At 48.8% G+C, this 70,548-nt stretch overlaps 3 protein-coding genes, 1 long non-coding RNA gene and 1 pseudogene across 8 annotated transcripts; all 5 read right to left on the bottom strand.

The window, feature by feature from the left end:
- Positions 1 to 22,656: 22,656 nt before the first annotated feature.
- LOC124670719 (probable aldo-keto reductase 2) lies at positions 22,657 to 24,282 on the bottom strand. 4 transcript variants are annotated; one of them, XM_047207194.1, is made up of 6 exons: positions 24,073 to 24,282; positions 23,775 to 23,975; positions 23,516 to 23,727; positions 23,286 to 23,388; positions 22,845 to 23,198; positions 22,710 to 22,741 (listed from the first exon to the last, which is right to left on the bottom strand). In XM_047207194.1, the coding sequence occupies exons 1-5, from the start codon at positions 24,280 to 24,282 to the stop codon at positions 22,857 to 22,859; spliced, it is 1,068 nt and encodes a 355-aa protein (XP_047063150.1). In that variant the 3' UTR covers positions 22,710 to 22,741; positions 22,845 to 22,856. The 4 variants fall into 4 exon arrangements, with proteins under 4 accessions (XP_047063152.1, XP_047063151.1, XP_047063149.1 ...); XM_047207196.1 differs by having other exon boundaries at positions 22,657 to 23,198; positions 23,319 to 23,388; positions 23,516 to 23,688; XM_047207195.1 differs by having other exon boundaries at positions 22,657 to 23,198; positions 23,516 to 23,688.
- Positions 24,283 to 30,010: 5,728 nt separating this feature from the next.
- On the bottom strand, positions 30,011 to 31,510 carry LOC124676352 (probable aldo-keto reductase 3). The gene is made up of 5 exons (XM_047212430.1): positions 31,253 to 31,510; positions 30,940 to 31,140; positions 30,678 to 30,850; positions 30,451 to 30,553; positions 30,011 to 30,352 (listed from the first exon to the last, which is right to left on the bottom strand). The coding sequence occupies exons 1-5, from the start codon at positions 31,478 to 31,480 to the stop codon at positions 30,011 to 30,013; spliced, it is 1,047 nt and encodes a 348-aa protein (XP_047068386.1). The 5' UTR covers positions 31,481 to 31,510.
- Positions 31,511 to 32,771: 1,261 nt separating this feature from the next.
- Positions 32,772 to 54,146, bottom strand: LOC124672259 (annotated as a pseudogene).
- A 6,167-nt stretch (positions 54,147 to 60,313) lies between these two features.
- On the bottom strand, positions 60,314 to 65,084 carry LOC124674318. 2 transcript variants are annotated; one of them, XR_006992981.1, is made up of 3 exons: positions 64,919 to 65,084; positions 62,935 to 64,804; positions 60,314 to 62,256 (listed from the first exon to the last, which is right to left on the bottom strand). It is a non-coding gene; the product is annotated as an uncharacterized LOC124674318 (long non-coding RNA). The 2 variants fall into 2 exon arrangements; XR_006992982.1 differs by having other exon boundaries at positions 62,935 to 64,807.
- Positions 65,085 to 67,407: 2,323 nt separating this feature from the next.
- Positions 67,408 to 69,867, bottom strand: LOC124674316 (probable aldo-keto reductase 2). The gene is made up of 5 exons (XM_047210354.1): positions 69,582 to 69,867; positions 69,213 to 69,413; positions 68,389 to 68,561; positions 68,195 to 68,297; positions 67,408 to 67,955 (listed from the first exon to the last, which is right to left on the bottom strand). The coding sequence occupies exons 1-5, from the start codon at positions 69,810 to 69,812 to the stop codon at positions 67,617 to 67,619; spliced, it is 1,047 nt and encodes a 348-aa protein (XP_047066310.1). The 5' UTR covers positions 69,813 to 69,867; the 3' UTR covers positions 67,408 to 67,616.
- Positions 69,868 to 70,548: the final 681 nt, after the last annotated feature.

Here is a 70,548-nt window from a genome sequence, read left to right on the forward strand (position 1 = left end):
AGTTTCAGCAATAGAAATACTATTAGGATTATTAACAGGCTCAGAGGATTCTACAACAGTTTTATGTTTCTTTTTCTTTTTCTTAGATGGAGCACTAGTTTCAGTTTGTTGAGAATCTTGTTCAACTCTTTTGGGATGCCCTTCAGGATATAGAGGATCCTGGGTAGAAACACCGCCTCTAGTTGTTACTTCATAAGCATGTTTTTCTTTAGAATTATCTTTTAACAAGTCATTTTGCACTTTAGTGAGTTGATCAATTTGAGTTTGAACCATTTGAAAATGTTTAACAAGCATCTTAACATCATTGGAGGTTCTCTCCACAATACCATGCAATTCACCAATAGCTCGAGAATTTTCCATTAAATGATTCTCTACTCTCATATTGAAATTACTTTGCTTAACAATATAATTATCAAACTCATCTAAGCATTGAGCAGGAGGTTTTGAATATGGAATATCTTCTCTAGTAAAGCGTTCAAGAGAGTGTACCTCAATCATGGATTAAGGGGAGTGATCTTACATGAATCTTCTATGGGAGGTAAATTCTTCACGTCTTCGGATTTAATACCCTTCTCTTTAAGAGATTTCTTGGCTTCCCTCATATCTTCATCATTTAATTTAATCATACCCCTCTTCTTCAATATTGGTGTTGGGGCTGGTTCAGGTGTAGACCAATCATCATGATTCCGGCCTATTCTCGCCAATAATTCTTCAGCGTCGTCTGGAGTTCTTTTCCTGAAAACACAACCAGCAGAACTATCCAGGTATGCCCTAGACTCAATGGTTAGTCCACTATAAAATATATCAAGTAAATCATGCTTTTCCAAATCATGGTCGGCCGAGCTCTAATAAGAGAGCAAAATCTAGCCCAAGCCTCGAGCAATTTCTCTCCATCTTCCCGATCAAAATTATAAATTCTCTGCAAAGCAATATGTTGAGCACTAGCAGGAAAGTATTTCCGGAAGAAAACATCAAGCAATTCTTTTGGACTATTAATAGAATCAGGTGGCAAATTATTGTACCAAGTTTTAGCATCATCCTTTAATGAGAAAGGGAAAATTTTAGCAAAGAAATAAGTACGCTTCTTAACATCATCAGAAAACAAGCTACTAAGAGTAGATAGCTCAATCATGTGTTCTAAAGCACTTTCTTTTTCAGTACCACAAAAAGGTGTTTTCTCCACAATAGATAGATGAGACAAATCAAGAGAAAAATCATAATCCTTATTCTTAATGTTTATAGGAGATGTGGCAAATTTAGGATCAGGAGACAGTTTATATCTAACAGTAGGTTGTGCAAGCAACTTTTTAATTTTTCTTGCATCAGTAGTAGCATTGCATTTATCAATAAAATCATCATCAAGTTCTACATAATCCTCATCAAGACCATCACTAGAGTATTCAACAGACTTAGGTGAATTAACAGGTGTAGCAGCATTTTCATTAGGAGTTTCATCATTTTCAATTGTCTAGACCTAGCAATTGTAGCATCTAGAAAAGATCCCAATGAACCACTATCATCAAGCACAGCAGAAGCATCATCAATATTATAAGAATTTTCAGATCTAGCAGAAGTACCAGCATGTGAAGCATGTGGTGGTGAAACAAGTTTATCAATCACGGATGGTGAATCAAGAACGACAAAGGTACTCGAGTTGTACCTTTTCTTGTAGTGGATGGTAATATGGCGACTTTAGGATCGCGAGGTTTACCCATGATGGAGAATTTGCAGCGAACAATATCAATCCAAGTGAACTTCCAAATAGAGCTATGCTCCCGACAACGGCGCCGAGAAAATAGTCTTGATGACCCACAAGTATAGGGGATCGCAACGGTCTTCGAGGGAAGTAAAACCCAATTTATTGATTCGACACAAGGGGAGACAAAGAATACTTGAAAGCCTTAACAGCGGAGTTGTCAATTCAGCTGCACACTGGAAACAGACTTGCTCGCAAGAGTTTATCGATAGTAACAGTTTTATAGCGATAGCGTGTAGTGAAATAACGACGACAGAGTAACAAAGACAGCGGTAGTGATTATAGTAAACGAGCAGGATTAAAATATCGTAGGCACGGGGATGGATGAACGGGCGTTGCATGGATGAGAGAAACTCATGTAACAATCAAGGCAGGGCATTTGCAGATAATAATAAAACGGTATCCAAGTACTAATCAATCAATAGGCATGTGTTCCATATATAGTCGTACGTGCTCGCAATGAGAAACTTGCACAACATCTTTTGTCCTACCAGCCGGTGGCAGACGGGCCTCTAGGGAATCTATTGGAAATTAAGGCACTCCTTTTAATAGAGCACCGGAGCAAAGCATTAACACTCCGTGAACACATGTGATCCTCATATCACCGCCATCCCCTTCGGTTGTCCCAATTTCTGTCACTTTGGGGCCTCGGGTTCCGGACAGCAATACGTGTATACAACTTGCACGTAAGATCATAAAACAATGAATATCATAATAAATCGATAACATGTTCAGATCTGAAATCATGGCACTCGGGCCCTAGTGACAAGCATTAAGCATAACAAGTTGCAACAATATCATAAAACTACCAATTACGGACACTAGGCACTATGCCCTAACAATCTTATGCTATTACATGACCAATCTCATCCAATCCCTACCATCCCCTTCGGCCTACAGTGGGGGAATTACTCACATATGGATGGGGGAAACATGGCTGGTCGATGGAGAGGCGTCGGTGATGATGATGGCGATGATCTCCACCAATTCCCCGTCCCGGCGGAGTGCCAGAACGGAGTTTCTGGTCCCGAGACGGAGTTTCGCGACGGTGGCGGCGTACTGGATGGTTTCTGGCGATTTCGACTTCCTCCCGTGCATTTTTAGGTCGAAGGCAATAAGTAGTCCGAAGGAGGGCGTCGGGGGCCAGCCGAGGTCGCCACACACTAGGGCCGCGCGCCCCCCTCCTGGGCCACGCCGTCCTAGTGTGTGGGGCCCTCGGGCCCCCACCTGGCTTGCCCTTCTGGCTCCGTCAGTATTCTGGGAAAATAGGACCTTTCGCATAAATTCCGAGGATTTTCCTGAAAGTTGGATTTCTGCACAAAAACGAGACACCAGAGCAGTTCTGCTGAAAACAGCGTTAGTCCGTGTTAGTTGCATCCAAAATACACAAATTAGAGGCAAAAGAATAGCAAAAGTGTTCGGGAAAGAAGATACGTTTTGGACGTATCATGCTACAGGGGTCACATGATCATCAATTTTGCCAACATCCCTTTTCCTTTTCGCCATCTTGGCCAAGCACTTGGTAACAATTTGGCTCATGTCAAACTTGGGATAGCAGATTTTGATCATCATCATAGCAAACCTGGCGCCAGCAGAAAGTTGCACCCGAACAAATCCATGGATTTGAGGAGCATCTCGAAATTTCTCCATCAAACCAAGAAGAGTGTCGGGTGCCTCGTTCCGAGGAAACATCGTCTTGTAAACCAGGGACAATGTTCTAGTGCAGAAATCCAGGAACTTGCGAACCTGACAGGCGCGGTCTTGAAACCTGACAATCTGTCGGGTCCGCTCTGGAGTGGCCTAGAATAGAGAACCATGGTCAAGAGAAAGGTTAACGAGAAGATTTGTCCTTGCGTTTACCCTCTCTTCTTCGGCAGCAGCGTCGAGAAAGGAACCTATTTGGAGACGGCACAGGAATTTCAAAAAAAAAAGGATACAGCAAGAAGACAGAAGAAGTTTTGATTTGAAAAAGCATACCTGACATATCCACACTGGCTTCATTCATCAATTCGAGCATAAAATTCTCTCGGGTGGTTGCCTTTTCAGCTTCAGAAACGGCGGCTTCCTTGGCAGCCATGGCTTCTTGAGCTTGTTGAAGTGCAATTTTTTCTGCTTCGGATGCCTTGCGAGATTGCTCCATCATCACAAGTGTTTGCTTCTTCGCATACTGAAGCTGTTGACGAAGTTCTTCCAAATCTTGTGATAAATTCTTACTCGAGGAATCTTCACCAAGTTCAGTATTAACAAGCACTTTCCTCGAGCGAGAAGAAGTAGGCAAAATATCGGAAGGAGCAGGAGTTGGAGTATAGTTATCAAATATCAACTGAAATTAAAAGGCTCGACATCAATCATCAAGCAAAATAGAATTCCATTGATTTTCAGAATAATTACAAGGCATTACAATGGAGCTAGTGGGATAAGTGTCGCCAAAAGCTACTTTGGCGACAGCATCAAAAGGAAGAAAGAAAAAGAAAAAAGGGGGAAAGACAGGGTGGTCTACTAGACCTCCGTTTTGGATGAGCTTGGAGCTGGAGTTGGCTTGCACCCAAGATAAGCGAGGACCTTCTTTGAGTTCGGTTTTGCAGCCTTGATCAGCGACTGCCACTTCTTGGTCTCCATCTCTTGCGTGTCGCCAACCCTAGTCCAGTCGATATTTTGTTGGCTATCGGCAACCAGGGCAATAGTGCCCTCCACGCCAACCTTCAAACCTTCTTGACGAAGTTTGAGCCCAATATTTTCGGGAGTATTGAAGCACTTGGCGAGAGCAAGAAACGGCGCGGGTTATTCTTTCTTCGGGAAGAATTAAGGGTACAGCTGCGACAATCCCGCCTCAGCTTCAGCAAGACCGTCGCGTGCCTCGTCTCCATGAATCTCAAGGAGAGAAAGCGCGTCAAGAAGGGGATCGTTCTCAGGATCCCTAAGTTCATATTCTTGACCCGTTTTTCCTGCTAAGGCCAAAATTTATTGATAAGTAAGCAAGAAATGAGAAGGTCAAGGAAGTCAAAATAGTTTGGGCACTTACTGGCAAAACGACGGCTCTACGACGCCAGGCGCTTGATAATCGCCTCTTCGCGAGCAGATTGTTCGGTCATATGCTCACTTAAAGAGGTTTCTGCCTCATGAAGTCTCTTTCAAAGATCTTCGACGGTGGCGGCCTCTGCCTTAGCTTTTTCGGCATCTGCTTCAGCCTTCTTACGAGCTTTTTCACTTTGCTCCAGTTTACGAGCAAGTGTGTCAGCACGTTTGTTGGCTTCCGCAAGATTTTCTAAACAAAATAGTCGACAGAATCATAATCACGATAAGAAAAGGAAGAAGACGTCGATTTGCCAAAAGAAGTAGAAGAGTATTACCTTCGGCTTGTTTAGCATAATCGTGGTACCCGACAAATTGGGTACCAAGGCGGATGAATTCTTGCATCAAGGGCTGACAACGGAAAAAGAGAAGTAAGTATCAAACAAGGTAAAAAGGTCGACAACAAAAAGTAAAAAAAACGAAGAGAGGAGAGTTCATAGGCACCGAAAAGTTTCTTGTACAAAAAAGGAGAAGTAAGCAACTTACGTTATCCAGAAGAGGAGTTGCAGAGCCACCAGGTTGAAGAGCAGATCCTGTGGCTGACTCGACCCTAGCCCTCTTTGGCGAAGGAACATGGGGGCTTGCAGGTGGAGTTGGATGCTCGACGTTCTGTTGAGGAGGCGAAGTTTCCTCCACATCAGGCTGAACATCCGAAACAACTAAAGTACGCGACATACTCGTTCGAGCAGCCACATCAATAGGTGGATTTTCTTCCTCGTCACCACTGCAATAATACGTCGACAGTATAAGGAAAAACGACGATAAGTATTTTGCAAGATAAACAACAAAGAGTGATAAGGACTTACGAGCTGACAAGGGCATCCAAGTAAGGGTCGAAAGCTGTCTTCCCTTCGGAAGGACCAACTTCTTCGGCTTTGGAGGTGCCGGAATCTTCGACTTCATTCCTCTTCCTCTTGTTCTTTGGAGAAACAGCAGGAGGAAGGGAGTGTGTCGAGGCAGTGGCCTCGGAATCGGCTTCTTTTCGAGAGGATACCGCAGATTTTCGAGAACCTGCGGCTTCACTCTCGGGCGAGAAGTACCTGGTTGTCGTCGGTGACAACGGCCCGTTCTTCGACTTCTCCACCTTCAGGAAGGGGAGGAAGAGAAACAAGATCTGGATGGTTCTACAAAAAAGAAGAATGTCGACAAGAAAGTTATGCAAAAGATGTCAACAAAAAGTACTCGAGAAAAATAATTCATACGAGAATTACCTCAGGGAGCGCGTTGGTGGCGCTATACGGCTTTACGCGACAAGACGAGGGGACATGATCTTTCTTGTTGAGGGAGGAGATTTTTCGGACAAGTTTTTCTAAATCCTTGACCGGCAAATCCACTGACAAGCGATCCACATCTTCGTTGCCAGCATACTTCCAGAGGGGATTTTTGCGAGCTTGCAGAGGCTGCACTCTAATCCTAAGGAAATACGCCGTGATTTGGATACCTGACAACTCTTGGCCACGGGTACTTTGAAGTTCGTGGATGCGAGTCATCAGTGCCTCTGTCGCCGCTTTTTCTTCGGCGGTAGCCTCTGCATCCCAGGATCGGCGACGACAGATCTTTTCGGCACCATCAAAAGGAGGAATGTTGTCTTCAATAGACCCATGATTTTCCTCGTGGATATATAACCATTTTTTGCGCCACCCTTGAACTGAATCAGGGAATTTGACATCCAAGTACTCGACATCAGGTCGAACGCAGATAACGACGCCGCCTATGTTATAGGCGATGTTGGCAGAGCCATTGTGGTGACAAAGAAAAAGGCGCTTCCATAAAGCCTAGTTAGGCTGGACTCCGAGGAAGGACTCGCAAAGGGTGATAAAGATCGAGACATGGAGAATAGAGTTGGGAGTAAGATGGTGGAGTTGCAATCCGTACACGAAAAGCAACCCCCGAAGAAAATTGTGAATAGGGGCAGAGACGCCACGGATGAGATGATCAACAAAACTAACCCGATACTCCATTGGAGGGGTTGGGTAGCTTTCTTCGCTGGGGAAGCGCAGTGCGTCTTGCTTCTTGCTGATCCCCGTTTCTTCAGCAAATTGATGTCTTGGGCAGAGATTTTGGATCTCTCCCACTCAGCGCTCCCCAGATCCGCGGCAGCCATCGTGGATTCAGGAGTATTGTGCCTGGTGAGTCTGCGCGGTGGCATCAACAATGGCGCAGTAGCACAGTGCGAGCGTGGCGGAGCTCAAAGAACTATGGGGCGCAAGGAAAGATTTTGGCAGAGGAGAGCAGAGGAGCGGCGCGAGCGAAAGTGTGGAAGGAGGAAGACGATGACCTTAAATAAAGGTGCGGTGAATCGACGCACCGTTGGATGGAGAAAATGTGAGGTAGATGGTGTACACGTGGAATAAGGGTAACAAAGTAATTTCAGTATGAAGGCGTTACAGCGCGTGCGCCAGGAAAAGCGGAGGACGTGTGTCCCCCACTTGCACGACGTGTCAAATTGGTGAGATTTCTGGGCCCGCAAGACAGAGAGAGAAAATTACCCGTGTCTTCCCGATAAATTGGTCGTGGCTATCATCAGCAATGATGTCACCTTGATAAAAGAAAATTTCGGCTATGAAGTTTCATAAGAAGATCGACAGCAGAAGATTATTGATTATTTTGAGAGCCTTTGATCAAATACAAGTTTTTGCCCAAATGCTCGGGGGCTACTTTGGAAAAAAGGAAAAAAATTTGAGTATGGCAAAATAGAAATGGCGAGAGCCTATGAACAAATGCAAGCGTTTGTCCATAGCCTTGGGGGCTACTCCCATCGGGAGCGTTGTTCGTGCACCCGATAGGTATAAAAGTTCGAGAAAGAATGACAATATAGCGACACGAGGCATTAAAGTGTTGAGCCTACAACCAAGCACTAGTCCTTGGCTGTAGCCTCGGGGGCTACTCCCATCGGGAACGTTGTTCGCGTGCCCGATGAAATTATAAAAAAGAGAGAAAGAAAAGAAGAAGAAAAAGTGAGCATATTTCGAGTTATTTAAATAACTCTACATATACTCCCATCGGGAAAGCAATATAAGTCATCCGTTGACTCAATAAAATGTGCTATTCCAACAGCCGAATAAGCACTCGACAATATATTCTCAGAACGCCAAAGTTGCGAATAATTTCTGAATGCCGCAAAACTTTGCGAAGGTAAGACCCCGGATCCATTCTGTGTGGCGTGGCGCCGTCTCTGACGTCGGTTTGCTACTTTTTTCCGTATCAACAGATATGAAGAAAAATCCTAACGGACGCGTTAGGTACCCGATAAATATGACTGGGACTCGACAGAATGGTAAGACCTTAAGCGGCACCTGTCGAAGTTTACACCAGTATCCCGAGATCATGTCCAGGGACGTGATCTTGAAGTAGGTTTTTGCGGATTGCCACTAGAGCAGTTAACTAGTACCTGATCCGTCAGATGAACTAGCCCCAACTACCATTATCCCTGTACAATATAGAAATTCGTATGCAAACATATGTGGTAAAGTTCAAAGTTATCGAATAAATATAAAGGTGGAGATTTTCCCTGACTCTACGATTCAAACAAAATCTCGGGGGCTACTGACATAGGCATCCCCAATGGGCCTGCCGAAGAAGATACCCGGGGTTTACTGAAAGCCCACGACCCGAAGGATAAGAAGATTCGGAAACCCAAGATACTATTAAGGAAAGCTAGAGTTGTAATAGGAAGCATTATTTGTAATCTTGCGGGACGGGTTAGAAACCCTCCCGGACTCTGTAAACCTGTGTATCACGAATCCCTCGGCTCCACCTCCTATATAAAGGGGAGTCGAGGGACAAAGAAAGGATCGAATCATTGTTTCTCAAACCCTAGCTTTTACATCGTCAAGTACTTTTCGGCTGAAACCTTCGAGATCTACTTGCCCTCTACATCCAACGAAACCCTAGTCTACTACTTGTAGGCATTGACAAGTTAATACCTTGTCACCAAGCCCCGCCACGGCAGCGACGAACGCGAGCGGCACACATGCACGTTGATTATATATTATTTTAGCAACCCATGCCTGATACGCGTAAAACACGCGTCCGTTGGGAACCCCAAGAGGAAGGTGTGATGCGTACAGCGGCAACTTTTCCCTCAGAAAGAAACCAAGGTTTATCGAACCAGGAGGAGCCAAGAAGCACGTCGAAGGTTGATGGCGGCGGGATTTAGTGAGGCGCAACACCAGAGATTCCGGCGCCAACGTGGAACCTGCACAACACAACCAAAGTACTTTGCCCCAACGAAACAGAGAGGTTGTCAATCTCACCGGCTTGCTGTAACAAAGGATTAGATGTATAGTGTGGATGATGATTGTTTGCGAGAAAACGAGTAGAACAATAGCAGCAGATTGTATTCAATGTAAAGAATGGACCGGGGTCCACAGCTCACTAGAGGTGTCTCTCCCATAAGATAAATAGCATGTTGGGTGAACAAATTACAGTCGGGCAATTGACAAATAGAGAGGGCATGACAATGCACATACATGATATGATGAATATTGTGAGATTTAATTGGGCATTACGACAAAGTACATAGACCGCTATCCAAGCATGCATCTATGCCTAAAAAGTCCACCTTCGAGGTTATCATCCGAACCCCTTCCAGTATTAAGTTGCAAACAACGAGACAATTGCATTAAGTGTGGTGCGTAATGTAATCAATAACTACATCCTCGGACATAGCATCAATGTTTTATCCCTAGTGGCAACAAGCACATCCACAACCTTAGAACTTTCGTCACTCGTCCCGCATTTAATGGAGGCATGAACCCACTATCGAGCATAAATACTCCCTCTTGGAGTTAAGAGAAAAAACTTGGCCGAGCCTCTACTAATAACGGAGAGCATGCAAGATCATAAACAACACATAGGTAATAGATTGATAATCAACATAACATAGTATTCTCTATCCATCGGATCCCGACAAACACAACATATAGCATTACAGATAGATGATCTTGATCATGTTAGGCAGCTCACAAGATCCGACAATGAAGCACATAAGGAGAAGACGACCATCTAGCTACTGCTATGGACCCATAGTCCAGGGGTGAACTACTCACTCATCACTCCGGAGGCGACCATGGCGGTGAAGAGTCCTCCGGGAGATGATTCCCCTCTCTCGGCAGGATGCCGGAGGCGATCTCCTGAATCCCCGAGATGGGATTGGCGGCGGCGGCGTCTCGCAAGGTTTTCCGTATCGTGGCTCTCGGTATCGGGGGTTTCGCGACGAAGGCTTTAAGTAGGCGGAAGGGCAACGCGGGGGCCACACGAGGGCCCCACACACCGGGGCCGCGCGGCCAAGACCTGGGCCGCGCCGCCCTGTTGTGGAGGCGCCTCGTGGCCCCACTTCCTTTCCCCCTCGGTCTTCTGGAAGCTTCGTGCAAAAATAGGACCCTGGGCGTTGATTTCGTCCAATTCCGAGAATATTTTCTTACTAGGATTTCTGAAACCAAAAACAGCAGAAAACAAAGAATCGGCTCTTCGGCATCTCGTTAATAGGTTAGTGCCGGAAAATGCATAAATACGACATATAATGTGTATAAAACATGTAGATATCATCAATAATGTGGCATGGAACATAAGAAATTATTGATACGTCGGAGACGTATCGGCATCCCCAAGCTTAGTTCCTGCTCGTCCCGAGCGGTAAACGATAACAAAGATAATTTCCGGAGTGACATGCCATCATAACCTTGATCATACTATTGTAAGCATATGTAATGAATGCATAGATCAAAACAATGGTAATGACATGAGTAAACAAATGAATCATAAAGCAAAGACTTTTCATGAATAGTACTTCAAGACAAGCATCAATAAGTCTTGCATAAGAGTTAACTCATAAAGCAATAAATCAAAGTAAAGGTATTGAAGCAACACAAAGGAAGATTAAGTTTCAGCGGTTGCTTTCAACTTATAACATGTATATCTCATGGATATTGTCAACATAAAGTAATATAACAAGTGCAATATGCAAGTATGTAGGAATCAATGCACAGTTCACACAAGTGTTTGCTTCTTGAGGTGGAGAGAAATAGGTGAACTGACTCAACATAAAAGTAAAAGAAAGGCCCTTCGCAGAGGGAAGCATTGATTGCTATATTTGTGCTAGAGCTTTGGTTTTGAAAACAAGAAACAATTTTGTCAACGGTAGTAATAAAGCATATGTATCATGTAAATTATATCTTACAAGTTGCAAGCCTCATGCATAGTGTACTAATAGTGCCCGCACCTTATCCTAATTAGCTCGGATTACCGGGATTATCGCAATACACATGTTTTAACCAAGTGTCACAAAGGGGTACCTCTATGCCGCCTGTACAAAGGTCTAAGGAGAAAGCTCGCATTTGGATTTCTCGCTTTTGATTATTCTCAACTTAGACATCCATACCGGGACAACATAGACAACAGATAATGGACTCCTCTTTAATGCATAAGCATGTAGCAACAATTAATGTTCTCATATGAGATTGAGGATATATGTCCAAAACTGAAACTTCCACCATGATTCATGGCTTTAGTTAGCGGCCCAATGTTCTTCTCTAACAATATGCATGCTCTAACCAATAAATGAGTGGTAAATCTCCCTTACTTCAGACAAGACGGACATGCATAGCAACTCACATGATATTCAACAAAGAGTAGTTGATGGCGTCCCCAGGAACATGGTTATCGCACAACAAGCAACTTAATAAGAGATAAAGTGCATAAGTACATATTCAATACCACAATAGTTTTTAAGCTATTTGTCCCATGAGCTATATATTGCAAAGGTAAAGAATGGAAATTTTAAAGGTAGCACTCAAGCAATTTACTTTGGAATGGAGGAGAAATACCATGTAGTAGGTAGGTATGGTGGACACAAATGGCATAGTGGTTGGCTCAAGGATTTTGGATGCATAAGAAGTATTCCCTCTCGATACAAGGTTTAGGCTAGCAAGGTTATTTGAAACAAACACAAGGATGAACCGGTGCAGAAAAACTCACATAAAAGACATATTGTAAACATTATAAGACTCTACACCGTCTTCCTTGTTGTTCAAACTCAATACTAGAAATTATCTAGACTTTAGAGAGACCAAATATGCAAACCAAATTTTAGCAAGCTCTAGGTGTTTCTTCATTAATGGGTGCAAAGTATATGATGCAAGAGCTTAAACATGAGCACAACAATTTCCAAGTATCGAATTATTCAAGACATTTTAGAATTACTACATGTAGCATTTCCCGATTCCAACCATATAACAATTTAACGAAGAAGATTCAACCTTCGCCATGAATACTATGAGTAAAGCCTAAGGACATATTTGTCCATATGCAACAGACGGAGCGTGTCTCTCTCCCACACAATGAATGCTAGGATCCATTTTATTCAAACAAAAACAAAAACAAAAACAAACCGACCCTCCAAGCAAAGCACATAAGATGTGATGGAATAAAAATATAGTTTCAGGGGAGGAACCTGATAATGTTGTCGATGAAGAAGGGGATGCCTTGGGCATCCCCAAGCTTAGACGCTTGAGTCTTCTTAAAATATGCAGGGGTGAACCACCGGGGCATCCCCAAGCTTAGAGCTTTCACTCTCCTTGATCATATTGTATCATCTCCCTCTCTTGATCCTTGAAAACTTCCTCCACACCAAACTCGAAACAACTCATTAGAGGGTTAGTGCATAATAAAAATTCACATGTTCAGAGGTGACATAATCATTCTTAACACTTCTGGACATTGCATAAAGCTACTGGACATTAATGGAACAAAGAAATTCATCCACCATAGCAAAAGAGGCAATGCGAAATAAAAGGCAGAATCTGTCAAAACAGAACAGTCCGTAAAGACGGATTTTATTGAGGCACCATACTTGCTCAAATGAAAATTCCAAAATTGAATGAAAGTTGCGTACATATCTGAGGATCACGCACGTAAATTGGCATATTTTTCTGAGCTACCTACAGAGAGGCAGGTCGAAATTCGTGACAACGAAAGAAATCTGTTTTTGCGCGAGTAATCCAAATCTAGTATGAACCTTACTATCAACGACTTTACTTGGCACAACAATGCACAAAACTAAGATAAGGAGAGGTTGCTACAGTAGTAAACAACTTCCAAGACTCAAATATAAAATAAAATTACTGTAGTAAAAACATGGGTTGTCTCCCATAAGCGCTTTTCTTTAACGCCTTTCAGCTAGGCGCAGAAAGTGTATATCAAGTATTATCAAGAGATGGAGCATTGACATCATATGCTCCCCCATCTGTAGTGGTACTAAGAGCTTTGTCAATTTTAGGCCTATAATAATATTTTTTTTGGTTTAGGCACTTTAGAGACATACATAAATTTTTGCTCCTTACCCACATAAGCTTTCTCCTTATACTTAAAAGAAGAAAAAGTTGAACCCAAGGTTCCCACAGCTTTTTCAAGTTCGCCAATCCTATTGATTTGATTATCATGGACAACACAAGTTCCTAGGACACTAATTCTTTCATCAATTCCTCCTAAGGATTTATCAAGTTCATCGGCTTTATCAAGTAACATTTCCAATTTAGTTTCAACACTTGGAAAATTTTTCTCTATGGTTTCCAATTTTTTCATAACATCCTCAAGAGAGATTTCACTTTTAGTTTCATTAACAGGTGGTATTCCAACTAGACTCTCAATGATGCAACTAGCTTCTAAAGCAGGAGTTCCTAGGAAATCCCCCCCCGAAAGAGTGTCAAGAACATACCTATTCCAACTAGATATACCAACATAAAAGTTCCTAAGTAGGATAATAGTGGAGTGTTTCTTAGTGCACCTATGATGAGCATCACTAATTCTATACCAAACATCTTTAAAACTTTCTCCACCTTGTTGTTTAAACGAACGAACTTCAACTTCAGGATTACTCATTTTAGCAGTAGTAAATAAAGCAAACTAGATAAAATAAATGCAAGTAACTAATTTTTTTGTGTTTTTGATATAAAGTGCAAGACAGTAAATAAAGTAAAGCTAGCAACTAATTTTTTGTGTTTTGATATAATGCAGCAAACAAAGTAGTAAATAAAGTAAAGCAAGACAAAAAAAAAGTAAAGAGATTGGATTGTGGAGACTCCCCTTGCAGCGTGTCTTGATCTCCCCGGCAACGGCGCCAGAAAATATGCTTGATACGCGTACATCACGCGTCCGTTGGGAACCCCAAGAGGAAGGTGTGATGCGTACAGCGGCAAGTTTTCCCTCAGAAAGAAACCAAGGTTTATCGAACCAGGAGGAGCCAAGAAGCATGTCGAAGGTTGATGGCGGCGGGATGTAGTGCGGCGCAACACCAGAGATTCCGGCGCCAACGTGGAACCTGCACAACACAACCAAAGTACTTTGCCCCAACGAAACAGTGAGGTTGTCAATCTCACCGGCTTGCTGTAACAAAGGATTAGATGTATAGTGTGGATGATGATTGTTTGCAGGAAACAGTAGAACAATAGCAGCAGATTGTATTCAATGTAAAGAATGGACCGGGGTCCACAGTTCACTAGAGGTGTCTCTCCCATAAGATAAATAGCATGTTGGGTGAACAAATTACAGTCGGGCAATTGACAAATAGAGAGGGCATGACAATGCACATACATGATATGATGAATATTGTGAGATTTAATTGGGCATTACGACAAAGTACATAGACCGCTACCCAAGCATGCATCTATGCCTAAAAAGTCCACCTTCGAGGTTATCATCCGAACCCCTTCCAGATATTAAGTTGCAAACAACGGACAATTGCATTAAGTATGGTGCGTAATGTAATCAATAACTACATCCTCGGACATAGCATCAATGTTTTATCCCTAGTGGCAACAGAGACATCCACAACCTTAGAACTTTCGTCACTCGTCCCGCATTTAATGGAGGCATGAACCCACTATCGAGCATAAATACTCCCTCTTGGAGTTAAGAGCAAAAACTTGGCCGAGCCTCTACTAATAACGGAGAGCATGCAAGATCATAAACAACACATAGGTAATAGATTGATAATCAACATAACATAGTATTCTCTATCCATCGGATCCCGACAAACACAACATATAGCATTACAGATAGATGATCTTGATCATGTTAGGCAGCTCACAAGATCCGACAATGAAGCACATAAGGAGAAGACGACCCATAGTCCAGGGGTGAACTACTCACTCATCACTCCGGAGGCGACCATGGCGGTGAAGAGTCCTCCGGGAGATGATTCCCCTCTCTGGCAGGATGCCGGAGGCGATCTCCTGAATCCCCCGAGATGGGATTGGCGGCGGCGGCGTCTCGCAAGGTTTTCCGTATCGTGGCTCTCGGTACCGGGGGTTTCGCGACGAAGGCTTTAAGTAGGCGGAAGGACAACGCGGGGGGCCACACGAGGGCCCCACACACCAGGGCCGTGCGGCCAAGACCTGGGCCGCACCGCCCTGTTGTGGCGGCGCCTCGTGGCCCCACTTCCTTTCCCACTCGGTCTTCTGGAAGCTTCGTGCAAAAATAGGACCCTGGGCGTTGATTTCGTCCAATTCCGAGAATATTTCCTTACTAGGATTTCTGAAACCAAAAACAAGCAGAAAACAAGAATCGGCTCTTCGGCATCTCGTTAATAGGTTAGTGCCGGAAAATGCATAAATACGACATATAATGTGTATAAAACATGTAGATATCATCAATAATGTGGCATGGAACATAAGAAATTATCGATACGTCGGAGACGTATCAATGCCACGTTGGGCTAATAATAGAGTGCCACGTTACCAAAACCAGCACGCAAAACAACTTATCAGAACTAGGGGGTCAATTGCCCGGTTTTGTAAACATGTGGGGGTTAAGTGTGCTAGTTTAAAGTTAAGGGGTGTAGTGTCCCAGTTCTAAAACTTATGGGGGTTATTGTTAGATTATTAGGCAATTTCCGTGTGAGTTTAATTACCGAAAGCAACTTTACAGATGCACAAGCATACTTAACCACACACATCAGACTAAGCACATGCATCAGATCTGAACATGGAACAAGTATCATTGCAAGGTAGGAGAGGAAAAGCACGTACATCGCGACCGGGAAGGTCGCACCAGCAGCAGCATCAGCACTACCATGGGAGTTGTGGATGTCGCCCATGGTGTAGCCGGAGTCTTCAATGAAGAAGTCGAACCGGCGAAGAAGAGCACAAACAATAGCGAGCAGTCGCGCCGAGACGCTCCCCAAAAACCTTATCGCCCGTCTCCCGGTGCAGGATCTCAACGGACGGGGTTTCGGAGGCCTGCTCTCCCGGACGGCTGTGCACGCAGTCGTCGGGATGAGGAATACTAGAGAGTAGCGCAGCAAAAGGAACTTCATGAGAGAGACGGACTAGAGAGTTCTGAGAGTTGTATTCTCCAGATCTGATATGTCTCCTTGTATAGCCTGGGAGGAGAGCCGAGCCGACCGCGTTGCCACGCGTAGGAAGCCAGGGACACGCGGCGAGCATGCACATGCAGGTCGACACGTACCCAACTCAGTTGGTGCACCAAGCAAAAATTTAGGCTTCCTTGAGTGTGTCTCGAACTCGAACTCGAGTCACGAAACGCGACGGGCGTGCGTGCGTGACGTGCCGAGCCGAGCCGAGGCGGGCGGAGGAGGAGAGTGCGCGAGGGCTTCTTCTATTCTCACTCACTTGGAAGGACTAGAACAGCAGCCCTTATATACCACTCCAACTCTCTCCCAACTAGTAATGTGGGACTAAATTTTGTCCCCCAAGGCTGTCCTAAGCTGCCAACGTGATGGACCTTGAGATTTCAGGAATTGTAGACTACATGGGCTGCCTTACTGGGCTGCAGTCCATCTACAGTCAACAGTTATGTGGACTTCTTTCGTATCATTACTAAGGGAACGTACACATTAAAAGTATACTAGATACATACTAAAATAGATAAATCTACTAAAAAATAAAACGTCTTATAGTAATGAACGAAAGGAGTACAATTTAGCACTTTGTCCACCTCCATATAAGGTCAAAATTATAAGATGACAGTTTCAAGGTGAAGCAAGCCAGTTTGATAATCCACGTGTTATGGTGCTGCTAGAGGGATGGCGTGAGATGGCCGGCCGGGGGCCTTGCCCACGGCCGGTAGCAAGAGGGAAGGGATTTCCTTCTTAATTCTTGCTTTATTAGATTGATACGTCTCCTCTCCTTATATAGAGAGGTTTACTTGACCCCTAAGTAAACGACCCTTATCTCTAATTAACCCTAAGACTAACGGGCTATACCGCCAAGCCCATTAGGTACTCTAACACTACACCCCACCTGGACATGCAGCTCGTCCTCGAGCTGCAACCTAAACAAACCATGACTCGACGCAACACAAACCTAACACCTAAAAACGAGCCTTTTACATCTCGGCTTGCTTTATTACTCTCAACCTGAAATGGACTGGGACGCTTTATTGTTGACCCCTGAACATAAAGTGGACACCATCCGCCCGTCGGACATGCACCTGTACAACCACCTGGATCCCATGGAAACCAGCGGAACAAAAGGAGCCCGCGAGGCGGCCGGCGGCGGAATGCAGTGGTGCTACACGGTGCGCTCCTGTCGGTGACACCATGCCTTCTCCCCGCCGGATGACCTACGATGGCGCAGAGTTTGAGGTCGCTGCCCGCGGGAAAAACAGCATGTCCGCCGCCCGTGGGGGAAACCGCACGCCCAAGATCCCCGACGCAGCGGACAAGATCGAGGTCCGTTGCGCAACGAAGCGCAACTTGGAGGAGCCCCAGCTGCAGATCACGCATCTCCCGCACACGCCGACGCACTAGGAGGCCGCGCGCAGCAGCCTGCAGCCTCACTGCCGCCGACACGTGGCGGATAGCGATCCAAGCCGGAAGCGGTGACGGCGACAGAGGGAAACAGACCTGGTGGAAGGGCATCCCGGGAGGTGTCGATGTAGAGCCCGGAGCCAAGGTCGCTCCCACACCGCCGAAAGGCAGGGACGGCGTCGGTGGCGGCAGCAGCCGCTGCTGCGGTGTTGGTGGCGACGGCAGCTGCTGCTGCTATTGCAGCTGCCCACCGAACGGCAGGGAAATCGTCGGTGAGGACAACAGCTGCAGCGGCGGCGTTGGTGGCGGCGGCAGCAGCTGCTGTTGCTGTTGTAGCGTCCCGGTGGGGAAGAAGGCGGCCGGCTGCTGGAGAAGAGGGACCCCCAGCGCCAAGGCAGGGCCCGACCCGGAGTTGATGGACAGCGGCAGCGGAGACTGCATCAGCCCGGCGTAGGGTGGCGGCGATGACAGCAGCAGCGTCGGCTGCAGCGGCCCGGCGATCGCGGCGGCGGCCCGTATGGACCGGCCAGGAAGAGGCGGATCTCCTGGACAGCAGTGGTGAGATCGCGGAGGGCTTCGGTGATCTCCGCCGGGGAGAGAACAGCGGGGACGTCGGAGTGCGGCGGCGACGGGTGGGAAGAACTTGGTGGAGGGCTGGACATGATCGAACCCGGGAAAGCTGATACCAAATTGTTATGGTGCTGCTAGAGGGATGGCGTGAGATGGCCGGCCGGGGGCCTTGCCCACGGCCGGTAGCAAGAGGGAAGGGATTTCCTTCTTAATTCTTGCTTTATTAGATTGATACGTCTCCTCTCCTTATATAGAGAGGTTTACTTGACGTCGGAGTGGAGACGTATCAATCTAATAAAGCAAGAATTAAGAAGGAAATCCCTTCCCTCTTGCCCGGCCGTGGGCAAAAGGCCCCCGGCCGGCCTTCTTGCGCCCTCGCAGCCCTCTCTCTCCCTCCCAAACCCTAGCAGCCACATAACACTAGTTTTAGAGTACGTAATGGGCCTGGCCCCGTTAGTCTTATGGTTTGCTTGGGAGTCAAGTAAACCTCTCTATATATGGAGAGGAGATGTATCAATCTAATCAAGCAAGAATTAAGAAGGAAATCCCTTCCCTCTTGCCACCGGCCGACCCTCTCGCGCCATCCCTCCAGCAAAACCATAACACTTGGTATCAGCTTTCCCGGGTTCGATCATGTCCAGCCCTCCACCGAGTTCTTCCCACCCTCCGCAGCTGCACTCCGACGTCCCCGCCGTTCTCTCGCCGGCGGAGATCACCGCAGCCCTCCGCCATCTCGCCACCGCGGTCCAGGAGATCCACCTCTACTTGGCCGGCCCCTACGGGCCGCCGCCGGCCGCGGCACCAGCCGCCACCACCGGGCCGCTGCTCCTGCTGTGGCATCCACCGCGTCTGGCGGTTTCCGCCGCGGTCGCCGCCACCACCCCGCCCTGGTTGTCGTGGCCGTCCCAGCCCCTCGTGGGCCCCGTCGCGGCCGTGGCCTCGCTGCAGCAGCCGCCGCCACCCTGGTTGCCGTGGCCATCCCAGCCCCTCGCGGGCCCCGTCGCGGCCGTGGCCCCGCAGCAGCAGCAACAGCTTCTGCCGCCGCCACCAACGCCGCTGCAGCTGCTGTCCTCACCGATGATGTCCCTGCCGTCCGGTGGGCAGCTGCAACAGCAGCAGCAGCTGCCGTCACCACCAACACCGCAGCAGCGGCTGCTGCCGCCACCAACGCCGTCCCTGCCTTTCGGCGGTGTGGGAGCGACCTTGGCCCCGGGCTCTACATCGACACCGCCTGGGATGCCCTTCCACCAGGTCCGTTTCCCTTCGTCGCTGTCACCGCTTCCGGCTTGGATCGCTATCCGCCACGTGTCGGCGGCGGTGAGGCTGCAGGCTGCTGCGCGCGGCCTCCTAGTGCGTCGGCGTGTGCGGGAGATGCGCGATCTGTAGCTACAGCTCCTCCAAGTTGCGCATCCTTGCGCAACGGACCTCGTTCTCGTCCGCTGCGTCGGGGATCTTGGGCGTGCGGTTTCCCCCACGGGCGGCGGACATGCTGTTTTTCCCACGGGCAGAGACCTCGAAGTCTGCATCATCGACAGTCATCCGGCGGGGAGAAGGCATGGTGTCACCGACAGGAGCGCACCGCGTAGCACCACTGCATTCCGGCACCGATCGCCGCGCGGGCTCCTTTTGTCCCGCTGGTTTCCATGGGATCCAGGTGGCTGTACAGGTGCACGTCCGACGGGCGGATGGTGTCCACTTTATTTTCAGGGGTCAACAATAAAGCGTCCTAGTCTATTTCAGGTTGAGCGTAATAAAACAATCCGAGATGTAAAACGCTCGTTTTTAGGTGTTAGGGTTGTGTTGCGTCGAGTCATGGTTTGTTTAGGTTGTAGCTCGAGGACGAGCTGCATGTCCCGGTGGGGTGTAGTGTTAGAGTACGTAATGGGCCTGGGCCCATTAGTCTTATGGTTTACTTAGGAGTCAAGTAAACCTTGCTTGGGAGTCAAGTAAACCTCTCTATATATGGAGAGGAGATGTATCAATCTAATCAAGCAAGAATTAAGAAGGAAATCCCTTCCCTCTTGCCACCGGGCAAGGCCCCCGGCCGGCCCTCTCGCGCCATCCCTCCAGCAGCACCATAACACCACGGGTCAAACATGATAATAGTAGTATAATCTTCAATAATTCGCAAAAAAAGTATAATCTTCGGTGAACGCTAAAAGCATCAACTGTGTAGTCTGCAAGGCCACCCATAAGAAAAAAGTAGTCTGATAATCTTCCGTGAAGGCAAGCACAATCTAGCAGTTTGTCCACCATCATATCAGGCTAAACTTATAAGATGACAAACAGATAACAGTTTCGAGGTAAAGAAAACTAGTCTGATAATCTACGGATCAAACATGATAGTTGTAGTATGATCTACAATAATTTGCAAAAAGAAAAATAACTATAATCTTTCGTGAACGCTAAGGGCGTCCACTACATAGTCCGTAAGACCATCCATAAGAAAAAAATAGTCGATAAGAAAAGCAACACACATAGTGGAGGCTATCCACAAACAATGCACAAGCTCAACAATCCACAAGCTCAAAAGTTTGTGGCCAACGAGAAGGAACATTCCGCAACTAACTGCGGGTGCACTCATTTTTGTTGGAACACTTTCAAGTTTTCAAAAAATATAAACTAAAATTATGGGCATTGATTTTAGAGTGAATTCCACTTTTTACCCCGTAAGATCAATTTTGTGTCATTTTTACCCAATTTAATAGAAATTCCTCAAAACTACCCCATTTAGCATTTTTTTTCCATTTTTTATCATTTTCTATATTAGTGGCTGGAGCTATCTCTGAAATTTCAAAATTAGCAATTATTAGTGGCTGCAGTTTACACACGTAATAATTGTAATGTACACAAAAATCAGATTCACAAATTTATGTCTATTGCAACTAAAAAAATCATGTCGTAGTCAAGTACAACTTCAACACACATCTAATCATTCTAGACATAAATGATTGAAAGCTTTCACTCAAAGAAAAGTTCAGGCACCCTATATATGGTCCGCATGTTTATGATCTAAACTGTGTTACTACAGGTATATCCATCGATGAAACAGTTCAGAGTTAACTGAACTACTTTTGCTTTCTGAAGTTTGCTTCAGCGTTGCCATTTCAGATCTAGTTTCGATCTAAGAAATTAAAAAATGGAACCTAATGGCAATACACTCTGTAATAGTAATTCACGAAAGGTTCAATCTTGTAAGCATTGATCACTGCCATTAGATTCAATCTAAACCCACTCTCGTTGGGGCAAAATAACCGGAGCAAAGAGCCCTACATTGGGAGAGTATATACAGCTAAATCATAGCGGTAAAACCTGGAATAAAATAGCCTATCAGTGAACCACCTATTTCTCCAATGATCGCCCCCGATCACCGGCCACGCAGTGAACTAGCATCCCAGTCGCCTGCCTCTGTTTGATTTTCTCTCTCGCGCGATGCTAGAAGGCGAGCGGATTGGTACTGTGATGTGGGTTGGTTCAGCTAAACCAGCGAGGCACGTTCGGTACGATCAGGTCTGGCTCGACCCAACTAAGGTGTGACACCCTGAATAAATCGGCTCGGCTCAAGAAGTTGACTAGGACACGCCATGCCATACTTTGAGTGGGACCCACCGGCAAGGATGGAGCAAAATATATAGAAGGGTAAAAAATGGAAGAAAGTATGCTAAATTGGGTAGTTTTTAGGAATTTCCGTTAAATTGGGTAAAAAGTGGCACAAAATTGATCTTAGGAGCTAAAAAGTGGAATTCACTCTTGATTTTAATATATGTTGTGAACATGCAAAATTCGTGATTAAGCGATTCCACATCTTGCCGTGAAAGATCAAAACCATGTCACTACACTCAAAATTCTCATTGACTTGCTCTTTTTAACAGGGTTGGGTCGTAAAGGACCCAGAAGCTCCATTTCAATCGGTAGGTACAAGTTACAATAAGAACCTCGGAAGAAAATAAAATTACAACATGACCCTTTCTTTTACTAAAAAGGACCCCAGAAGAAATATGGAAAAGCGATCGAGTTCTTCTTCACCATTGCTGATGAACCTCGAAGCTACAGCCGTTGAGATCGCTGCCGGGGATGAGACCACTTGGGGCGAGGTCGACGTGTGGTGCCGCACTAAGGTTGAAGAAGAGCCTCAGCAGTAGCGCGGAGGTAGCATATTCGCCGGAGCAGCGAGCTCCGCGGGGCGAAGTGGATCCCTTGGCCAAAAGTGCCTCTACTAATGAACTTCACCATAGAAGTTTCAAAGACAAACTCCAGATATCACCATCACCCTTCTCCACCCGCCTCCATCACGGCCAGATCCGGGAAGAACATGCCAATGAAGGTCTGATAAAGTTCTACCTAGAGAAGATACACATATCAAGGATAGTGGATCCTCCCAAGATGGAGAAAATCAAAACCCAATCTAGCCTTTGACAGAATCACATGAGTATGATCTTTATGTCAACTAAACCAACTTTTTTGTCTTCCACTTGAATCCACTTCAATTAACCCTTCCTTATTTATTTTGCTCTGAATTTCTTCATAGCCTTGCGACCACCCTATGAGACTCCCGTCTTCTCGATGGTTTTCTTCTAATATACCGAGAAAAAAAAACAATGCTTTTGGTTACATCATTGACACACTGCTTATTCAATCATTAATCATGTGCAACTATTTGGAACCAGTGACACGAACCATGTGAAATATCTAAGTAGCTTTCCATGATGAGAGCGGTGGGGTTTCGGAGTCCTTCCACGTGTTGAGGAAATTGCTGTTGCACCGATCACCTTGCACAGCGTCCATGGTGGCATAGGACTCAAGCTCAGCCATGTCGTCGGGCGTGAGCTTCACAGACAAAGCTCCCACGTTCTGGTTCAAATTCTGAATTTTTGTCGTTCCAGGTATGGGGCACACATCGCTTCCCTTGTGGTGAACCCAGGCCAGCGCGAGTTGCGACGCCGTGCATCCTTTCCTCGCAGCCATCTCACTCACTCGCTCGAATATTGCAGCGTTCTTCTCCATGTTCTCGGGTTGAAATCTTGGAAGACTCTGGGGATGCATTAGGATATTGTTTTCAGAAAACGCTAGCAGTGAAATAGCCGTATGTAGGACCAACGGTACTTAAATTTCATCCACCTTGCGGAAATCGTCATCTGGTAATGTATCCACCATTTTAGCTCCACGAGATAGAAAACCTTTACCTAATGGACTGTATGCCACAATTCCAATTCCTAGTTCTCTGAAAAAGAAAACATTTTGTAAGCTCTCTGTGGGATAACATATTGGAGGACGGTTTATAAGCATTGCAAACTTAAGTTTCGGAATGAAATTGTGGACAAAAGTAAGCTGATGTTGTTTGCAAATACCTGCAAGTGGGGATTATATCTTCTTCAACGTTCCTTGACCACAGAGACCATTCGAGCTGGACGGCAGTAATCGGATGAACTGCGTGTGCCCTTCTGATTGTCGACGCCGAGGCTTCGGATAATCCCACGTATTTCACCTTTCCTTCTTCGACTAGCTTCTTGATCTCACCCATCTGCCGACGGCGGTCAAGAAAAGAAAATCTCGTCAATATCTGCAACGAAGTTCTCAATGTTGTACATCGTGTTTCTGCCTACTGACCGTGATCTCGACGGGGGTATTGGTGTCCATGCGATGCTGGTAGTAGAGGTCGATGCAGTCGACGCCAAGCCGGGCGAGGCTGCCCTCGCATGCCGCCCGCACGTACGCCGGGTCCGCGCGGATCTCCCACTTGCCGTCGGCGAACGAGATGCCGAACTTGGTGGCCAGGTCCACCTTCTCCCTCACGCCGCCTTGCAGCGCCTGTGATCACAACGAGCATTGCATCGAACACCTTCATTGCCCAGCCATCCATCGGAAGACTAATTAAGATGGGACTAATTCAGAGTCCAGAACCGACCTTGCCAATGAGGATCTCGTTGGTGTGCGGCCCGTAGATGTCGGACGTGTCGAGCATGGTGACGCCGGCAGCCACCGCGTGGTGAAGGAGCGCGACCATGTCCGCCTCGGGCGTGCCCTCGCCGTAGCCCATGCATCCGAGGCCCTGCGCCGAGACCTCCAGCCCCTGCGAGCCCAGCTTCATGCGCGGCACAACCGGAGCAGCAGCCATGGCGTACGTACGTGGCGTCGCGCTGATGGCGTATGTACGTTCTTTTGAGAGAGAGAGAGAGAGGGCGGGCGGGGGAGGGAGAGAAGTCAGAAAGTGTTTTGTTGATGAGTACGTGGATCGGAGCTTCCAGTATTTGTAGTGCGGCGGAGGCAGAACACCTGGCTCGACAGCGGGGCGCATAAGCTCGAGCAGAGCGTCACCGCGTACGCATGTCACACGCCGACGGAAGAACTTTCTTCGCTCATGCTGTCATGCGGAAGGAAATCCTATACGAGCGACCCTGGGTCGTACGCTCCCATTGCTGGACCAAGTTATGAGTTTGACACCTGAGGTAAACGAATCTCAAAGCATCTTGTTCAAACAGTTCAACACTTGAACCCAAAGCACACACGCCTTCTTTTGTGCCAAGTACCAGTTCGTTGAGATGGACGTCGTCATAATCAAACACAGACGCCTTCTTTCTACTGCGGCGCTCAAGCCAAGTCCACCGAACACAGTATCACAGGCTAAGGCGGAATATTCATTCAGTGGGAGGCGACGTTCCCGTCGACAGCGAGGCGCCTGTGGTGACTTCGTCAATTTCAAGATCCAATCCGCCGGCTCAGTCTTCTGGAGGTGCTCATAGGGGTAGGGTGTGCGTGTGTGCGTTCATAGGGGTGAGTGTATGCGCGTGTATATGAGCGCCTGCGTTTGTACTGTGTTTCTCAAAAAAAAAAAAAAAGAGTCCATCCGCGTGCAGGCCAATAGAGAGTGTCATGTTGGGCCGGCGGTGGAGGCATTGCCGCAGGCTGCGTCGGTGGCGTGACCGAAGGAGTCACCGACACACCCTGAGCTAGGGCGGACTCGCGCAACTGGAAAGTCAGGCCGTTTCACCGACCGAGATCCTCGTTGTCGCTCTGGAGCCAGCTCGAAGGCCTCCTCCTCCGTGAGGTCATGCGACTGGATCTCCGGGTTCACCGACATGTCTGCAGCATCACCGTCGAACTTCCAGGCTCCGAACGTGAGCCAGTTCTCGGAGTGGATGCGGAAAGCAAGATCGTTCTGCAGATCTGGTGGCAAGATGAACCGGCGGCACTCGCGGCCCTCCTGTGGCACCGGTGGCGCCGGCAAGCGGCATGAGTTGAGAAACCACCAGGAAAGCAGGCTTTCATCAGCATGTCTGACGATGTCGACCGACACGTAGTGGAGGTGGCCTCGTCTTGAATGCATGGCGCGTCGCGTTCGGGAACACTGGTGCACAGAGGTGATCCAGCGCCATTAACGCGGTGCAGACTCGCCTACACCAGCGCGCAGAAGACGAAGCGAGGAAGGTCGCTGCTAGGCAGGCCCGAGGAAAATGACGCGGATACGCGTAGACCGCCCCGCGTCTGCACATACGCATTTGTGGCACAAATTTGAGCCTGGAATGTGCCTCAGACAGCTCTGTTACTTTGCGCCAGGTCGCTAGGTTGCGGGTAGATCCAAATTTTGACCGCGCAGACTCCAGAAGAATGATGCAAAAGTGAACGGGGATTGGGATTAAACTAGAATTGGGAAATAGGTAGCCATTTTGCTTTGAGATTTGTTTATGCCAAGTGTCAAACGCACGATTTGATCCAGCCATGGAAGCGTAGGACCCTGGGTCGTTTAGGTTTTCCTTCCTTGTCATGCATGCTCTTCCGGAGAAAGAACCTCGCCCGGTCCCAACTCAACTAGTAAATACCGACCTGAAAATATGTACCACACGTGTCACCTTTGGTTGTCCATTGCATCCCACTCCGCTCAGTGGAGGAGACAGGGACCAGCAGCCCCCCCCCCCCCAACACGGTTGATTTTTTGCTAAATTTATGTGAACAATAAAGAATTTGGAAAATTTCCTCTAACCGCCCCCTTAACATAAAAAATTAGTGAATCTTGCCTCCACCACTGACTCCACTGCCTCTAGTACTCTTCTTCATCCTTGTCAAGAGCGATGAGTTGATCTCAAGATGATAGCGGAGCACCCAACCCTCTTCATCTGGGCCATCCTCATCTGCCACCATGTCAAGGTATGGGTGATGCATTGGCACTGATAATGTTGCACCTGTGTGGTCCTAGTTTGTGTAGGAAGTTGGTGGGCTTTCCTTTGACCAACTCCCCAAAGTTCGTTCACCTTGAACCACCAAATTTGGAAGAAGAACCTTGGTTACGTGCAAATGGTACCCTAACCACTGCACACGAGAAGGGGGGTTGTGATCCGACCCAATCCCTGCCGTTAGAGAGCACATCGGTAACTGTGTTCCCAGCAATCGACATAAAAACCCTATCCAAAACGCAACGAATAGGACCATCGATCGTACTCAGATGGCGTTCATAAAGGGAAGGTGTCTCCACGAGGGAGCTCCCGCACTTCATGAGTTCATGAGCTCCGAGTGAAGAAGCTTGGGGACATACTTCTCAAGCTAGACTTTGAGAATGTGTATGACATGGTGAACTAGGACTTTCTCCGTGAGATCCTCGAGCGCAAGGGTTTCTCGACCATGGTTGTTCACTATCTGATGCAGTTGGTCAAGGGGTATCAGACTGCGATCAATGTTAATGGGAAGATCAGACTGTCTTCCGTAACGCCAGGGAAGTGCATCAGGGCGACCCAGTCTCTCCAATCCTTTTTTGACTTCATGGTTGATGGCTTTCAGCTATGCTGACCCGAGCCAACTTCGTGGGCCAATATGCATATGACACTATGATCTCGATCGAGCCTACCGATTTGGGAATCGCGAACCTCAAGCTCAAATATAAAAACTTAGAGCATCTCCAGCCGCATCCCCCAAAGCGTCCCCCAAAGGGATTTGGGGTGCGCCAGACCAAAAAACCGTTCCAGCCGCGTCCTCCAAAGCCCGTTTTTGTCCGGCGCGCCCCGATACGGTGTCCGGCGTCCTGAGCCCGTCCCCGTCCCACAGGGGACGCACCGGGGACGCCGGACACACCGAAAAGCGAGGCGGGGAGTGGCGGGGCCGACTCGTCAGCGGCACAATAAATTTTAACCTAACCGTCGCCTACCTCGCGACGGAAGTTATTGGCGCGCAGCGACGGTGCAGTTCCCGCATAGCCGCAGCGATGCGTCCCGTCGCGCCTAGCTCTGCGTGCCGGCGTTAATAAGCGCCACCGCTCCTCCGCCTCCCTCCGGCCTATAAAAGGGCCGCCTCTCATCGTCCCCAGTGGCGGAGCTGGCATGTAAGAGATGGGTGCAAATGAACCCATTAAATTTGTGATAATCCAGGCTAAATTGGTACTCAGCACCATATATCACTTAGTGTGACCTCATAGTTTTATGGAAATGAACCCAATGCTTAATTCTCCTAGCTTCGCCACTGATCGTCCCTCTCACACACAAACCCTAGCGCCTCTCTCCCAAACCCTAGCCGCCACCATCTCAACAAGACTCGACGCTATGTCTGGTAGAGGCGGAGGCCGATCTCGCGGCCGTGGTCGTGGTCGTGGCCGCGGCAGAGCTGAACGCTCGTCGTCGCCTCCCACGTCGTCGGCTTCATCGTCGGAGATGGACGTGGAGCCGCACGTGCTGTTCGAGTTCGTCCTCGTCCTCAAGGGCGACCCGCGCGGCATCCAGAGGCTGCCGGACTCCTTCGCAGCGAACACGTGCACGGAAGTTTCTGGATGTTCGCCTCATCGGTAGAACCAACAAGGGCACCATCCTCCCGCTAGATTTTCCAGTTTAGGTGACTGGGTGTGCCCTCGAGTGTTCTTTCTTAGCAGCGAACACAGGAAACCTTCGATGCACGGCCTAGTTAGGTTTAGTTTCTTTGCAAAATTTTATATTTGTGTCCACGACGGTTCAAACTATGTATTAGTTTGTGGAAAACCATGTTCCAAACTGTGTCTTCGTGTAACCACGTTCCCAATTATGTATTAGTTTGTGGAAATTGAAATAAAAATGTCAAAAAAAGAATTTTAAATGTTTGGGGGAGGCGTTTGGGGGATGCGGCTGGGAGCGACGTCCCCCAAAGGCGACACGAACAAAACACGTCCCCCAAACGCTCAATCCGACGCGGTTTGAGGGACGCTTTGGGGGACGCGGCTGGAGATGCTCTTAAAGGCATCCCCTCCCATTTTGACTGTGATTCAGTTTTAAGTAAGGAGCGTATGGTCTGATGACGTTCTAGCTAAAGCAGATAGCCATAGCACGGTATAGTGGTCCTTCCAAAATGGAGAAAATTGAAACCTTATCTACTCATAGGTAGCATATTCATGTCAATTACTCCCTCTATGCCAAAATAAGCTACTTAATTTTGTTTAGATTTGGTTGTATCTAGACATATTTTTAGTGCGTAAATACATTCGTATCTAGAAAAGGTTGAGCATAATTTTTTCAACAGATGGAGCACTCTGTTTTTTTTCTGAGAAAATACTCTGTTTATTAATGGCATTGGCATCTATGCCTTGCATCAAGTCCAATAAAAACGGTTGTGTGCTTCACTTTGATGCACATGCCGGGGTTTCAACCACCTTTTTAAAAGAAAGAACTTCATGCTCATTATATCAAGTATATTGTCTCCCACTTAAATTCACTACCATTCGCTCAACTTTCTATTACATCACTGACAGACTGCTTATTTAATCATTCTAATCGTCTGCAACTATTTCGATCCATCAGCATAGCGAACCCCATTGAGAAATGTCTAAGAGCATCTCCAGTCGCGTCCCCCAAACCGTCCCCCAAAGGGATTTGGGGCGCGCCGGACAAAAAAAGCGTTCCAGCCGCGTCCCCCAAAGCCCTTTTTGTCCGGCGCGCCCCGATACGGTGTCCGGCGCCCCGAGCCCGTCCCCGTCCCACGGGGACGCACCGGGGATGCCGGACACAACAAGCGAGGCCAACCGACGCGGGCCCGACCCGTCAGCGGCACGGGGAAAATTCGTCTCACACTCCCGCCAAATCCCGCCGCTCCCGCCAAATCGCGCCTATACCGCCGCGCACAGGCCTCCCAAAACATATCCTGCCGCCGATTCATTTCTCCTATCCCGCCGATTTCTTTCTCCCTCCCGCCGTGCACCCGCCGCCGCCGCTACCCTCTCCCCATTCCATGGCGCCGCCGACAGCCCCCAAAAAGATGGCGAAGAAAGCGGCCAAGAAGCCGCCGGGCAATGCGACGATAGGGGCGAAAGCGCCGTTCGCGAAGCCGCGGAAGGCGCCGGCTGCGAAGAAGAAGCCTGAAGGCATGACCGAAGATGAATGGCAGCAAGATTGCCTGCGCCGGAAGCTATCGACGGCGGAGCGGAAAGGACGGAGGGCGGCGGAGCTGGAGAAGAAGGCTCTGGCGGCGCGCCAGCACCAGCGCATAATCGCCGGGTGTATCGCCGCCACCAACGCGTCGGCCTCTGCGTCGGCGACGGAGCAGACGCACCATGCACAGGAACAGACAGATCGCGACGAGGTCGTCGTGCTCGACGGGCCTGCGTCGACTCAGGACACGACGCCGTCGACCAACCCCTTCTTCTAATTTGCATGCACCACCGGTCTGTAATATGATCGCGCGCCCAGTACTTTGATCGATCGCCGCTACTCTGATCGCGACGAACCGGCGGGAACGATCTCTTTTGAATGCATCTATTTGAATTTCTGATTGGGGGCGGCGTTTGGGGGACGCGGCTGGGGAGCGACGTCCCCCAAACGCGGCACGAACAAAACACGTCCCCCAAACGCTCGATCCGGCGCGCTTTGGGGGACGGTTTGGGGGACGCGACTGGAGATGCTCTAAGTGGCTTTCCATGATGACAGGTGAGGGGTGTCGGAGTCCTTCCAGGTGTTGAGGAAAGTGCCGTCATACCGATCACCTTGTACAAGATCCATGGCGGCATAGGACTCGAGCTCAGCCATCTCCTCGGGCGTGAGCTTCACAGACAAGGCTCTCACGTTCTGGTTGAAATTCTGAATTTTTGTCGTGCCAGGTATGGGGCACACATCGCTACCCTGGTGGTGAACCCAGGCCAGCGCGAGCTGCGACGAGGTGCATCCTTTCCTGGCAGCCATCTCGCTCACACGCTCGAATATGGCTGCGTTCTTCTCCATGTTCTTGGGTTGAAATCTTGGGAGATTCTGTGAATGCATTAATTGGGATGCTGGTTAGAAAATGGTAGCTAGCCTTATATATGTAGTAGTAGTAGTATATTTCACCGGTATTTCATTTCATTCACCTTGCGGAAATCGTCGTCTGGAAATGTGTCCAGCAATTTAGGTCCACTGGACAGAAAACCTCTACCTAATGGACTGTATGCCACAATTCCAATGCCAAGTTCTCTGAAACAGAAAACTATCTGTGAGTTCTTTGTTGGATTACCCAGAGGACGGTTCATCGGTATTACCAAATTATCGTGGAAAGAAATAGTGGACAAAAGTAGATTGCAAATGTTTTTGCAAATACCTGCAGGTAGGGATTATATCTTCTTCAATATCTCTTGACCACAAAGACCATTCCAGCTGGACGGCAGTAATCGGATGAACTGCATGTGCCCTTCTGATTGTCGATGCCGAGGCTTCAGACAATCCGACGTATTTTATCTTTCCTTCCGTAACTAGTTTCTTGATTTCACCCATCTGATAGCAAAGTCAAGAAAGCAAGCTCGTCAATATCAAGCAACTAAGTTCCCGTTATTTGAATGGAATGAAAAAAAATGCGTACTGACCGTGATCTCGATGGGAACACTATTGTCAATACGGTGCTGATAGTAGAGGTTAATGCAGTCGACGCCAAGCCGGGCAAGGCTGCCCTCGCATGCCGCTCGAACATATGCAGGGTCCCCGCGGACCTCCCACTTGCCGTCGTCTAACGTGATGCCGAACTTGGTGGCCAGCTCCACCTTCTCTCTCACGCCGCCTTGCACCGCCTGTCACGTACGAGCATTACAACGAACACAGTCAGCGCACAGCTATAAATCGAAACGTCAATCAAGAATTCACGATGCATGGGATGGGACAGCTTCAAAGTCCAGAGCCGACCTTGCCGAGGAGGATCTCATTGGTGTGAGGCCCGTAGATGTCGGAGGTGTCGAGCAAGGTGACGCCGGCGCCCACCGCGTGGCGGAGGAGCGCGACCATGTCTGGCTCGGGCTTGCGCTCACCGTAGGCCGCAGACATGCCCATGCAGCCGAGGCCCTGCGCCGAGACCTCCAGCCCTTGCGAGCCCAGCTTCATGCGCGGCACAACCAGGGGAGCAGCAGCAGCCATGGCGTCCTTGCGTGCGCGTGTGCGGGTGTGTGTGATGACTGATGGATGAGTAGTAGATCGGGAGCTGTCGGGGACGGGCTCACGTACCTCTTCGCTCGACCTCAGGCGATTAGGGTTATCTGCCTCCCGTCGGCGGCCGCCTCCGATCTGGCCGCCTCTGTGGCCTTCGGGCCATGGAGGTGGGGCAGATCGCGGCCCTCGTCGGCGGGAGGGCTCCGTTTCCCAGTTTTAGAAGCTTCGTTTCCCGTCTTTAGGGCTTCTGTTTGTAGGGGCGGCGCTCAGGTGGTGGTGGCGGCGCCTCGTGCAATAATATTTCCCCGGCTTCAACCCCATCTCGACGTCTACGTCGAGAAGCTTGTGGGTATGGTGTGGTCTTCGAGGATTTCGTCTGGCTGTGGGGATCTTCGGATCGTCAAGGAGCTTCATCGGCAGTTCATCCTACTTCTTCGTCTCCGGGACGGATGTGGTCTTTTCGACCCGTTCGGCGACTTCCCGTCCGTAATCAACAACGTCAGGCTAGCTCAGGGAGGAGCGGCAGCGGCGGCGCGCCGTCGACACGGTCTGGAGGTTGAAGATGAAGGGCTTCTCAAGGATCTCGTTGTAATTTTAGTTTTTCTTGAGCTGCTTTGTACTGTTCGGTGTTTCTTTTAATGCCAGTGTCCTATTCGCAAAAAAAAAAAGATCGGGAGCTGTCAGTACAACGGCGTACTGATATTTGTACTGCGGTGGTGGCGTCATTGAGTAGGTCACCTGGCTAGGCTGCATTTCGCGCGCATAAACTGGGGCAGAGCGTCACCGCATACGCACACCGACCGGCAGAAATTTCTTCACTCATGCGCACTGTTTTTTTTTTTTTTGACAAAGGTTGTTTAAGTAAAAAATATTAGATCATCTCCAACGCAGCTAATCAAATAGAACACCTTTTGTGTCCTATTTGGTTCGTCTCTAGCCTCGCAGACTTTTTGACAAAGGTATCCTCCCGTACGGCTCTGGGTGAAAACCCTAGACCTCGCGGTCTCGACGGAGGCGGCGTAATGCGTCGTTACCATTTTGGGAGCGTCGTTGTGGAGCCCTACCGCTTTGTAAGAGATTCTCCTCTCCACATTGTATCAGTTCGGCTGTTGCGACTTTATTTATAAAGCGGGACGAATGAAACAATTTCTACTTCTTAATTATAATAAAATGAACCTAAAATTGAACCCAATGAATATGCTTAAAAAAAGCTTATTATGGAGCAGTACAACTCACAAGCTTATTCAACGTACTAATTGAACATACACCAATAACAAAGCATACAATGCACAAATCACAGCTCAGTTCACATACCGGCACGCGCAGGAATGCATATGCCCAACTTTGATTCGCACACACAAAACACCAATACGGTTACATTTTTCTTTGAACTCTTTGATTCGTGGACTCATGTAGTCCCTTAGTCCCGTTGAAGAAATGAAAATGGCTACTCAGACTTCCAGGATGTCAATGGAGGGGTCTCAGAATCCTCCCAAGTACTCATCATTGGAGGGCACCGGTCACCTTGGACATCACCTGCAGACACGTAGGACTCTAGTTCAGTCATCTCCCCTGGCGTGAGATTCACAGATAGCGCTCCCACATTCTGGTTGAAATTCTCGATTTTGGACAGGGAGGCGGAGGTCTCGAGGAGAGCGACCGAGCGACGAGAGAGCAGGGGAGAGGGACACCTCCCGATCCCCGCCGGCGGCGGCGACCATGGCCACCCCATCGGCGTCACCCAGCCCCTCCCCATCCCCTTCCCCCTCTCCGGTGGTGAGCCCGCGGGGCCGTGAGGATCGATGGCGGGGAGGACGCGGGTCGGACTCGGAGGAGACCCCGAGGTCGTACCGCGAGGCCCTCGCCGGCGAGCGGGCCACGGCGCGCGCGGAGGTGCCGGAGTCGTCCAGGACCAGGGTGGAGGTGCGGTCGGTGGTGAGGCGCGAAGAAGAAGTGCAAGGTGAGGCCTTTGACGAGCTTGATGACCTGGAGGAGTTGCCCGAGGAGGAAGACGAAGGCGCGCCATGGGAGGAGCCCTCCCACGTGACCCGCAAGCGCGCCAGGGGTCGCCGCGGCGGGAAGAAGGTGGCGGCGCGGGAGGCGCGGGAGGCGCGCCCGAGGCGCGTCGCAGGGGCGTACGACGACTTCCAAGGCCTGTGCTTGCTCTGCACACGCCCGGGCCACTGCGCCGCCGGGTGCACCACGGGGCCGGTGTGCCTGCGCTGTGGCGACGCAGGTCACATGGCGCGGGAGTGCGCCCTCCCCCGTCCGCCGCGGCCCAGCTCGCCGCCAGACGGGGACGAGCCCGCGCGGAAGAGGGTCAATGATGGGGGGCAGGCCCGTCGCGTCGTCGAAGGCGCCAGGGACCTCCGTGCGCGTGCGCCGGAGGGTCGCCAGGCCGCCGTGCTGCCGGGGTCGAGGACGCCTGCGCCGCGTCCCCGCGAAGACGAGGGTCGGTTCCGGAGGGCTGCTGACAGTGCTGGTGCCCTTCGTGCGCGTGCGCCGGAGGGTTACCAGGCTGCTACGGGTGCACGGGCTGCGGCTCCTCATGAGCGCGCCGTCGCGAGGAGGGAGGTGGCGCCGTTCAGGGGCGACGCTGCGCGCAGGGGCGGCGCGCCACAACGGGAACTGCCGCAGCTGCGTCGTGAGGCTGCGCCGCCATGGGGCGCCAGGATGTTGCTGCTGTGCGTGGCGGGCAGGGCCAGGGCGCCGCCCGTGCAATGATGCAGGGGCCGGTGGGTGCTGACCGCGTCGTGGCGCCTGTGCTGCCGGCGGCCAGTCGCGCCGTCGACGCCCCTAGGCCTCGCAGAGGCGCGGACGAGCAGGTGGCTCCACTTGCCCTGCGCGCCACGGCGGTTGGAGGTGAGCTCGCGCGGCGCCCGGCGCGCGCGGTGTGCATCGTCCCGCGCACGGCGGCGATCGACCAAGAGGAGGAGGCTCTCTCGAGGGCCCTGCTCGCCGTCATCGTTGGCGTTCGGCGGGCGGTCACCACGGAGGAGGTGGCGCATGCGCTGGAGGACATCCATGGGCTGTCGCCGGCGTGCTTCTCCGTCCATTGTCACCGGCTGGAGGATTTCCTCATCTACTTCGCGTCGGCGAGTGACAAGGACAGGGTGCTTGGGGAGGGTGTGCTCGAGTCACCTTTCTTTCGGCTCCTTCTCCGGCCGTGGTCGAGGCGCACGCACGCGGCCTCTGGTGGTCTATGTGTGCACACCGAGATGGAGATCGAAGGGGTGCCGGCAAATGCATGGAGTCTCGCCACGGCGGAGGCCGTGCTTGCTCCGTCGGCGTGGGTGGAGCGCCTACACCCGCTGACGCGCAGCCGCGCGGACATGGGCATCTTCCGCCTCTCGGCTTGGTGCTTGGACCCGGCGGCGGTGCCACGCGAGGTGGACCTGCATGTGGTGGAGCCGGACGACCCACCGTCGCTGGCTGACATGGCGGCGCCGGCAAACGCGGTCGTTCCGCCGCATATCAACACCCTGACGTACCCTCTCCTCGTGCACGTGACGCGGACGACGGACTTCCGCCGTTCTACTCCACGTGGCGAAGCCGGTGGTTGTGGGGATGGTGACGGTGGGCGCACGTCGGCGTGGCCATCGCGGCGGCAGTACAACTACACCGTTGGCTCGCCGGACTCGCTGCCAGGGGCGGCGGATGGTGGTGGCGCTTCCTCATCGAGCCAGGTTGGTGGTGGAGGGCGCGGGACCACCAGGACTTTGTCGTCTGGTGTGGTCGTCGGTGACCAAGCCCCACCTGTGCAAAGGAATAAGAGGAAAGGGAGAGGAGGTCGCAAAGTGCGGCGGCTGCGGGCTTTGGCTGCTTTGAGCGCCGACCGTCATGAGGGTGTGCTGTCACCTGGCTCGAAGCCGTTGGGAGGTGGCTCGGAGCCGACCGACAGGAGGGACCTGGTCAGCTGCGCGCCTGTCATGGCCGCGCGAGAGGACAGTGCAGGAGTGGGATCGGAGGTGGAGGAGGCTGTTGTGGGGCTGGCGACGGGCGAGGATGGCGTGCGGGTAGGGTCGGTTCTGGTCCTGCCTGCCGCTACGCGGCGTGGCTTGGCGACGACGCCAGTGGAGCCCGCTTCGGTCCAACTTTCGCCTCTGGAGGCCTGGGCGGGCCCCTTTGTGCCACGTCCGCAGCTGGGGCTTGCTGCCTTTGCGGTCCTGGATGAGCCCAGGACGGCCCAAGGGTTGGCGCCAGCCCTGGGGGAGGAAGGTGACTAGCCCCAACACCATGACGGTTGTGAGATAGTTGGGCTGGGCCTTGCTTCCGAAGATGGGCTAGAGGCTCCTCCGGGCCTGGACACGGTGGATGATGTGCCAATCCTAGAGCTGGCAGTGGACCCCGGTTCCGTCCCACTGTCGCATCTGGCTGACGTGGTGGATGGCTCGGAAGAGGAGGAGTCCGTGGATGAGGAGATCATCGCTGAACCACCCCCGGCGCGTGGTATCCGCGACAGGGGTGGGGTCACCGTGCCACCTGCTCCGTCCCCGTCGGTGTGTCGCTTTGCATCACCGCCGGTGGTGTTCAACAGATCTCGACCGCCGGCGGTGGTCAGACCACGGGAAGCACCAGCAAGACCTAGGACACTTGGTGAGTTCCTGATGGCTAAGTCGCGCTCGGACACCCTCATGCAGACTCCGTCGGTGAGGCGCAGGTTGGTGGAGCTTAACTTCCAGCCGCGACGCAGCTCGAGGATCGCGGGACAACCTGGAGGGCTGAGCACGGAGATGAAGGTGGTTCGGAACCTGATGCGCAAGCTCGGCCTTCTCTCCGGGGACGAGGCGCCGTCAGCGGCTGCACTGGAGGCTTACCATAAGATGTACGAGTTACCACTGACAGATGACATGATTGAGGCCATTGCGGAGTTCTGTTGGAGATATGCCCAAGAGGCAATAATAAAAGTGGTTATTATATATCTTCATGTTTATGATAAATGTTTATATACCATGCTATAATTGTATTAACCGAAACATTGATACATGTGTGATATGTAAACAACAAAGAGTCCCTAGTATGCCTCTTAACTAGCTTGTTGATTAATGGATGATTAGTTTCATAATCATGAACATTGGATGTTATTAATAACAAGGTTATATCATTGTATGAATGATGTAATGGATACACCCATATTAAGCGTAGCATAAGATCTCGTCATTAAGTTATTTGCTATAAGCTTTCGATACATAGTTACCTAGTCCTTATGACCATGAGATCATGTAAATCACTTATACCGGAAAGGTACTTTGATTACACCAAACGCCACCGCGTAAATGGGTGGTTATAAAGGTGGGATTAAGTATCCGGAAAGTATGAGTTGAGGCATATGGATCAACGAAGGGATTTGTCCATCCCGATGACGGATAGATATACTCCGGGCCCTCTCGGTGGAATGTCGTCTAATGTCTTGCAAGCATATGAATAAGTTCATAAGAGACCACATACCACGGTACGAGTAAAGAGTACTTGTCGGAGACGAGGTTGAACAAGGTATAGAGTGATACCGAAGATCAAACCTCGGACAAGTAAAATATCGCGAGACAAAGGGAATTGGTATTGTATGTGAATGGTTCATTCGATCACTAAAGTCATCGTTGAATATGTGGGAGCCATTATGGATCTCCAGATCCCGCTATTGGTTATTGGTCGGAGTGAGTACTCAACCATGTCCGCATAGTTCACGAACCGTAGGGTGACACACTTAAAGTTGGATGTTGAAATGGTAGTATTTGAATATGGAATGGAGTTCGAATATTTGTTCGGAGTCCCGGATGAGATCCCGGACATCACGAGGAGTTCCGGAATGGTCCGGAGAATAAGATTCATATATAGGATGTCATTTTATGTGAATAAAATGTCGCGGAAGGTTCTATGGAAGGTTCTAGAAGGTTATAGAAAAGTCCGGAAGAAACCACCAAGGAAGGTGGAGTCCACATGGGACTCCACCTCCATGGCCGGCCAACCCTAGTGGGGGAGGAGTCCCAAGTGGACTCCCCTTAGGGGGCCGGCCACCCCCCATATGGGAGGTGGAACTCCCACCTTGGTGGGAGTCCTAGCTAGGCTAGGTTTCCCTCTCTATGGAAGGTTTTTGGTTCGGGTCTTATTCGAAGACTTGGAGACCAACTCTTGGGGATCCACCTATATAATGAGGGGCATAGGGGAGGGGGCCGGCCACACCAAAGCCACAAGTTGGCCGCACCCCCTTGAGGCCGGCCACCCCCTCCCAAGCCCTAGCCGCCCCCCTTCTCCTCCATAGCTCCCGCGTGCTCTAGCGAAGCTCCGCCGGAGTTCTCCACCGCCACCGACACCACGCCGTCGTGCTGTCGGATTCAAGAGGAGCTACTACTTCCGCTGCCCGCTGGAACGGGAGGTGGACGTCGTCTTCATCAACAACCGAACGTGTGACCGAGTACGGAGGTGCTGCCCGTTCGTGGCGCCGGAACCGATCGTGATCAAGATCTTCTACGCGCTTTTGCAAGTGGCAAGTGAACGTCTACCGCAGCAACAAGAGCCTCATCTTGTAGGCTTTGGAATCTCTTCAAGGGTGAGACTCGATACCCCCTCGTTGCTACCGTCTTCTAGATTGCATCTTGGCTTGGATTGCGTGTTCGCGGTAGGAAATTTTTTGTTTTCTATGCTACGTTATCCTACAAGTGGTATCGGAGCCGTGTCTATGCATAGATGGTTGCACGAGTAGAACACAATGGTTTGTGGGCGTTGATGCTCTTGTTATCTTTAGTTGAGTACTTTGCATCTTTATGGCATAGTGGGATGAAGCGGCTCGGACTAACTTTACATGACCGCGTTCATGAGACTTGTTCCTCGTTCGACATGCAACTTGTATTGCATAAGAGGCTTTGCGGGTGTCTCGTCTCTCCTACTATAGTAAAGATTCAATTTACTCTTCTATTGACAACATTAGTATCAACGTTGTGGTTCATGTTCGTAGGTAGATTAGATCTATATCGAAAACCCTAAACCACGTAAAATATGCAAACCAAATTAGAGAGCGTCTAACTTGTTTTTGCAGGGTTTGGTGATGTGATATGGCCATAATGTGATGATGAATATGTATGAGATGATCATTATTGTATTGTGGCAACCGGCAGGAGCCTTATGGTTGTCTTTAAATTTCATGTTGAGTAGTATTTCAAAGTAGTTGTAATAGTTGCTACATGGAGGACAATCATGAAGACGGCGCCATTGACCTTGGTGCTTCGCCGACGATGATGGAGATCATGCCCGAAGATGATGGAGATCATGTCCGTGCTTTGGAGATGAAGATCAAAGGCGCAAAGACAAAAGGGCCATATCATATCACATATGAACTGCATGTGATGTTAATCCTTTTATGCATCTTATTTTTCTTAGATCGCGACGGTAGCATTATAAGATGATCCCTCACTAAAATCTCAAGATAATAAAGTGTTCATCCTTAGTAGCACCGTTGCCAAGACTTGTCGTTTCGAAGCATCTCGTGATGATCGGGTGTGATAGAATCAACAAGTGCATACAACGGGTGCAAGCCGGCTTTGCACATGCGGATACTAAGGTGGCCTTGACGAGCCTAGCATGTACAGACATGGTCTCGGAACACGTGATACCGAAAGGTAGAGCATGAATCATATGATTGATATGATGAACACTTTGAGTGTTCGCCATTAAAATTACACCTTGTCTCGTGATGATCGGACTATGGTGTGGTGGATTTGGTTCGTGTGATCACTAAGACAATGCGAGGGATATTGTTTTGAGTGGGAGTTCACCTAGATTTTTAATTATGTTGAATTAAAATTTGAACTCAATTTGTCATAAACTTAGTCTAAACTATTGCAAATATATGTTGTAGAGATGGCGTCCCCAATCAATTTTAACCAGTTCCTAGAGAAAGAAAAGCTTAAGAGCAACGGTAGCAACTTCACCGATCGGTTCCGTCATGTGAGGATCTTCCTCTCCGGCGGAAATCTGCAATATGTGCTTGATGCACCGCTAGGTGACCCTCCCGCTGAAACCGAAACCGATGAAGTAAAAGCTGTTTACGAGACTCGGAAAACTCGGTACTCTCAAGTTCAGTGTGCCATCCTGTGCGGTCTGGAATCCGATCTTCAAAAACGTTTTGAGCACCACGATCCTCATGAGTTGATGAATGAGCTGAAAGCTATTTTTGAGACTCATGCGGCCGTGGAATGCTATGAAGCATCGAAACATTTCTTCAGCTGTATGATGGAAGAAGGCAGCTCCATTAGTGAGCACATGCTCGCCATGACCGGGCATGCGAAGAAACTCAGTGACTTGGGAATTGTGATTCCTAACAGACCGGGGATTAATCGTGTCCTTCAATCACTACCACCAAGTTACAAGAACTTTGTGATGAACTACAATATGCGTAACATGAACAAGGAGTTACCTCGAACTCTTTGGCATGCTAAAAGCTGCTGAGATTGAGATCAAGAAAGAGCACCAAGTGTTGATGGTCAACAAGACCACCGGTTTCAAGAAACAGGGCAAGTCTAAGGGAAAATTCAAGAAGGGTGGCAAGAAAGCTGCCACGCCTCCTATGAAACCTAAGAACGGCCCTAAGCCCGATGCTGAGTGCTATTACCGCAAGGAGAAGGGACACCGGAAGCGTAATTGCTCCAAGTATTTGGCGGATCCGAAGAGCGGCCTTGTCAAGAAAAAGAAAGAAGGTATATCTGATATACATGTTATAGATGTTTATCTCACTCGGTTCTCGTTCTAGTACCCGGGTATTTGATACTCGGTTCGGTTGCTCATATTTGTAACTCGAAATAGGAACTAAAGAATAAACGAAGACTACCGAAAGATGAAGTGACGATGCGCGTTGGAAATGGATCCAAAGTCGATGTGATCGCTGTCGGCACACTTCCTCTACATCTACCTTCGGGATTAGTTTTAAGCCTAAATAATTGTTATTTTGTACCCGCGTTGAGCATGAACATTATATCCGGATCTTGTTTAATGCAAGACGGTTATTCATTCAAGTCCGAGAATAATGGTTGTTCTATTTTTATGAATAATATATTTTATGGTCGAGCACCCGAAAAGAATGGCTTATTTCGTTAGATCTCGATAGTAGTGATACGCATATACATAACATTGATGCTAAGCGAATTAAATTGAATGATAATTCTACTTATATGTGGCACTATCGTCTTGGTCATATTGGAGTGAAGCGCATGAAGAAACTCCATACTGATGGATTACTTGAATCACTTGACTTTGAGTCACTTGATAGATGCGAAGCATGTCTAGTGGGAAAAATGACTAAGACTCCATTTTCTGGTATGATGGAGCGAGCTACTGACTTATTGGAAATCATACATACCGATGTGTGCGGACCAATGAGTGTAGCATCGCGCGGTGGTTATCGTTATGTTCTAACCTTCACGGATGATCTGAGTAGATATGGGTATATCTATTTCATGAAACATAAATCCGAAACTTTTGAGAAGTTTAAGGAATTCCAAAGTGAAGTAGAAAATCAACGTAACAAGAAGATTAAATTTCTACGATCCGATCGTGGAGGTGAATATCTGAGTTATGAGTTTGGCATGCATTTAAAGAAATGCGGAATACTTTCACAATTGACACCGCCGGGAACACCACAACGAAACGGTGTGTCCGAACGTCGTAATCGAACTCTCTTAGATATGGTTCGTTCTATGATGTCTCTTACTCGATTTACCGTTATCATTTTGGAGTTATGCATTAGAGACAGCCGCATTCACTTTAAATAGAGCACCATCAAAATCCGTAGAAACGACACCGTATGAATTATGGTTTAATAAGAAACCTAAGTCTGTCGTTCCTTAAAGTTTGGGGTTGCGAAGCCTATGTAAAAAGTTACAACCGGACAAGCTAGAACCCAAAGCGGAGAAATGCGTCTTCATAGGATACCCTAAGGAAACTATAGGGTACACTTTCTATCACAGATCCGAAGGCAAAATCTTTGTTGCTAAGAACGGAACCTTTCTTGAGAAAGAATTTCTCACTAAAGAAGTGACTTGAAGAAAAGTAGAACTCGATGAGATTAATGAATCTATACTCGTTGATCGCAGTAGCGCAAGCATCGAAGTTGTACCTGTACCGCCTACACCGGCAACGAGAGGAAGCTAATGATAAAGATCATGGAACTTCGAACGAGGAAACTACCGAACCTCGCAGATCGACAAGGGAACGTGCCACTCCTGATTGGTATGATCCTTGTCTAAATGTCATGATTGTGGATAACAATGATGAGGACCCCGCGACGTATGAAGAAGCAATGATGAGCCCGAGATTCCAACAAATGGCAAGAAGCCATGAAATCCGAAATGGGATCCATGTATGATAACAAAGTATGGACTTTGGTAGACTTACTCGATAGCCGAAAGGCTGTCGAGAATAAATGGATCTTCAAGAGAAAAACAGATGCCGATGGTAATATTACCGTCTATAAAGCTCGACTTGTCGCAAAGGGTTTCCGACAAATTCAAGGAGTTGACTACGATGAGACTTTCTCACCCGTAGCGAAGCTAAAATCTGTGAGGATTTTGTTAGCAATAGCTGCATTTTTCGATTATGAGATTTGGCGGATGGATGTCAAAACGGCGTTCCTTAATGGAGACATTGAGGAAGAGTTGTATATGGTACAACCCAAAGGTTTTGTCGATCCTAAAAATGCCGACAAAGTATGCAAACTTCAGCGTTCAATCTATGGACCGAAGCAAGCATCAAGAAGTTGGAACCGACGCTTTGATAAGGTGATCAAAGACTTCGGGTTTATACAGAGTGTCATGGAGAGGCCTGTATTTACAAGAAAGTGAGTGGGAGCTCAGTAGCATTCCCGATATTATATGTATATGACATATTATTGATTGGGAATGATATAGAACTATTAAGCAATGTAAAAGGTTATTTGAATAATAGTTTTTCAATGAAAGACCTTGGTGAAGCATCGTATATATTAGGCATCAAGATTTATAGAGATAGATCAAGACGCCTAATAGGGCTATCACAGAGTACATACCTGGACAAGATTCTAAAGAAGTTTAGAATGGACGAAAGTAAGAAAGGGTTTTTACCTATGTTACCGTGCAAGGTCTTGAGTAAGACTCAAGGACCGACTACGGCAGAAGAAAGAGAAAGGATGAATCAGATCCCCTATGCTTCGGCAGTAGGCTCTATTATGTATGCCATGCTATGTACAAGACCGGATATAGCGCATGCCGTTAGTTTGACTAGCAGATATCAAAGTGATCCAGGAATGGAACACTCGGACAGCGGTCAAGAATATCCCGAAGTACTTGAAAAGAACTAAGGATATGTTTCTTTGTTATGGAGGTGACCAAGAGCTCGTTGTAACAAGTTACACCGATGCAAGTTGGAACACCGATCCCGATGACTCTAAGTCACGATCCGGGTACGTGTTTATATTGAATGGTGCTGCATGAAGTCTGGGCAAGCTCGAAGCAAGGTGCACGGTGGCGAAGTCTTCAACGGAATCGGAGTACATAGCGGCTTCGCAGGCTTCATCGAAGCGGTATGGATGAAGAGGTTCATTGTAGAGCTCGGTGTGGTTCCTAGTGCATTGGACCCACTAGTCATATACTGTGACAACATGGGTGCCATCGCCAATGCACAAGAACCAAGGTCACACAAGAGGCTGAAGCATATCAAGCCGCGTTACCACTCGATTCGCGAGTACATCGAAGATGGAGAAGTAAAGATTTGCAAAGTACACACCGATCCGAATGTAGCAGATCCGTTGACTAAAGCTCTCCCTAGGGCAAAGCATGACCAACACCGAATGCCATGGGTGTTAGGTTCCTTACAATGTAATCTAGATTATTGACTCTAGTGCAAGTGGGAGACTCGTTGGAGATATGCCCAAGAGGCAATAATAAAAGTGGTTATTATATATCTTTATGTTTATGATAAATGTTTATATACCATGCTATAATTGTATTAACCGAAACATTGATACATGTGTGATATGTAAACAACAAAGAGTCCCTAGTATGCCTCTTAACTAGCTTGTTGATTAATGGATGATTAGTTTCATAATCATGAACATTGGATGTTATTAATAACAAGGTTATATCATTGTATGAATGATGTAATGGATACACCCATATTAAGCGTAGCATAAGATCTCGTCATTAAGTTATTTGCTATAAGCTTTCGATACATAGTTACCTAGTCCTTATGACCATGAGATCATGTAAATCACTTATACCGGAAAGGTACTTTGATTACACCAAACGCCACTCGCGTAAATGGGTGGTTATAAAGGTGGGATTAAGTATCCGGAAAGTATGAGTTGAGGCATATGGATCAACAGTGGGATTTGTCCATCCCGATGACGGATAGATATACTCTGGGCCCTCTCGGTGGAATGTCGTCTAATGTCTTGCAAGCATATGAATAAGTTCATAAGAGACCACATACCACGATACGAGTAAAGAGTACTTGTCAGGAGACGAGGTTGAACAAGGTATAGAGTGATACCGAAGATCAAACCTCGGACAAGTAAAATATCGCGAGACAAAGGGAATTGGTATTGTATGTGAATGGTTCATTCGATCACTAAAGTCATCGTTGAATATGTGGGAGCCATTATGGATCTCCGGATCCCGCTATTGGTTATTGGTCGGAGTGAGTACTCAACCATGTCCGCATAGTTCACGAACCGTAGGGTGACACACTTAAAGTTGGATGTTGAAATGGTAGTATTTGAATATGGAATGGAGTTCGAATATTTGTTCGGAGTCCCGGATGAGATCCCGGACATCACGAGGAGTTCCGGAATGGTCCGGAGAATAAGATTCATATATAGGATGTCATTTTATGTGAATAAAATGTCGCGGAAGGTTCTATGGAAGGTTCTAGAAGGTTCTAGAAGGTTCTAGAAAAGTCCGGAAGAAACCACCAAGGAAGGTGGAGTCCACATGGGACTCCACCTCCATGGCCGGCCAACCCTAGTGGGGGAGGAGTCCCAAGTGGACTCCCCTTAGGGGGCCGGCCACCCCCCATATGGGAGGTGGAACTCCCACCTTGGTGGGAGTCCTAGCTAGGCTAGGTTTCCCCTCTCTATGGAAGGTTTTTGGTTCGGGTCTTATTCGAAGACTTGGAGACCAACTCTTGGGGATCCACCTATATAATGAGGGGCATAGGCGAGGGGCCGGCCACACCAAAGCCACAAGTTGGCCGCACCCCCTTGAGGCCGGCCACCCCCTCCCAAACCCTAGCCGCCCTCCTTCTCCTCCATAGCTCCCGCGTGCTTTAGCGAAGCTCCGCCGGAGTTCTCCACCGCCACCGACACCACGCCATCGTGTTGTCGGATTCAAGAGGAGCTACTACTTCCGCTGCCCGCTGGAACGGGAGGTGGACGTCGTCTTCATCAACAACCGAACGTGTGACCGAGTACGGAGGTGCTGCCCGTTCGTGGCGCCGGAACCGATCGTGATCAAGATCTTCTACGCGCTTTTGCAAGCGGCAAGTGAACGTCTACCGCAGCAACAAGAGCCTCATCTTGTAGGCTTTGGAATCTCTTCAAGGGTGAGACTCGATACCCCTCGTTGCTACCGTCTTCTAGATTGCATCTTGGCTTGGATTGCGTGTTCGCGGTAGGAAAATTTTTGTTTTCTATGCTACGTTATCCTACAGTTCTATGGATGGACGCTGGCCACGATCAGAGGATGCTCCCCACCCATGTTGGGGATGTCGGGTGGTCGCCTCGTTGAGGCCTGACCCCGACGGCGATCTACGGGTGTTTCTACGTTGTCCCAATGTTGTACGAACCAAAGATCATGGTGGCCAATGTGCGAGGTCTTAATGACCGCGCACGGCGTTCGGGTGTTAGGAGTGTTGTTAGTACTACGGGTGCGTCCATTGTATGCCTCCAGGAGACAAAGCTATCGGTTGTAACTCTGGCCATTGTTATGGAAACGCTAGGCGCGGACTTTGATGCTTACTTCTGCTTGCCGGCTGTTGGTACGAGGGGTGGGGTGATTGTTGCGTGGGTCAGCAGGTTGGTGCAGCTGGATAGCGCCCACTACGGTGACCATAGTGTCACGGCCAGGGTGTCCCCTGTTGGGGGTGGCCCCTGGTGGTGGTTGACTTGCGTCTACGGCCCACAGGCTGAGGCTGACAAGATCGCCTTCCTCGCGGAGCTTCGCGATATCCGTGGTATTCACCGGGGCCCCTGGGCCCTCTGTGGGGACTTCAAAATGATATACCGCGATGAGGATAAAAACAATGGTAACCTAAACCGCAGGATGATGGGTAGATTTCGTCGCTTCTTAAACGACTGTGAGCTCAAGGAGATCTACCTCCACGGGCGACGTTACACCTGGTCAAACGAGAGGGACACGCCCACTCTTGTTCGGCTGGATCGGGTGTTCACCACGGTCGACTGGGAGGAGATGTTTGGCAGCTGCATGTTGCGCTGCCTGGCGACGGTGGTGGCGGACCACTGCCCCCTCATGCTGGACTGTACCACAAAAGCAGCAGGACGGAAAAGGTTCCAGTTCGAGCGCTTCTGGCTGAAGTTGGATGGGTTCAGTGAGGTGGTGCAGGACAGCTGGGGTGTGGTGGATGGAGACCCGGACCCATTCCATCGGCTCACCGCTAAGCTGAAGTGCAAGGCGCGCAGCCTAATGAGCTGGAGCGATAAGAAGGTGGGGTGTGTCAAGCTGCAGCTGATGATAGCGCGGGAGGTTGTGCTGAGGTTGGATATCGCCATGGAATCACGACAATTGTCTCCGGACGAACGTCGACTCCGTGCACACCTCAAGCACGCCTACTTGGGTCTAGCCTCTCTGGAACGCACTATGGCTCGCCAGAGGGCCAAGATTGCGTGGCTGCGAGAGGGAGACGCCAACACATCCTTCTTCCACCAACATGCGGCCTATAGGCGACAGAAGAACGTAATCCATAGCATGCAGGTGGATGGCGCGGTTATCTCGGACTATGCTGCCATGGCTGAAGCGACCTTCACGCACTTTGAAGGTCTGCTTGGGACCTCGGTTGACCGGGTGAACTCGCTGGACTTGGACTTTCTGGGCACCCACCCGGAGGACCTTTCCGAGCTGGAGACTGCGTTCACTGAGGAGGAGATCTGGGAGGTGATTAGGCGCCTGCCGCCAGGCAAAGCGCCTGGACCCGACGGCTTCACAGCGGAGTTCCTGCAGAAATGCTGGAACGTGGTTAAGGGAGATTTCATGGCAGCCTTCGAGAAGCTGTTCACGATGTGTGGGCGCGGGTTTCAGGGCCTCAATCAAGCCCTGATGATCCTGCTGCCTAAGCGCCCGGACGCGGCGGCGCTGGGTGATTACAGGCCGATTAGTCTTATCCACATCTTCGCCAAGCTTGTGGCTAAGACCTTGGCTACACGGCTAGCTCCTAGGATGGAGTCGCTGGTGGATCGTAACCAATGTGCGTTCATCCGCAAACGGTGCATCCATGACAACTTCATGTTGGTCCAGCAGACTCTAGGTTCTTGCACAGGGAGAAGGAACCACGGGTGATGCTCAAGCTGGACATAGCTCGGGCGTTCGATTCTATCTCGTGGGGGTTGCTCATGGAGATCCTTCGCAAGATAGGTTTCGGCCCTAGGTTCCGCGAGCTGGTTTCCATTCTACTGTCCACGGCAAGTACCAGGGTGTTGCTCAATGGCGAGCCAGGCCCCCCTATCTGGCATAGGAGGGGTCTGAGACAGGGTGACCCCCTGTCGCCGTCGCTGTTCGTCCTGATGATGAACTCGCTTAATAGGTTGCTGGCCAAGGCCATCGAGTTGGGTGTCCTCAAACGGTTGGCTCGGCGAGACCTGGTGACATCGGTGTCGCTATACGCGGACGATGTGGTGATCTTCTGCCACCCTGATGAGTCGGAACTGCGCGCAGTTCGCGGCATTCTGGATCTCTTTGGGCAGGCCTCGGGATTACACACCAACTTCGCCAAGTGTTCGGTCTCCCCCATTGGATGCTCGGAAGAGGAGGCTGCTGGCGCCGCTGGACTCATGGGATGTCAGCTAGCGCAGTTCCCTGTGAAGTACCTTGGCATCCTGCTCTCTACCGGGAGGCTGCCAGCCGCATCCTTCCAACCCCTGGTAGACCGGTTGGCTGACAAACTCCCTACCTGGCGTGCTTCCATGATGCCCAGGGCTGGGCGTTTGGCGCTGATACGCGCGGTGCTCGCGGCGATCCCTTTGCATCAGCTGATGGTGTTGGGACTGGACAAGAAGACGCTGAAACAGGTGACCAAGATTTTGCGCGGCTTCCTGTGGGCCGGCAGGGCAGAGGCCAACGGAGGGCACTGCCATGTCAATTGGTCCAGGGTGTGTCGGCCGCTGCGGGCTGGGGGCACGGGAATCCCCAACCTGGCGCGCACTGCGACCAGTTTGAGGGTGCGCTGGATCTGGAGGATGCGTACCGACCCCACGCGACCATGGCGTGGGCTCGATATGCAGTTCTCTAAGATGGAGCTCGACGTCTTCACGGCCTCCACTACGATGGAGGTAGGCGATGGGAAGTCCGCCCTCTTTTGGGAGGACAAATGGCTGGATGGCAGATCCATCAAGGAGATGGCACCGGAGGTGTATGCGCTGGTCCCTAAGCGCCGCCGGAAGGCGCGCACGGTTCGGGAGGTGCTGATCGATCGAACCTGGATCCCCGACATAGAAGGCGCGCCAAGCGCGCTCGCACTTGGCAATACGTGCAGCTATGGGGTATGCTTCGCGATATGCAACTTTCGGCGGAACATGATAGGATGGTCTGGCGCTGGACGACGGATGGCCGATACAGTGCTCGATCCTGCTATGACGCCCTCTTCCAGGGGGCTATCACGTCAGGGTCTTGGAGGCTGAATTGGAAATCTTGGGCGCCGCCAAGGGTGAAGTTCTTCATATGGCTGGCATGCATGGACAGATGCTGGACGGGTGAGAGGCTGGCGAGGCGGGGCTTACCGCATGCGCCTACATGCCCGCTGTGCGATCAGGCTGTGGAGACCATGGCGCACCTGCTCACTGGGTGCTCTTTCTCCAGGATGGTGTGGTTTGAGGTCCTCTCGTGGATCCGATCCACCTCAGGTTCTCCCACGGTGGAGGGTGACTTCGCGGAGTGGTGGTCGCAGGCTGTGCGGACCGCCCCCCGCCAACTGCGCAAAGGAACTTCGTCGGTTATCATGCTTACGGCGTGGTGGATTTGGAAACACCGAAATGCGGCGGTCTTCGACAATGCGCGGCCTTCGGTGACGTCCCTATTCAACGACATTAGGTCCGATGCGCGGCTATGGGCGGACGCGGGAGCCCGGGGTGTCCGTCAGCTCCTCCCCTAGACTAGTTTTTCTTGGGTTGAGTTGTATGGCGGGGTATGTACTCTAGGGGACTTGTACATATAACCTTCTTTTCTATCAATGCATCGAAACGCAATGCTTTTGCGTTTTCGCGAAAAAGAAATTCTCGATTTTTGTTGTGCCAGGTATGGGCAAACATCGCTCCCCTGATGATGAAGCCAGGCCAATGCAAGTTGTGATGGTGTGCACCCTTTTCTTATTGCCATTGCATTAACACGCTCAAATATCAGGGCATTCTTCTCAAGATTCTTTGGTTGGAATCTAGGCATATGCTGCATAGTAGAACGCTCTTAGTGAAAGATCCAACTTAACTGATCTTAGAGCATCTCCAGTCGCGTCCCCCAAACCGTCCCCCAAACCGCGCCGGATCGAGCGTTTGGGGGACCTGTTCTGTTCGTGCCGCGTTTGGGGGACGTCGCTCCCCAGCCGCGTCCCCCAAACGCCGCCCCCAATCAGAAATTCAAATAGATGCATTCAAAAGAGATCGTTCCCGCCGGTTCGTCGCGATCAGAGTAGCGGCGATCGATCAAAGTACTGGGTGCGCGATCATATTACAGACCGGTGGTGCATGCAAATTAGAAGAAGGGGTTGGTCGACGGCGTCGTGTCCTGAGTCGACGCAGGCCCGTCGAGCACGACGACCTCATCGCGATCTGCCTGTTCCTGTGCATGGTGCGTCTGCTCCGTCGCCGACGCGGAGGCCGACGCAGGTGTAGCAGTAGAAGACACGTCAGCCTGCTCTTGCTGCGCTGCCGCTGCCGCCGATGCCGATGCCGCTGCCGGGGCCGCCGCGTCCGCCGCCGCCATTTTGGCTTCGATGTCGTCGAGGATCTGGCCTTTGAAGAAGTTGTGCGCCGCTCGCGTCCGGGGAGACATTCCCTCCGTCGACGTTCTCGGCGGGGACATGTCGTCCCTGCGTTTCTTGAGCTCCAGCTTCTCCTCTTGCCTCTTGAGCAGCTCCGCCCACCTTTCGTCGGCCTTCTTGTCGCGGGAGATAAAGGTCGAGGAGACGTCGGCGAGGCATTTCGTGATCGACGCCTGCGTCTTCTCAGAAGACGCAGCGTCGGCCAAGGCGGCCTTGGCAGCCTTGTTGCCAGTAGGACGCCCTGCCGACGTTGCCAGCGGCGCGTCCAGATCAATGGCGTCCTTCCCCTTGGACAGCGACAAGCGCGTCAGCCGCCATTTCTCGTTCCCTTTGAGCTTGCCATAGCAATGCATCAGCGCGAAAGACTTGTGTCCTTCCGAGTACTTGGCGTACAATTCCATGGCCCGATCAAACTAACCAAAGGAAGCAGAGTCATTTCATCGAACACAATGTGGGCGCTACGGATTATGGAAGAAACAGTCGTACCAGTTTGCCGACGTCGGCGCCGCTCGTCGCCTCCGGTCTCTAAGTCGTGATGGTACCCATGGAAGGAGTTCACCGACGCCCGGATGATGGCCCATCGCGTCGACATTGCCTTCTCGGCTCCTCTTCATTGTCACTTTCCGGTAGTCGGCTGTTGATGAGCTTGCGCTCATCGAACTCGGCCTTGATCCTCGCCCAATACTTCCCGCCTTTTTGGTTGGCGCCGATGATGGAGTCATGGCTCACCGTCGCCCACGACTCGCACAGACATTGATCTTCCAGAGGCGTCCACTTCGGGCCTCGTGTGCCCGACGCCTTCTTCTTCTTCTTCTTCTTCTTCGTCCTCACGCCGTCCGCGTCTACCTCCACGAGATCATCGTCACCGGCACCCTCGTCGTCCTCTTCCTCGCCGCCCTCTTCGTCCTCATCGTCGTCCTCCTCGTCGTCCTCCACCCCGTCCTCTTCCTCGTCGTCCTCCTCCTCAACCCCGTCGTCCTCCTCGGCACCGGCGCCGTCGTATTCGAGCGGACCCCTGCGGCCGGTGAAAGGGCCGCCGTCCGGACCGGGTCCCGGCTCGCGTTGCTCGTACGCCGGGGAGTAGAGGTTGTTGGGGTTGAAGCCGCCGTGCGGCAGCGCATCCTGGTAGTGCGGCGACAAGTTAGGCGTCACGCACCCGGGAGTGGCGGAGGGGCCGTCGTTGTAGAAGGCGGCTTGCGACGGAGAGAAGACTCCCGGAACGTACACCGGCACGTTCGTACTATATGGGCTCGCGTTGGTGGCGGCGATACACCCGGCGATTATGTGCTGGTGCGCGGCGCGCCGCCGAGCCTTCTTCTCCAGCTCCGCCGCCCTCCGTCCTTTCCGCTCCGCCGTCGATAGCTTCCGGCGCAGGCAATCTTGCTGCCATTCATCTTCGGTCATTCCTTCGGGCTTCTTCTTCGCAGCCGGCGCCTTCCGCGGCTTCGCGAACGGCGCTTTCGCCCCTATCGTCGCATTGCCCGGCGGCTTCTTGGCCGCTTTCTTCGCCATCTTTTTGGGGGCTGTCGGCGGCGCCATGGAATGGGGAGAGGGTAGCGGCGGCGGGTGCACGGCGGGAGGGAGAAAGAAATCGGCGGGATAGGAGAAATGAATCGGCGGCAGGATATGTTTTGGGAGGCCTGTGCGCGGCGGTATAGGCGCGATTTGGCGGGAGCGGCGGGATTTGGCGGGAGTGTGAGACGAATTTTCCCTGTGCCGCTGACGGGTCGGGCCCGCATCGGTTGGCCTCGCTTTTCGTTGTGTCCGGCGTCCCCGGAGCGTCCCCTGTGGGACGGGGACGGGCTCGGGGCGCCGGACACCGTATCGGGGCGCGCCGGACAAAAATGGGCTTTGGGGGACGCGGCTGGAACGCTTTTTTTGTCCGGCGCGCCCCAAATCGCTTTGGGGGACGGTTTGGGGGACGCGACTGGAGATGCTCTTAGAAATTCCAGTTCTGTTTTCTATGAAGAAACTGATGTCGCGTTTATGTATAGATTTAAAAGGTTTTGTACAGTAGAAAGATGAACATTTCCTCAAAATATAAAGCCTAATAAGCTAGATGATGGCAGGTCCAGAAACCAATGAACAATAAAGAACTTCGTAGCTACCAGAATAATAGCAATGATATGAAAAATCACCTTACGGAAGTCCTGATCTGATAGCGACTCGACCAATTTAGATCATTCAGAGAAGAACCCTCTGCCAAGTGGGCTGTATGCTACAATCCCAATTCCAAGTTCTCTGAAATTGTCAAGAAAAAATGCACTTTAGTAAATAAAGTCTCTAGATTTTTCAACAAACAACATGGTGTGGTTTTTGCACAATACCTACAAGTTGGAATTATGTTTTCTTCCACGTCTCTAGACCATAGTGACCACTCCATCTGAACTGCGGTGATAGGATGAACGGCATGAGGCCTTCTGATTGTTGATGCAGAAGCTTCGATGTATTTTTATCTTTCCTTCTTCCACTAGGTTCTTGAGCTCTCCAATCTAATAAGATGGAACGTAAATATAGTTTACGATATGAAAACAAAGGCATGGCCATGGGCGGATCCAACCTATGTCGGGGGGGGGGGGCAGCTGCCCCCACTCAATTTGAAGATACCTTGTAATATGCTAAACTAAATACTGATTTACCCCCACTTAGAAATAATATTTGCATCACCTATCACATTTTTGCCCCCCGTAAAAATTCATCTTGGGTCCGCCCCTGGGCATGGCTTACACCCATAACAGCTCAGAAGGACAAGGGCGAGAATACAAAGGCCGAGCCTGGCAGCGGTCTGGGAGTACAAGACACCAATCCCCAATCCTCCATTCCTCTCTCTGAGTCATTGCAGCCCCCACATTTATGCGTACATAACCATTAGCAGAACAAACACAAAGCCACTCCAAAAAAACACAAAGAAACTGAGAAATCAGTTATAAACATGAGACTCACCGTGACCTCGATAGGCACCCTGGTATCTACGCGGTGCTGGTAGTAGAGATCAATACAATCGATGGCAAGCCGGGCGAGGTTGCCCTCGCATGCCGCCCTGTAACATCCCAAATTTTCAAACAAAGAAGAAAATGAATTTCTTTTTTCCAAAAATGAGAACCAACAAAAACTTTTCAATGGCTATGCGTAGTGCTCATACTTAATCCTTGTGTTATTGCCATGATGATTGTTGGTATGTTTATCAAATGTTTCAAAACCCTAAACCTCACTCTTCATTTCACCATCCAAGATAAAACAAAAGAAAAAGAAATTAAATTAAAAAGAATAGGCCTATGTAAGCCGATGGCTATTTTTGCAAATAATCAACTATGCCATGTTCTACCTTGTTTAGATGATTTTAAAAATCTCAACAAACCCAACCTATCATTTACCAACTAAATCCAAGGTGAAATAAAAAAGAAAATAAAAATATACATAGAAGCATATGTGGCACATAGCCATAATGGCAATTCTTGACCTATGCCCTCATACTTTCCCCAAATGGAGTGGAACCATTACTAAACCTAATCTAACCCTAAATGGACCCTAAACCATGCCTAAGTGAATCAAGAGAAACAAAATAGAAGAAAAAGAAAAATAGGAATAACACCACATAGGTGCTTATATCCATATTTGCATAACCTTAACCTAGACCATTTTGGCTTGCACCATTGGTTGGAGATGGTTGCTAAACACTTATTAACACTTTTGGAATCAAAGTAACTCAAATCAAATCAAATTTGAATTCAAAATGAGCTCACATGCACTAATGGTCAAATCTACCATTTTTAGCATGATTCCCTCTTTGAGCCTCTGTATTTAGAGTTTTGTAAACCAAACAATTCCAACTCTTTGCACCTCATCCAAGACCTCATCAAGGAGAACAACTTTGCTCAAGAACACCCCTGCAAACTCCCTCTGGATTCAAAGTTATGCTCAAGCAAAGGGGAGACATTGAAGCAGATTCAAGATTAGGCCAAATTTGATTTATTGCAAATCAACTCAAATTTGACCACCACCACCACCACTCTGCTCCAAATCTTATTCAAATAAATCCCACCAAAATTCACTGAAAATTTCGAAAATATTTCTCTTTCGACCATTGGGTCGAGCACCTTGCAGGCAGGGAATAAAATTGAGCCCATGCTAGGAAAAAGGGGTGGACTAAGTCCAACCCTGGCACCCCTCTACTGCCCTGGACCCCTAGCACATCCCTGGGCATCAGTGCCAGCCACTGCACCCCTTCCACTTGACCTCCATGACCATGGCATGGCCATGCCGTGACCACCATGTCCACTCCGGCCATCTCTCTCCCCCCACGACGTCAGCTCGCAACACCATGTCAGAGAGGTTCCCCTCACTCCCCTGCGTCTACTCGACCACCCCCTTGACCGAGACGAGGCCAGCACACGCCAGCAATCGACGCGCCCATCACCTCCAGTGAAGCCATGGCGCGCATGGTTGCGACGCCAGAGCGTGCCAGAGTGCCGCAGCGAACCGTCAGCTCCGACCGCCCCTCGCCATCAGCGCCCGTGCGTAGCTCCGCCTCATCACCAGGACACTGCCAGACACTCCCACTAGCTCGCCCGCGCCCTGTCACCGCCGTGGGCAACGACGACGACCGCCATAGTACCCGCGGACGCGTGACCCGCACCACTGTGCTTGACCACCTCTTGCTATTCCGAGAGCATCGTGACACTCACTGCACCTTCCTGAACGATGCCATGCCCTCGCCCACACCATTGATCGCCAGTAGCACGACCTCGCCGTTGTCACCCGTGACCACCCGCAGATGCTCGAAGAGGCTATTTAAGCCGCCCTCCTCCCTTCGTTTTCGGCACAGCACCACCCTCCCCTCTCACCACTGATCATTCCTAGCTACTCCCTCTTCCACATTCGCCTCGCCCTCGCCGGAATTTGGAGCCGGAGCCCCGCCGGAGTCGAGCAAGGAGGAGGTGCCGTTGCAGTGCACCCCAGGCGACGCCACTGCTACCAGCTGCTTCCTCTCCTTCATCTACGTCGAACGCCGTCCTCCCCGAGCTCCGCCGCAGCCTAGGTACGCCGCCGACCCCCCTCTGGAGCCGCCGCTAGGGTTAGCGCTCCGGCGAGCGGCGTCGATGATGAGGACGTCCCTCACCCGTCCGATGCGTTTCTAATCCAACGGCCCTAAGCCACGTACCGCTTCGGTGTGTAGAAATATCACTGACATGCGGGGCCCGCTTAGTGAGGCCGCTGCGCTCAACTGGGCCGGCCCGTTTAATTTTCCCTGTGCAGCCCAACCTCGTTCCCGCCTAAGCCCATAGTTTGAATTCGAATATTTTCGAATTATTCAAATTGCATACTGATGCCATTTTCAAAATTTAATAAAAATAAATCTACTGGGCCAAATTCAATAAATTTTATATATTTGGAAAGCTGAGAAAATTATCTAAACAACTACACTGGCCTCAACCCTAGATTCATTATAGAAATAATGTGATAAAAATAACAAGGCAGGGACTTTTCAAACTTCAAACATTTATTAAAAATCAACCAAAAATTCTTTTGGGTTGATTCCAACTCTGAAAAATCACATTTCATATTGTCTGTCAGAATATGTAAAAATATGACATAGTTGTTTGTATGATCATGGTCTAGATTAAATAATGGATCTATGGCTATTTCTAGTCCATTTTAATTGATCAAAATTATTTACTAAATAGTATGGGAGCTATTCTCTCATTTAAATCTTGCCTCAAGTAACTCAACATGAGGTAGCAATCATGGTCTACTTAATCTCATATTGAATTATTTGATGACATTAATTCATTACCATGATAGGATTAAATTGCATGAGGTGCATCACCTCATTTCAATCATTTTCCCAAATGATGATTATGAAGTGTTGACCTTGGTCAACATGAGTTCATATATTATCATATGAGGAAATTAACTCTTACCAAGATTTAATGAGAGGAAATTATTTCTCCAAAGAATTAAATAGAAGCATTAATTAATATTTGTAATGAGAGGACATTATTTTTCTTAAGAAGAAAACAAAGTCAACCCAAAATAATAATAATGTTGTGATGCTAGCCTAGCTTGTGTGACTCATGTGTGTGCTTAGTCTAGCCTTTAAGTTTTGTTTGGTGATTGTGTACATCGTATTCGTTTTTAGACGCTAGTACCGAGGAGTATCAAGAGGAGGAGGAGGAGGTCTACTTCCAAGGAGAAGAAGACCACTTTGATCAATACACCAACCAAGGAAAGCTAATATTCTTGCAAAGTGCAAAGCTCTATCAGAGAAAGGCACACTCACCTATTACTTTATTACTTTATGCTTCATGATCTCATCCCAAGTTTTATTCTTACAAGTTTTTACTTTGATTATTAAAGCTTCCTTTTATAGTTAACTTTGATCTAAGTATAGAGGGTTACAAGAGTATCAAACTTAGCCTAAAAGCTTTATAAGCTAGATAGCACCCCTCATGACTAGTTGCTAGCGCTAATCAATAAAATTGACTACTCTAGATGGGAACATTGAAAATGAAATGACTTTGAAAGATTTTGAAGGTGAATGTGACTTGAATGACATGATGAATTTGATAAAAACTGATGGTTGGGTTCGGATGCGATACCATTCCAATTTATAGGTACCCCCACAATACCTGATTGTGGGTAGGGCTTAACTGGAAGTTTATGTGTCTTAGTATGGGTTCCCTCTAAACAAGCGTCATAGGGGTTATGCCGAGGCTGCCTCCGTGGAAAGTGAACTGATGTAAAATGACGTGAAATGAGGTGAATGTCCGGCCTAAGCCCTGTGCAGTTCCCAGGCTGACGGTTTGTCTTCACTGGGAGCCCAAGCTCATGGGGAGAGGTGCCTATACTAGGATATGTAAGTGAAAGGTTATGGTTGATGATCCGCGTACTGAGTTACGATTATTCAGGGTTACCCCTGACGGATGTAATCAAATGTTGTGGCACAAGTGTGCAACCTCTGCAGAGTGTAAACCTATTCGAATAGTCGTGTCCACGGTTACGGACGATTGGAAAGGCCATATAGTTCCGTTGTCAGATATTTTCTGAACTGAATGGTGAAATGAATGGTGACATGAATGGTGAACTTGAATTGAATCACAACTGAGTTGTGGGAATGACACTAATGTTCCCACTTGAGTTAGTTAGCAAATGAGGAGTCTTTTACTAATGTCTATGAACTAAAATTGGCTTTATGCAGATAAACATAGAGCTTAGCAACCCCTTAATAAACTTGATGGTACTTACACTAGTATTAGTTTGCGAGTACTTTAAAAGTACTCACGGCTGTGTCCCTGGCTATTCAAATGGCTAGACTATGAAGAGGAGCAGCAGTATGAAGATGACGGCCAGCAGGACGTCTACAACAACTAGGAGATCTTCTGACGTCAAGTGTTGGCCTGTGGAATTAGATAGTCCACTACTACTACTACGCTTCCGCTTTGTAATATGTGTGTTGATCATTAGATCAACTATTTGTGTAATATGGGATCAAGTGATCTACTTTTGTAAGACGATTATGGTTTGTAATGAATGATGACTTATGATATCAACTATTATGTCTCGCAACAACATTATTCCTGGGATTGCGATGAATGGCATAATAGACATCTGGACTTAAAAATCCGGGTGTTGACAAGTTGGTATCAGTGCCATTGTTTGACCTTAGGAGACCCTAGTTAGAATGGACGTCCGAAAAACTAAGTTTCAAAACAAATGAAGTGAATATTTCTGAAAACTTATTCTCACTCTTATCCTTGAGATCTTTTCAAAAGGAGAAATCCATGCTCTACTTTTCCTTGTAATTCTACATAAAAGTTTGCACACTTGACCACTTCACTAACTTACTCATCCTAATTGTTCATAGATGGAGTACAAATGTGAGTCCTACCAGCTTGGCCACGGAGGAGACCTAATGTTCGACAAGGATCTGGAGAAACTAGTTGAATATCTAGGACACCCGTATCCCGAGTTCTTTGGAGTGCCACTCAACAATCCATCGGGAAGACAACCTCGGTGGGAAGTTACTGCAGATCTGAGAGGAAAGCTAGGAGCCCCAATATGGGAAACCATATGGTTTTCTGTAACAGGGAACTCTTGGAAGGATGGAATAGCCAAAGCCATGCAGGAAGCAATTGCCCGTCTGTGTAGACAAAATGAGAACAAGATCAAGAACACTCGCTTTGTTTACTACCCAAGACATGACCCCATGGGAAGACCACTAACCATGCCACCGCACCCGGAGATGAACTACTATGTTGCATGCCTGGACTTCCTGCTGCACAAGACCCGCAAGGAATTGGAAAACGCTTGCACCTTTCGCTAAGCACATTACCCATGAAGATGAAGAACCCACCATGAAGAGTAGTATCACTAAATCACTTGAGTAGGTGTGAGTTTGTATCCGTCCCCTTGTATCGTAGAGCGAATGACCGATGTAGAGCTCGGTGGAGAGGACGCCGTGGAGGGCGTGGCCGAGATGGTCGGAGAGCGCGCAGGAGTCGCAGTCAAGGGCGCTGCGGGCGAGGCCGAGGGCGACGCCGCGGGTGAGGCTACCGCGGCAGGTGGACGAGGGACCGCGGCAGGCTGCCGAGGAGCCACGGCAGGGGTCGACGCCACGCGCTGCCGAGAGCGTGCAGGTGGCGGGACGGGGATGAATGTGTCGTTGTCATCATCCGCAGGGGTCGTGATGTGTTCCTGGAGGGAATCATAAGAGTGTGTAACGTTCGTTTGAGTGAACGGAAAGTTAGTCTCATCAATGACGACATGCCGAGATATGATGATACGACGAGTCGCTATTTCCATGCATCGGTAGCCCTTGTGATGAGGCGCATAGCCAAGAAAGACGCATGGAGTAGAGCGAGGAGATAACTTATGCGGCATGGTGGATGCAATATTGGGATAACATAGGCATCCAAAGACACGAAGGTTGGAATAGGGGGTGGGGTAGAGTAGAGAGCCGCGAAGGGGCAGAGAGCGGAGATCGCGGTGGTATGGAGACGGTTTAGAAGATATGTGGCGGCATGTAAAGACTCGACCCAAAACTTAGGCGGCATGGATGCTTGGAATAGAAGTGTGCGAACGATGTCATTTACCATGCGGGACGAGGGGATGCCGCGCCGGGACGCGGTCCGAGGATGCCCGTGCCCATGGGTACATGTAGATGGACCCTGTCCACGGGTTGTAGGGCGTGGGAGCGGCAGGTGCACCGCCAGGTGCTGCAGGGGCACCGTTGACCTTCCTCTTCTTGCCCTTGGGGCGGCCGCCATTCGGGTTGAACGGCGGTGGTGCAGGGGCCGGGGGGCCGTAGGCCGGAGGGGGGCCATAGCCCGGTGGCGGAGGACGAGGAGGTGCAGGGCCACGATATCCAGGGGTGCCGCCACCGCCCGTGTTGGTGTAGAGGGCAGCAGGGGCCGAGGCGCGGTTGCCGTGGTTCGGCTTGAGCTGCTGGAGGAGGAGCATGTTGCGCAGCTGGAGGAAGGAGGGGAACGGGGTCAGCAGCGGGACGAGCGCGGCGATGTGGTCGTAGTCGGAGTCGAGACCCTTGAGGACGTTCCAGACGAGGGCATCATCGGCGACGGGGGCGCCGACATCACCGAGGGCGTCGGCCACGGTTTTCTGCTCGAGGCAGTAGACCGTGATAGACTTACCCTCCTGCTCGATGTTGCGGAATTTCTGGCCGAGGTAGCCAGCCGGGGCCTGCTGGTTGTCGCGGAAGAGGGCGACGATGCGCTGCCAGATGGAGTAGGCCGTGGTGGGGTTCTCCATCACCATGTCGGTGATCTCGGGCGTGATTGAGCCGTAGAGCCAGCGCAGAACGGTGGCGTCCATGCGCAGCCATTCGTCGTCATCGGCGGGCGGCGTGGCCGTGGTGAGGTGGTCGGCGAGGGCGTAGGTGGTGACGGCGATCTGCACCATGGTGTTCCAGCGGGTGTAGTTCGACGCCTTGAGGACGAGGGTGACGGGGATGAGCACCTTGACGCTCTGGATGTTGGTGGCCTGGGCCCAAAGGGCGGCGAAGGGAGAGGCGCCGGCGTCGGACATGGTGGGGGAGGAGGGGCGGCGGCGCAGGGGAGGAACCCTAGCGCGGCGGCGGTAGTAGAGGAGGGCGGCGGAAGCTGAGGTTTGTTTGGCTGATAGTAGAAAGGTAGAATTGGATGGGATAGGTCACAATGGTGCCTTCCATGTAATCTCATATATATAGGCAAATACAAGATTTACAATAACTACCATAATGGCCTCAATCTCCTATAAACAGAAGGCTCATCATATGGTGTTGATATTCAATTAACTAGCAATGGCAGGCACGGCGGCACGCCGCGCCCGATGTTCGCATTTTAGATTAGGGTGGCGACATGGAGGTGTGGTAGGATTCAGGGGATAAACAACATACAAAAACATCCAGGACAATGATGTTAGATAGTGATTGACATAACATATAACTTGCTCCATGAAAACCAATACAAAGCCTCAACCACTTTAAAAATCAGAATCTAAATCTACTTTGTAAATGGTAATGTGATGCAATACTGACAGCGGGAAAACAATGCCATTCCATCATTTAGATATTATAACTGGAAACAAACTGCAAAGTTGCCAAGCTAGCTCTATTCAGCAGTGCAACATGTTCCCATTACATACTGTAATACATAGGCAAAGAAAACATACAATGCAGACTATCTGTGCCTCCGATTACAAAAGATCTAGTGCAGTGTATGAACAATTTGTGCCTCCCGTGAGGTGATGCGGACATCCTCAAAGGCCTTGTGGCAGTGGTGTTCACGGCAGCACGCCGCGGCAGCGATATGATTATTTGGTAGATGCACTACCGAGTAGGGCCACTCTCTGCTGAATGCACATTCCTTTGATCCATCTCTAGCATCCATTATATTCAACTGAACACTGCACAGTCATAGCAATGAATTGTTCGAACCAAGTACTCCTTCAGCCATAACTAAATTCTGAGCAGATTTGCATGACCATAAACTCAAGTAATTATGGGAAAAGGCGATAGAGATGGCCATGAAGTACTTTGTTCTGCCCAAAAGAGGAAGGGATGCTCCAGTGGATTTGTTGACTTTTAATTGCTGCAAAAGAGAATTTATACTGGTTAGTTGCAAGTGCATGGGTGTATATTATGTGTATAAATTACTTTTAATGGTCGACAGTTACACATTGAGGACTGATCTGGGAACAACTCCTTCAGGGCGATTGGTTCAAAGATACCCCAGTTAGACCTCTCTTCCTATATGATCTTTGTAGATTTCATCCAAAATGAGCATAGTGTGCCGGTGCATTTACATATGAGTATGAACAGGGTAGGAGTACAAAAGAACGTCTAGATAATCAAATGGTCTAGTTGGCAGTACATTTTTTAATGCGTTATGTGAAACTGGACCAGGTAATAGGCTAAGTAATTTTTTCTACATTTTGTTTTTCATGGTCATCCCATATTTATTTTTCTCTTATTTCCACATTCTCTCAATCTCCCCTCTCTGAACCTGCCGATGACGCTCAATCTCGACGGGTAGCGCCCCGCTCCAAATAAAACCAGACTTTGAATTGCAACATGAAAACTGATAATAATGTAAGTATCAAAATATTACTCTGGATAGAATAAAAACTAAGAAAATAAATATCTACTCAAAATTAAACTGAATGTCATATTTAGCTTTTGTAGCATTTCCCTTTTAGCTCCTGATAATGGAAAGGACGTTTCGAGATATTTTATTATATGACCGACATAAGCATGAATACCACATGAGAACGATGCAAATTGGCGAAGTGTCATGATTCTTCTTTAAATAAGCAAATAGCATCCACCATCACATCTCACTCACTTGTTTCTATGTTGGAGATGGGCGGAAGTCAGCGCGACAAAAGGATCTGGAAACAGACTAAGCACCTGCGGTCCCCATTCCATAGCGAGGTATATAATTTTTAAACTGAAGTATCTACATAATATAAGCCATGTAGAAGCTAACCTGGAGCAATTAAATCTCTATTGGTGTCAAATGTGGTACTTTGATTCAACGGTGATGTGCACAACACCTTCGTCAGGGACCAATCATAAGAGGAAAAAGGAGCTATATTGCACATAGAAATTGCAAGTTCATTGCCATCCTATAGACTATGTCAACTGTAAAAATAGCCTTTGTCAGGGACCAATCATCAGAGGAAAAAGGAGCTATATTGCACATAGAAATTGCAAGTTCATTGTCATCCTATAGACTATGTCAACTGTAAAAATAGCCCAGTAACTTCAGATTGGTTGGTTTTTGCCACTTGGGATTGGCTAGACCGCCACAGTCCAAACTGAATAGACGCCGGGATGAACAAATATTGCCTTATGGCCGCCGGTTGTACAGTAAAAAATATGCTACTAAATCAATATAAATTGGCAGCAATAAATAATATGAACAACGGGAAAAGAGTAACGTATGTTGGGGAATGTAATAAGAAAAGAAAAAGGGACTTAGCAAACCTGAAAAAACATGGATTTCTGTTGTACGCAGCTGTACCTGCTTACATTCGTCTTACTTTACCTGCGGCTCATAAGAGCAAAAACCAACCAAACTTCAGAGAAAATAAATTCAAAGTTAGAGCACCAAGAATATGATATGATGGTCAGAGCTAGTCTCCTGCTTGAAATTGTTACAAATGATTAGTGGTGCAAAAAGAAATGTGATGGTGAATGCATTCCTTTCCACAATTTTTTAGCCCCAGCTTGGTTCGAACAAATAACTCAAATGTAGCCACATAATGTATTTACCTTCCTAAAGCACGAAAACATTTAGGATTTAAGTTATTTTTAAACAAACAGTAAACCAACACACAAAATTTTAAGGACTTATACAGTTATGCTTATTCTAATCTAGGTTGTAGCAGAATGACAGATTAACCCATTCGATATACTTACAATATTCAGCTATAAATGACTGAACAAAGTAACTTCGATGAGGAAAAAAAAGTAATCTGGAAGTAGAGCACGATATTAAGAAAATTACCATTATCATGAAGGAAAGGAAGACAACACATGTATTATCAATCTTTTCTAATACTAAATTCCATTGTACATTTCCTTTTAAGATGGTCATGTTCAGAAATACAGACAAAATATTAATGTACTCTCATGCTAGATTCTAGATAGAACATCTACCGCTGATCTAGTATAAGTTGAAAAATAAAAATCACATAAGTTCCAATCATACAAACTCACTAACCATAAGATATAGTTGTACTTGGTCTTGGATGAATATACACTAAATGTAATTGACTGACATATGACCTGGCCTCTCAATCTGCTTTGATTTCTGTGTGGTGTCCAAAGAATCCAAGAGGTACCCAAGATTGCACTTTGTACAAAATAATTTACACCCATATAAAAAGCCTCGATTTCCTTGTTCTTCCATGTAGTATGTAAAATTCATTCATATAATTGATAGAGCTTCTCACGAGGAGCTCGCAGATTCCCGCGGACAACTGAAGCCACGCCAAGGAGTAGCTAGCCCCATAGATGATCAGTTGCAGACCCCCTTCATTTGCTTCTCTGCACCTTTGTTTTATGAAGGGAAATTAGACAAATTTAATTTAAACAGTGACAATTAAAAATTATGGACCTTCCGTAAAGTTTTTCCACTCAGTTTATTTCTTACACCTTTTCTGGTTACATACAACATTTTCTCATGATTTCTTATGAAAAGCAGAGCAATGCACTTTCTTTTTCCAATCATCCATTTTTGTGGTAGCACTCTGTATTCATAGAGGAATACAATCATGAAGGTGTAGTGCAAGTGAGGGGCAAAATATACGGATTATGAATGTATTAGGAGTTAATGTAAAATTATGGAGTGTAAACTATGTAAACTGACATTAAACCAAAGAATGGCATGAAAAAAGAAGGCACGTGATTCCAGTAAGTGAAGCAAACCAATCTAAACCAAAACCCTCACCATATGCCGGATTAGTTTCAGGTTATACTCAGAAGGAAGAAATCACACATCAACATATCAGATAAATATTGCAGACAGAAATATGAGGCAAGCGAATGAAATGGGAGAAGAACGAAGATAAGTTCGCTGCAGCCACACGCAACCTTTGGTAACCTCTTTCCGACATATACATCTCCCAAGACACAACTCACCAGGCTAGGCGGATGGCCATCGCCACATCCCCTCATCTACATATACATCTCCCAAGCCTAGATACCTCGACTGGTAGCCCAGGTAATGCATACATTCCATTGAGAATGAAATACTGAAACACTCAGAATCATTACGCTGACCAAACACTCATAGCACTTAACTGAAAGAAGAGAAGATATAAAAGTAGTAAAACAACACAATGGGCATAATCTATGTTTATTTCCCAGAACTAATTGTAAACCTGCGAATTCAAACGCACATGCACCAAGAACTGAAAAAACCCACCATCGGAGATATCACTTGTCCCATGGTAGCCGCAAGACAGAACCAGAAAGCAAAAGAGCAGGGCTATTGAACTGCTGCCAGGAAGCAAGGCATTAATAAGTCCTTCCAAGTAAGAAATTAAGGGAACTTGAATAGTCAAGCTGGTACTAAGAAGTATATGCTTTAATAAATTATGCTTCATAGGATTTAATGGGTCTCCAAATAAGATCCTAATTGGTGTACAAATAGATCTGGAGCAGTCATGCAAACAACAGTATACCAAGTAAAATAATGAGTGGAAGATGGTCTCCTCCAATTTTCATTTATTTTTCAAATATACTCACATCTACAAAGTAGAAGGCCAAAAAATAGTCTAGCAGTTTTTGTTATAACACATCAATCTAGTACTGCTATCAAGGTTGTTTGCAACCATATGTTCACATGGAAACAACATTTATGAATCCACAAGAAGAACCTGAGCAGATAACATCAATCAATAAATCCAGAAATTAGCAAACAGAGAAGACACTAACGAAGAATAAAAGAAGGGATATATAGTCATAGTGCAGAGATTCTGCCATGGCGCCGCACCTCGCCCTCTTCCGCATACTGTCCATGCTCTTTCTGAAGCAGCTCCCATCTGACGGCCATGCTCGCGCAGTTCAAAACCACATGTGAGCATCCACTGCTGCCCGACAGAGATTGAGAGGAGGTGAGAGGCATAGTAGAAGAAAGGGCCAAGATGAATCGACCAAGATCGGTCATAGAAAGGAGCAAGCTGAAACGGAGAATTCCATACCTGCGCGTCCACTGGTAGTTGCTGGCCTCCTCCCTCTGATGTTGATGTTGAGCAGGTGCATCGACTCCGGCAGGCCGTACGTGCTGCCGGCCTCGCCTGATCCCACACTGACCTCTTGACCGCGTCGGCCTCCTCAACTGGGAGCCTCTGTGCCCGGCGCCCCGTCCTCGGCCTCCTCGTGCGGCTCTGATGCGGTGGTGGTGGGCTCCTAAACAGAGGAGCTGCTGATGCAGATATGGAGGAAGACCTTGGCCATGGAGAAGCTCCCCATGGGAGACCGGCGGCTACGTCACCCGGCAGGCAGCGATCCGCCGCGTCGGCCCCGGGGCCAACCAGCGCCGCCGGCCATCTGTAGGCGACGAACAACGAAGAAGAGGAAGATGTGCCTGTGCCTCAAAGACGCCGGAGAACGCGCCCACGCGGAAGCGAATGGAGGCCATTGTCAGGGAGAAGCGCAGGACGGCGAGGGATCAGCTGAGGAGGAGATGGGGCCTGGGGCCTGCAGGGAGCGACAGGACGTGGTGGCCGGGGGTGGAGGCGAGGAAGAGGAGACCAGAGGGCAGGGATGAGCGAGGAGAAATGGAGAGAAGAGGGGAAATTCCTAGATAGCAGCTATGTGTAGGGGACAAATCGATATGCCACTTTGACTGTCTGGCTCCTTAAAGGCTACAACCACACATCCAAGAGACACAAAATAACGTACCGTCTCAGAAAATAAAATTTAAAAGCTTCCACAAAATTGCAAGGGAGCACCTAAACGTACACAACAAATAGCCAGCAGAAACTAAATTACCAAGTAGCACACGTGTCAGCATGACGATAATTCAAAAAAAAACCAAAATTAGGAGAACAAAGATGTTTGTTAAGGTTTAATATAGTACTTATTACTCCGATATCCTAGGGATATTCGGTGCATAACACTTACGAAAGAACTAGCAAAAGCGGTACAGGGATATTGCACTTGTGCCTTCGGACGCGATGGTGCCGGCTCGTTGTTAGAGCATCTCTAACAGAGCCCATAAATCCCGCTATAACTGAATTTTTCCGGTGGATTTACGGGTTCAGGCCGAAAGTGTCACAGAACGGAGTCCGAATTGTTGGGCCAGCCCAAATAAATAATTCGGGGGCCCGAGAAACTGGAGCGTCGACCTGTATAAATAGAGGCCGCGGAGGGGAGTTGGATTCCAAAACCCTACTCCCCCGCCACTCCTGCCGCCGCTCCGCCGCGTAGCCGCACCACCTCCGGCGACGAATTAGTTTGTCGTCGTCGGCTTCTCTGCTCCGCCGCCACCACCCCTCCCACCGCAATGGGGCGCTTAAGACGCGTTGGTAGGGGAGGGGGTCAATCGGCGGTGGAAAGACGCCACCTCATCCACCGGGTGTCCGGTTGGAGGCGGATCGCGCTAGGCGGTCACTCTCCGACGGAGCTTGGAAGCGGGTGGCCCGCAAGTGGCCGCGTAGGTTCGTGCGCCGGCCTGCACGCTCGGAGACGGGCAAGGGGGAAGCCGAGGCGCTGCCAGCCGACGCGTGCAGCCCGTCGCTGCTGGCTCTTCCGCCACGCGGCGACGGCAACGACGACGAGGAGGAAGACGGGCCGCCGCTCACCTGCGGGAGCTCGTCGGAAGCGGCGTCGGTCGAGGTGTGCGCTCGTCCTCGCCTAGGCGCCTCCGGCGAGCCAAATAAAACCCTCCTCCGTCGCTAGCAAAGCCCCAGTGACAATCCCGAGGCTAATTTCTTAGTTTTTAGGGTCAAATTAGCGCGGTGGATTAGGGTTAGTTAAGTATTTTGGTTGATATTGTAAATTATGTTCCAATGTAGCTCGATCGGAGCAAGAATTTCTTTCATTTCGCAAGGATCATCGCAGCAAATTTTTCCGCGACTTTTGATTTCCCGTTTTTCAGTTCGCGTTTTCGGTTTCTATTTTGTGCCGCGACTCAAAACGTCGAAACAAACAAATTCGGGAGACCGAACTCTGTTTTTTCGGTTCCACTTTATAAGGGCTCTGCTAGAGATGCTCTTAGAGGGGATCTCGGTGTAATGATGCTGCAGGCGTGCCTCCTCACGCCACGCGGTCATTTGATTTCAGGATTTGATGAACTGGATGGGCTACACATTAATGAACTGCAAACATTTTCTATAATCATTTTATTCGTATTCTTTCATAGAAAATATCCCAAGGGATGGTTATTCTTTTTGTCAAAATATATATATATATTCAATGACCTCCTTATTTCGCATGATTCCAAAAATGTTAGATACTTGGACTCTAGGATTTTGTTTGCAACAAAGTTTGTTTCATTGAAGACGGAAAAAACAACTGATTTATTTTCAAAATCTTTGAGTAGATGGAAGTTTTCTAATTTCTAATTAAAGTTTCCTGTGGAAAATACCTAATGGATTTAATTTTGCAAATCAAACAAGCGAAACAACCCACGTAAAAAAAAAATCTAAGGATTACAAAAACAAAGTTACTATGAAGATGCTTTGAATGAAAGGAGTTTATCGAGCAGTACAGCTCACAAGCTTATTCAATATACTAACTGTACATACACCAAGAACTACAATACACAAATCACAGCTAAATTTACATAGATGCCCAACTCTGATTGGCACCCACAAAACACAAATATGATTACGCTCTCCTTTTAACTGTTTGAATCGTGCACTCCTGTAGTCCCATTGAAGAGAATGACGAGCTCTACTCGTCCTTCCAGGATGACAATGGAGGGGTCTCAGAATCTTTCCAAGTACCCGTCACTCCAGGGTACCGGTCACCCTGGACATCACCTGCAGTAGCGTAGGACTCCAGTTCAGCCATCTCCTCTGGTGTGAGCTTCACAGATAGAGCTCCCACGTTCTGGTGGAAATTCTCGATTTTTGTTGTGCCGGGTATTGGGCAAACATCGTTGCCCTGATGATGAACCCAGGCCAGTGCAAGTTGTGATGGTGTGCACCCTTTTCTTGTTGCCATTGCGTTAACACGCTCAAATATCAAGGCATTCTTCTCAAGATTCTCAGGTTGAAATCTAGGCATATGCTGCAATAGTACAACATTCTCAGTGAAAGAGCAAACTGATTATTGAAGTTCCAATTCTCTTTTCTATGAAGAAACTAACGAGGCATTGTGTATAGATTGAAAGAGGTTCAGTACGGTGGAAAGATGAACATTTCGACAACATATAAGTCTAATAAGATAGATGATGGCAGGTTTAGAAACCAAATGGCAATACAGAATTAAGTAGCTACCACAATAACAGCAATAAAATGAAAACTCACCTTGCGGAAGTCCTGGTCTGATAGCGAGTCAACCAATTTTGATCCTTTAGAGAAAAACCCTCTGCCAAGTGGGCTGTAAGCTACAATTCCAATTCCAAGTTCTCTGAAATTGTTGACAAAAGAATGACATTTTGGTAAAAAAAAAAACGTCAAGACTTTTGAACAAATAAAATGGTGTGATTTTTGTACAATACCTGCAAGTCGGAATTATGTCTTCTTCCACGTCTCTAGACCACAGTGACCATTCCAGCTGAACTGCAGTGATAGGATGAACTGCATGAGCCCTTCTGATTGTTGATGCAGACGCTTCGGATAATCCGATGTACTTTATCTTTCCTTGTTCGACTAGCTTCTTGAGCTCTCCAATCTTAATAAGGTGGAATGTAAATTTAGTTTGCAATATAGAAACAAAGGCATGGATTACATTATAACAACATACAAGGACAAGGGTGAGAATCATAGTAGCCAGGTTCAGGGTCGATGCCGCGTTCCAACAACCCAGGGTCAATTGACCTGATTGAGGGCCGGGAATGAGATGGGGTCGACGCTCGGGCGTGACCCAGAACGACAAGTGTGATCATGGGAGATCAATACATGGGCGAGAGAGAGACGCCGCCACAGCATGGGAGACGAGGCAGGACGGAGATCTTTATTTTTAACATGCTAGAATATGTTAAAGGATACACGTTCGAAGCTTATCGATCCGGGTCATCGACCCAGATTAATCGCAGTCACGTCCCAAATCATCGTTGGAAAGAAGAGTACTCCCGCGACCCCTTCCTCGACCTGGACAACCCGGGCTAGCAACTATGGGGAGAATACAAGGTCTGACAGCTCTGTGTGGAGATAAAGATAGCCATTTAAGACACCAAAACCCAATTGCTCTCTCTGTGTAACTAGTGACTTACCCGCGATCTCCACGTGTACGTGTATCCATAACCATTACCACAGTGAACACTAAAACCACTGCAAAAACACAAACAAACAAACAAACAAAAGGCAGTTATACAGTACTCACCGTGACCTCGATAGGCACCCTGGTGTCTATGCGGTGCTGGTAGTAGAGATCAATGCAATCGACGCCCAGCCGCTTAAGGCTGCCCTCGCATGCCGCCCGCACGTACGCCGGGTCACCACGAGTCTCCCGTTTGCCGTTGAGGAACGAGACGCCAAACTTAGTGGCCAGGTCCACCTTCTCTCTTACGCCACCTTGCAGCGCCTATCAGTATCAGCATAAGAACATTAAAACGATCGAACACCTTAAGCGCACACCCGTAGATGTAGCAACAAATCAAAGATCGGACTACTTTAAAATCCAGAAGAGCAGAACTAACGTTGCAAACATATTTTAGGATCCAGAGGAGCAGAAATCTTAAGCAGAACCAACCTTGCCGAGGAGGATCTCGTTGGCGTGCGGACCGTAGACGTCAGAGGAGTCGAGCAGGGTGACGCCGGCGGCGACGGCGTGGTGGATGAGCGCGACCATGTCTGGCTCGGGCTTGGGCGGGCCGTACAAGGAGGCGGACATGCTCATGCAGCCGAGGCCCTGCGCCGAGACCTCCATCCCCTGAGAACCCAGCTTCAAGCGTGGCACCATCGTGACAGGAGCGGCCGCCATGTACGGCAAGGTGGTGCGCTCTTGGTTCTGGCCGGATCGCCTGACGACGTGTCGTAGTTTGGGGTGGCCGATTATTGTGGAGTAGGCAGTGGGCTTATATAGTGTCAGCGTGTCTGACTGACTATGTGAGGCTGACGGGATAGGCGTCACCGCATATGTCAATACTCCGGTGGGATGCTGCCGTGCCGCCACGCCACCGGCAAGCCTGCAAGGATGCAGCTGAATTTCCTCTTCTTCTTTTTTTTGCCTTTTGGGTGACTTTTCAGAGTCAACAAACTCAAAGGATCTACAAAATAATCGTACAAATCGTTTTTCTTAGGGGATGCCATCATACAGCTTATGCCCATAATTAACCTGAGTAAAAAAAATAAGAACTAGGAAAGAAATTAGGGACAACCTCAAAGGATTTACAACTAGAGGTGCAAACTAACTGTAGTTTGCTGACGTGTACAGGCAGCCACGTGAACTAACTAACGGCTGCAGTGATGGAGTGACTAATTAAATTCTCATTATAGAAATGTTGCATTTCCGCGGAAATTCGATTCGGATTCGGCTCTCGGGTGCGTATGCTACCTCTACTAAATAACCATATTTCGAGTGTTGAAAAATTTTGACAAAAAATTCTACATGTACATCTCCATAGTATATGTGTGTTCGTTAAGTTTCACGAAAAACAAATATCTTTTATGAACTATGTAAAAAAGAGAAAATATATCTTGTGAAAAGAATTATTTTT

Source organism: Lolium rigidum, chromosome 7 (genome assembly GCF_022539505.1).
Source record: "Lolium rigidum isolate FL_2022 chromosome 7, APGP_CSIRO_Lrig_0.1, whole genome shotgun sequence".
Classification (NCBI taxonomy): domain Eukaryota; kingdom Viridiplantae; phylum Streptophyta; class Magnoliopsida; order Poales; family Poaceae; genus Lolium; species Lolium rigidum.

What these genes read in the sequence shown, in the direction of transcription:
- LOC124670719 (XM_047207193.1), bottom strand. Translation starts at nt 24,282, where the DNA reads ATGGCTGCTGCTCCGGTTGTGCCGCGCATGAAGCTGGGCTCGCAGGGG. An exon ending in ACGAGATCCTCATTGGCAAG is followed by an intron (nt 23,976 to 24,072) that starts GTCGGTTCTGGA and finishes TTGTGATCACAG; the next exon opens with GCGCTGCAAGGCGGCGTGAG. An exon ending in ATACCCCCGTCGAGATCACG is followed by an intron (nt 23,728 to 23,774) that starts GTCAGTAGGCAG and finishes ACTTCGTTGCAG; the next exon opens with ATATTGACGAGATTTTCTTT.
- LOC124676352 (XM_047212430.1), bottom strand. Translation starts at nt 31,480, where the DNA reads ATGGCTGCTGCTGCTCCCCTGGTTGTGCCGCGCATGAAGCTGGGCTCG. An exon ending in GTGTTCCCATCGAGATCACG is followed by an intron (nt 30,851 to 30,939) that starts GTCAGTACGCAT and finishes CTTTGCTATCAG; the next exon opens with ATGGGTGAAATCAAGAAACT. An exon ending in GATATAATCCCTACCTGCAG is followed by an intron (nt 30,554 to 30,677) that starts GTATTTGCAAAA and finishes TTTCTGTTTCAG; the next exon opens with AGAACTTGGCATTGGAATTG.
- LOC124674316 (XM_047210354.1), bottom strand. Translation starts at nt 69,812, where the DNA reads ATGGCGGCCGCTCCTGTCACGATGGTGCCACGCTTGAAGCTGGGTTCT. An exon ending in ACGAGATCCTCCTCGGCAAG is followed by an intron (nt 69,414 to 69,581) that starts GTTGGTTCTGCT and finishes TGATACTGATAG; the next exon opens with GCGCTGCAAGGTGGCGTAAG. An exon ending in GACATAATTCCGACTTGCAG is followed by an intron (nt 68,298 to 68,388) that starts GTATTGTACAAA and finishes CAACAATTTCAG; the next exon opens with AGAACTTGGAATTGGAATTG.